Raw genomic sequence first — 72,089 nt, forward strand, 5'->3', positions numbered from 1 at the left:
AAGAGCACATGTCCTTACAGCTATTTGAGACCATGACCATGTGTTACAGAGTGAGTGATTAGACTAGAGCAAAGGAAATGAGCCTTGGTGACATTGAATCTGTTTGCGTTACACACTGCTATCTGAAACACCACACACAGCTGAGTAGTATGCAAGGGAGTGTACGAGAGGCTGCTGAGTGTGGGCAAAGAGTGTGTTTCTGGAGACTATGTATTGTCAGCTGCTAGAGAGATCTGCATGGAAACTTGCACAACTGCATGAAGAGTGCAGACATGTGTATAAGAGTAGATGTGTGGTAAGGGTTAATTGGACTTTTGAACATGTAGGAACAACCTCAGCCATTGCAAGAATTCATGAAAAATTTACCATGCTATTTTCAAATGTGTTTGCATTTGCCTCTCATTTTTGAGATAGTGATTTCTGCTGAGTGCTAACCAACACATTTGAAGAAAACAAGCTGGCGCTTTCCTGAAAGTGCAAGTTTTACAGAACAACAGCAACACAAATTAAATCTCTGACAACAATTCCTGTGTGCACACAGACTCATGGTGTGATTCTAGGTAGAAAGCGATATTTCCTTTGGCAATTTGAAAGCACATTTAGTACTGTGGAGGAGCAAGTGATAATTACTGTGACAGCCTGACACATTTCCCTTATATTTTAGACAAGCCAAAAAGAGCACATGTCCTAACAGCTCCTTGAGACCATGACCATGTGTTACAGGGTGAGTGATTAGACTACAGCAAAGGAAATGAGCCTTGATGACGTTGAATGTGTTTGAGTTACACAGTGCTATCTGAAACACAACACAGAGCTGAGTATTACGCATGGGTGTGTAGGAGAAGCTGCTGCATGTGTGCAAAGAGTGTGTTTCTGGAGACTGTGTATTGTCAGTTGCAAGAGAGATCTGCATGGAGACTTGCACAACTGCATGAACACTGCAAATATGTGTGTAAGAGTACATGTGTGGTAAGGGTTATTTGGAGTTTTGAACATGTAGGAACAACCTCAGCCATTGCAAGATTTGATGAAAAATCTACCATGCTATTTTCAAATGTGTTTGCATTTGCCTCTCATTTTTGAGATAGTGATTTCTGCTGAGTGCTAACCAACACATTTGAAGAAAACAAGCTGGCCCTTTCCTGAAAGTACAAGTTTTACAGAACAACAGCAACACAAATTAAATCTCTGACAACAATTCCTGTGTGCACACAGACTCATGGTGTGATTCTAGGCAGAAAGCGATATTTCCTTTGGCAATTTGAAAGCACATTTAGTACTGTTCAGGAGCAAGTGATAATTACTGTGACAGCCTGACACATTTCCCTTATATTTTAGACAAGCCAAAAAGAGCACATGTCCTAACAGCTCCTTGAGACCATGACCATGTGTTACAGGGTGAGTGATTAGACTACAGCAACGGAAATGAGCCTTGATGACGTTGAATGTGTTTGCGTTACACACGGCTATCTGAAACACAACACAGAGCTGAGTATTACGCATGGGTGTGTAGGAGAATCTGCTGCATGTGTGCAAAGAGTGTGTTTCTGGAGACTGTGTATTGTCAGTTGCAAGAGAGATCTGCATGGAGACTTGCACAACTGCATGAACACTGCAGATATGTGTGTAAGAGTACATGTGTGGTAAGGGTTAATTGGAGTTTTGAACATGTAGGAACAAACTCAGCCATTGCAAGATTTGATGAAAAATCTACCATGCTATTTTCAAATGTGTTTGCATTTGCCTCTTATTTGTGAGATCAGGATTGCTGCTGAGTACTAGCCATCACACTTTAAGAAAAAAAGCTGCCCTTTTCCTGCGAGTACAAGTTTTACAGAACAACAGCAACACAAATGAAATCTCTGACAACAATTCCTGTGTGCACACTGTCTCATGGTGTGATTCTAGGCACAAAACAGTATTCCTGGGTGATACCAGGCCCTTTCCTGAAAGTGCAAGTTTTACAGAACAACAGCAACACAAATTAAATCTAACATGTTCAAGGCACTTAAATATCTTCCTTAACATAAAATGTAAAACACAACTTTTAAAGTGGTAGGAAAATGTACCATGCTATTTTCAAATGTGTTTGCATTTGCCTCTCATTTTTGAGATAGTGATTTCTGCTGAGTGCTAACCAACACAGTTGAAGAAAAGAAACTGGCCCTTTCTTAAAAGTGCAAGTTTTACAAAACAACAGCAACACAAATTAAATCTCTGACAACAATTCCTGTGTGCACACAGAGTCATGGTGTGATTCTAAGCACAAAGCGATATTTTCTTTGGCAATTTGAAAGCACATTTAGTACTGTGGTGGAGTAAGTGATAATTACTGTGACAGCCTGACACAGTTTTCTTATATTTTAGACAAGCAGAAAAGAGCACATGTCCTAACAGCTCCTTGAGACCATGACCATGTGTTACAAAAAACAAGCTGCCCCTTTCCTGCGAGTGCAAGGGTAATAGAGCAAGACCAACACAAATTAAATCTCTGATAACAATTCCTGTGTGCACACTGTCTCATGGTGGGATTCTAGGCAGAGAACAGTATTCCTGGGTGATACCAGTACACCTTAACTTATAGTGAAGACATACTCCATAATATCTAACATGTTCAAGGCACCTAAATATCTTCCTTAACATAAAATGTAAAACACAACTTTTAAAGTGGTAGGAAAATGTACCATGCTATTTTCAAATGTGTTTGCATTTGCCTCTCATTTGTGAATAACTGATTTCTGCTGAATGCTAACCATCACACTTTAAGAAAACAAACTGCCCCTTTTCTGCAAGTGCAAGGCTAACAGAACAAGAGCAACACAAATTAAATCTCTGACAACAAATCCTGTGTGCAGACAGACTCATGATGTGATTCTAGGCACAAAACAGTATTCCTCAGTGATACCACTACACCTTAACTTACAGTGAAGACATACTCCATAATATCTTACAAGTTCAAGACAGTTAAATATCCCCCAAAACACAAAATGTAAAACACAACTTTAAAAGAAGAATGACAATTCTAATATTTATATAAAAAATCACCACATACATCCCCTCTCAAACTCATAACTCACCTTTAAAATTAGTTAGTTGATAAAGAAATGTGGCACTCAAACAGCAGATTATCAGAGCCAGAATCTCAGAGCTGTACACCTCTCTCCTCTCACCACAACCAGTAATTGGCAATTTTTCCCTCTCTTTTTTCACACATATACATGTTAATGTAAAATCACAGTCCTTCCCACATTTTTTCAAATGGAATCACACATTTCTATTGGTTGCAACTTTCAACCCCTTTCCAAATCATCCCTTCCCCCAACATGACTTCTGCCTGCTACCATAGCAACAGGTCATGGAACACTGGTGTGAGCAGAGAGGTCAGAAGTTCAGCACACAATGTTTCTAATCCAAAGAGCAAGAGTGCTTAACTTTTCAAACCTAACAGCAAATCCAAAGTAATGTTCAGTGGGAACAGATTTTTGTGTACCAATCCAAAACATGCTTTTAAAAATGTAAACATACAGCCTAGTTTTAACTGTAAAATGGTTTGAATCAGCCAATGAGTTCTTTTTATTAAAAAAAAGTATGTATGCCTCCATTTTTCAACTGTCTTTCTTTTCATATTGCCATTCTACTGAAAGACACCTCCTGAGTGCATCCTGTTCTCCTTGGAAGATGTTCACAGTGTGGATTGTAGGTCATAGCTATGTCTTCTGGAGTGAAAAATTTGCAGAAAAAAGAGGTATTGTAAAAGACCTTGCTTTGCCAAATGTAGACATTAACTGGATTGGTCAGAGAGGATTAAAGTGGCACCAATTAATGCCTTTGGTGAAAACCTTTCTACATCTCCCACAGCCTAACCTTCTTATTGTGCACTGTGGTGGAAATGACCTAGGCACTTTAACTGGGGTAGGTCTGGAAATGCTTATTAAGGACACCTTTCTGCAATTGATGTCACTTTTTCCACAAACTACCTTTGTATATTCTAATATATGCCAAAGGCAAAAGTGGAACTGGTCCAACCAATTTTGTCCGCAGATTGACAAAGCAAGAAAGCACGTCAATAAGTCTGTTTCTGCTTTCCTCAGAGACTATGGTATGGGTTCTATATACCACAACAACTTGCGTTACAACATGCAAGACATTTATAGAGGAGACGGTGTACATTTCAATGATGAAGGGAACAGAGGCTTCCTCTAAACTTTAGACTCTGCATCGGTACTTACTTGTAGGTACCGAAAAACACTTAATAAACACAAGGGCTCTTTTTAGAGCCACCTAATATCAAAACACTTAAACTTGATTTTTATTTCTATTTTTTTAAATGTTTTTTTTCGGGTGCGCGCAGAGTGCGCGCACCTCGCGAAGTTTTTAAAAAAAATTAAAATCTTTTTTTTTGCCCTTCGTGGTCCTACTGTGACCCCCTGACAATGGCTAGGGGGTCAAGAACTCCCTACCCTGCCCCCTATTCACATTCTCCACCTTTCCTTTTCAGTGCGACAGACAAAATGGCAGCCGACCGATTCGAATGTTTACAGACATATAACAACCAATCAGAATTACGCTCGCGCACGGCAGGGTGCGCGCACAGGGCTTGCACAGTGCGCGCAGATATTGATATGCTTTTAAATGCTATTTTCGCAGGAAATACTGAACGGATTTACACCAGACCTGCGAAAGGCACTTCCCTGTCCTTATGGCTACCTCTCTGCCAAATTTCAAGTAATTCTGTTCAGCCGTTGGGGCTGTAGCTGCGACTAAAGGTCCTATGGAAAAATGCATGGGGAAAACGCGTTTTGGGACCCCCCCTTTTTCTCGGCCCCCGCTTGACAAATCACCCCGAGACTTTCAGGGTAGGAGCTGAGCAGAGCGCCCCATTAGTTTTGAAAATTTCGCGAGGATTCGTCAACCGGCGCCAAAGTTATTCAAAATAGAATTTTCAGATTTCCTATGGGAACACGGTCCTAACTATAACTATCTACTGGCGACCGCCAGTAGATCATATATATATATATATATCTATGATCTACAGGCGGTCGCCAGTAGATAGTTATAGTTAGGACCTATTTTCCATAGGAAATCCGCAACATTCTATTGGGAATATCTTTGGCGCCCATTTAACGAATCTTCGCGAAATTCTCCAAACTTTTGCCCAGCTCCGCTCCGCTCCTACCCTGAAATATATATATATATATATATATATATATATATATATATATATATATATATATATATATAAATACACACGGAAATTGTTGAAATATGTCAAATGTATCCCTTAACTTACTGAAATGAAGTTTTTGCTATTTTGCTATTTTGCACAGACTCAGGAAAATCATAACTAATGAGATTTTATTTATACAATAGAGAAGATGTTAGGTAACACTACAAGATCCAAATAATGTAAATTTCTCAGTATGAAACTGTTAATCAGCTGAAATATGGAAAATGTTTCCCTCTCAACTTTTGAGATTTTGCTAATTTTTGCACAAATACTTATGCACTTTATATAATAGAAAAAATATATATGCAGCCTCTGTTTCATGAATCAATTTGAGTACTTTACAGTCATGATTATTAACTTATCCAATTATGATGAAATCTTATGTGGTGTGAGAGAGCGATACGTCTTAAAACAACAGTGAATGTTAAAGAAAGTTTTATTTTGTTTAAAAAAAACTCACACAAAAATGTAAAAACAGAAAATGGACTTAAAATTGCACCTATCACTTTAAATAAGACATTCTAGACGTAGAAAACTCTATGGTCCAGTTGAAGGCACATCGCCGAAACGCGTAGACCGTTTGTATCCCCTACTTTGGAGATGGAATAAGGGTAGAAACACCCTAAACCGCTAGGCCTGCTCAGGGGGCCCCACAATGACCCCCAGGGCCCAAAAAAACATTTAAAAAAAAATCAGCCAAATTCACGCTGGGTGCGCCAATCCGGCTGAAAAAAGAAACAAAAAATGAAGCGCTGGCTCCCGTGCTTAGTTTTCATTAAGGTAGAAACACCCTAAACCGCTAGGCCTGCTCAGGGGGCCCCACAATGACCCCCAGGGCCCAAAAAAACATTTAAAAAAAAATCAGCCAAATTCACGCTGGGTGCGCCAATCCGGCTGAAAAAAGAAACAAAAAATGAAGCGCTGGCTCCCGTGCTTAGTTTTCATTAAGGCCCCGGCTAGGCAATGTTTATAATGTGTGCGGGGGCCATACGGGCCCAAACAGCCCCGGGCCGCTACCTCCCTGGGGCTTTTGAAATAATATGTGGAGTCACATGCCCCCCTGCAGCCTCGGGGACCGACACCTCCCTGGGGCTTCATTGAAAAAAATGTGTGGCGAGGCTCCTGCTCCCCCACGCTGCTCCGGGGACCGCCACCTCCCCGGTGCATCCATAATTATGTGGGGGGCCGTGACCCAGGGACCCCCACCTCCCTGGGGCTTAAATATAATGAAAGAAGTGTGGGGGGCTCCTGCCCCCACCACCTCCCTGGGGCACACTTCATTAAAATGCAGGGGTCGGTTGTGGAGCCCCGGGTCCCAAGGACCACCATCTCCCTGGGGCTATTTTGACTAAGGGAGGGGGGCCACGCGGCCCCCCTCCTGGAGCTCTCAATAGCCCTGGGGACCGCCACCCCCCAGGGCCGGCTCCTGCAATGTCCTGGGGTGCCCACAATTTACCCATTAAAAAGGACAAAACAAAAACATCAGCATGACTCAAATCTATCTACTCCAGCCATTGTTCAAAAAGTGAAATACCTTGAAAGGTAAAATGTCTGCGAAACCTAATTTCTTAACCCAAACTAACCAGAAGATTTGTTTTCCCAGTTAGAAAAATAGAAAGCAGAAAATGTAAAAAAGGGCCCTACTTTAGATAACAATCAATTTGAATATCTCTGTTTATGTCAATTTCGCTTTCATGCCAAGCCAACAACACCCAGAAGTGAGTAATCCAACTCAACAATATGAACTGAAAAAAGTCCTGAACCACCAAAAGACTAATTGGGTCAAACAAAGAAACTAACCAATGTAAAAACACAGACACTAACTATTTATAAAACCTGTCTTTCTTTTCACAGGCGTCAACTACAAATCACAGTACAAAATATTAGGGGCTGATTGCGAGTCTGGAGGTCCATGGACCATCAGACTCGTAGTGGCGGTGGTTCGACTGCCAGATAATGACTTTCTGCATCATTACAGTGGTGGACCATCAGCTGCGCCAAGAAACTGCCATTCCCTGGCGGTGGCGTGGCAGAGGGGAAATACAATATGCTGAGCGGGACTGGCGCAGTTCCTCGGAGCATATTTCGAGTTCCTCCACCACCATCCTTTTCATGGTGGTGAGGTCACTATGAAAAGGCTGGGGAAGAGGAAACAAAGGGGGTCCGACAGGGCCCCAATGCCCCCCTGCCAATAGGATGCATTCAGGGGGGCACAATCTGTGCCCCCGTCTGCCTGCACAGCCAGTTCCAGCACAGCATGGACTTCACAGTCCATGCCGTGGTCGAAAATTATTGCCATTCCCATTGTGGTGCCCTTTTTCAGGACACTGCCGTGGAAACGGCAAAAGCATTAACCACCTGCACGAGTTCAACTCGTAATCAGGTGGGCGGTCTTTGCGCAGCTTTTGTGGTGCTGTGCTGGCACAACGCTGGCACAGCACCACCAAAGTCATGGCCCATAGTTGCCAAAATCAAAGACAAGCAATAGACTAAAGATCATGCTCTTAGAAACGTCACTGGCCAGTCAAGAAATAATAGCCTCATTTTCTTTACAGGTTATTAGTAATAAACATTTCCATTTGTAAAAACTCTGACACAAAATTACTTTTTCTCACCTGTTTTAGAGACAAATACAATATGCCAACAGGAAGAGAGGCAACCTACATCAAATCTAACAGAGGCAATCGACTGCTAAAGTATGGTGGCTACCTTTATTGTAAGGAGAGATTAACGGAGCCCAGGACTCATTGGAGGTGTGTGCAGTATTATGCACCCCATTGCACAGGCAGAGCAGTTAGTCTTGGTGACACTGTGGAAAAAAAACCAAGCATAACCACTCTGCCTCTGCAATGGAGATTGAGGTTCGAGAGAACATCCAGCAAATCAAAACTTTGGGAATCCACCTGAAATGAACCATGTGGCTCAGTTTAGAGATAGGTATTCCAAAACATTCCTTTGCATGTAGCAAGTTCTATGCCCACAATTCCTAACCTCAGAAGAATTATTAAAAGAAATAAACAGGCAAGTAACCCACAACGTGTAACATCCCAGACCTACTCAGACAATAGCATTTCCCCTGAACTTACTGTAACCTTTACTAATGAAGCTTTTCTTTTGCATGAGAACAAAAACCTCCAGTAGTATACTGATCTTTAGCACACCCCATTACCTTGTAACTTTGGAGAATAGTGATATCTGGATGATGGATGGGACTTTTAAATCCACACACTAACCATTCACCTAAACATACACTATTCACGGCAATAATAATAACATTACAGTTCCTTCATTGTACCGCCTACTCTCTGATAAGCAAACCTCAACATACACTGAATTTTTGACAGTGGTAAAATGTAAAACACTCAATAACATCCTAGAAAAGTGCTAATTGATTTTGAATTAATCTTGATTAACACCATTACTAAATTATATCCCGATACCCAAATTCAAGGATGTTTTCTTCACTTTCCACAGGCATATTGAGAAAAGTTCAAAAAACATCCTTGGTTGAGGATTATATTTCAGACAGTAATCTGCAGTATGAGTTAAAGAAACTAACTGATTTATGCTTTCTTCTTGACAGTGTTGATGAATTCCACACATTAATTACTGAATCTGAGTATTTTACAGCTAACAATGACAGATTGGTACCCTTACTAAATTACTTTGAGGACACACAGATTGGCCATCTAAGCAGGTCAGGTTGCAGGAGGAAGCCAAGGATCTTTGTTGAATGGTGGAACTGTTACACAAACTGCTTGGAGGGAGGTGCAAAGACTAATGATGCCATAGAGGGATGGCACAACTCAATCAACAGATCAATCAGAAAAACTCACCCAAACTTTTAACACTTCTTGGAAATTTTGAGGAAGTAGCAAAGTTTCCAAGAAATGAGAATAGAGCAATTGACAGGTAGTCAATGCATGTTTCAAAAAGAACAAAATAAATGTCATAGCGACTATTGGGTCAAACTCAACAGTTTTCATTGATGGTGGCTTCAGACTACCTAGACAATATTGCATGCATACTACATTTCTTACAACACTAAGACCTATTCTATCTTACTGCCCTGTTTTGCATTTTGTTTTTAAATTAGATTAGCATTTTGGAAATATGTTTTTTAAATTAAAGAAATGTAGGGGATCTTACCTGAAGTTGTCTTCTTCCTTGAACTCTTTTTGGTGATTTTTAAACAACCACCTTTTAGCACTTGAGCACTCCTGTTGTCAACTATCAAAAACAAGCACAGACTTGTATAGCCATATTTCCCCCCAAAACAACTGTTTTGCAAAGTTACCATGTAGTCTAAAAAAAATGCAATCCCCCCAGAACAATTCTAAAAAAGATGTGTTTTTAGGAAAAAAGGCAGCAACAAATCCATTTATCCAATCCAATCCATTTATCCAATCCACTGTCCAGACGATATTAATCCATCCATATCATTCGGAGCGATGTCCCAAAATCCAAAAGTCCAAAGGTACACATAGTCAAATTATCCTGCATAAACCAGACAACCAGCAACATTTTTTAAAATGTTAACAGAATCCAATAGCCGATCCAAGACATCCATATTTCCTTACTTCCTCATGTTTTGAGTGCTGTGAATACGGTATACCATGTTTTAAAAAACACGTTGCAAAAAATGAAGAAAAAAAGAAATCTTTGGTTTCTTTCTTAAAACGTGTCTTTTTAAAACCAAAAATAATTTTTTTTCAAATAAACCCGATGTGGGCCTACAACCGCTAGCTGCAAAGGAATGAAAAAGTGGTTAAAACATTAAAAACATACATCTTACTTCTGACATACATCTAACCACCTCCCCCCTCTCTCCTTACAATAAAGTATGCTACCCAAAATCTCTGTTTATTAACAAAATTTGTCTTACCTGACCGCAGCACTTCCTTGCTTTTGATCTTGATTGTGACGCTCCACCAACTGTAGAAACAGATGCACAATGGCATACGTGAATCCTAAAAAGAAAAAAGTAAAAGGACAATTTCTCCTATTGATTTCAATGGAAAAGTGTTAGAAAGCACCCAAAAAATTATTTTAAATATGGCATTACATTTGTTTTGGAGGGAATTCACTTTTAGAAAATAATGTATACTATATATTTTTAGAACTTTCCTCAGATTTTTAAAACACTATTACATTTTTTTTTAATAAATAAAGTTGTATATATATATTTTGTCTGTTCTTCAAAATTATTTTAATAAATATATATTTTTTCACTTCTAAATGTGTGCTCTTTATTTACAGTTTATTTTAAAATAAATTAAATAGGGAGTACATCTCTCTAAACTACACAACTTTTTAAAATTTTACAATTAAATATAAATGTTTTAAAATGAATACTCAGGTATGAGCAATAATACCTAAGTATTAATGCACTACCCCACCCAAAACACCTATTTTCCTCACATCCCATGCCAGAGGGGGGATGTTACATGCAAGAGCATATATATATATGTATTATCTACTGGCGGTCGCCAGTAGATAGTTATAGTTAGGACCTATTTTCCATAGGAAATCCGCAACATTCTATTGGGAATATCTTTGGCGCCGGATGACGAATCCTCGCGAAATTCTCCAAACTTTTGGCCAGCTCCGCTCCGCTCCTACCCGGAAAGTTTCGTGGTGATTCGTCAAGCGGGGGCCGAGAAAAAAGGGGGTCCCAAAACGCATTTTCCCCATGCAATTTCCCATAGGACCTGTTGTCGCAGCTACAGCCCGAACCGCTGAACGGAATGACACCAAATTTGGTAAAGAGGTAGTCCTCAGTTCGGACTCGTGCCTTTTGCATATTTGGTGTAAATCTGTTCGGTAGTTCCTGAGAAAATTAGGGTAAAAAAGTTAGTGATATCTATGGCCGCGGAGGATCCGCGGACCGTACCCGCACTGTACGCGAACCCTCCCCGAACCGAGCGCGCACCCTCCCGATCGCGCGCTGAATGCTAATTGGCTGTCGAGCGTCTGTCTACATTCGAAACCAGGAACTGTTGGCGGCCATTTTCTGCCTCGGTAGAAGCGAGGCTGAAGAAGCAAGGGGAATAAGTGCGTAAAACATATAAAGGGGGCAGAGTGGAAATACTCTGACCCTCTAGAGGTGCTTAGGGGGTCCCAGAAGGACCCACTGGGGCACCCCTTTTTTTTAAAAAAAAAAAGCGTCGAAATGCGCGCACGGTGCGCGCATCCTATCGCGTTGGATGCACGGATTCTCTCGCGGTGGGTTCGCGGATCCAAGGAAAAAAAAATGAAATTGCTGGGAGATATAGATTAAGCTTAAGTGTTTTGTTCTTGAGTGGCTCTAGAAAGAGCCGTTGTGTTCATTGAGAGTTTTTGGTACTTATAAGTAAGTACCTATACAGAGTCTAAAGTTGTTGAGGAAGACTCTGTTTCCTTCATCAGTAAAGTGTACTCCATCTCTCCTATGCATCTCTTGCATATGAAAGCGCAGATTGTTATTGTAAATGGACCCCATTCGTTAGTCTCGGAGAAAAGCAGAAACAGATTTATTCACATGTTTCCTAGCTTTCTCAATCTGTGGACAAAAATGATCGGACCAGTTCCATTTCTGCCTTTGGCATATGTTAGACTACACAAAGGCAGTTTAAGGGAAAAGTGAAATCAGTTCTGCAAAGGTGTCCTTCATAAGCATTTCCAGACCTACCCCAGTCAAAGTGCCTAGGTCATTGCCACCACAGAGCACTATTATGAGGTCAGGGTGTTGGATTTGCATGAAGGATTTCACCAATGGCATCAATTGGTGCCACTTTAACCCTCTCTGTCCAATCCATTTAATGTCTACATTTGGCAAACCTAGGTCTTTGTGAATGCCTTTGTTTTCTGCATACCTTTCGCTCCAGAAAATGTATCTGTGTCCCACAATCCACATTGTAAGCATCTTGTCAAGAGGTCTGGATGCACTCAGATGGTCTCTGTAAATGAAATGGCAGTTTGGAAAGTAAAATGTTTCTAAAATGGTGGCTAAGATGCAATTTTGAAAAAAGACAAGAAATCATTGGTTGTTTGACAACCTTCTACACTGAAAGGTAGGGTGCATATTTCTGTTTTTTAAACGGTTGATTCTTATTTGTTAACAAAAACAGATTGTAAGGAACCTTATATATGATAAGCTGATATGTTGAGAAGTCAAGCACACTTGGGGGCAGATTTATGTTAACTGGCGCATCCCTGCATATCAGCAGGGATGCGCCAGTTATTATGCGCCACAGCTGCGCCACCATGGATGCGCCGCATTTATAATGCGGCGCACCATGGGGCAAAAATGGCACAGATGCGTGACGCATCTGTGCCGTAAAAGTGGCGCATTGCTGGAGTTGCGTCGCAAGCGCGACGCAGCTCCAGCAATGTTCTGGGGGGCCCTATCTGTACAATGCTGCGTCAATCCTTACGCCTGCTTCAAGCAGGCGCAGGGTTTTGACGCAGCATGGGCCTAAAAGTGACTGAGTGAAATCTTGTAGATTTCACTCAGCCACTTTTAGGAGGCGTTCCTGCGCCGGAATGCCCCCACCTGCCCTGGAACGCCTACATGTGGCACAGGGCTTTACAACATGACGCATCTCCCAGATGCGTCACGTTGTAAATACCCCGCACCATGGCGCAGGATATGCGCCGCTGCTGCGTCACAAAAGTGACGCAACGGTGGCGCAAAAGTGGCGCAAGTGCAACATAAATCTGCCCCTTGGTGTTTTGATTAGCAACATTGTGTGTGCTGAACTTGTGACCTGTGTGCTCAGTACACTGTTCCATGACCTATTTCTATGGTAACGGGCAGAAGGCAGATTGGGGGAAGGGTTGAAGTTTATGTCATTTGGAAAGGGTTGAAATGTTTAACCAATAGAAATGTGTGTTTGCTTTTGAATTTATGTGGGAAGGAATGTGATTTGATGTTTACATGTATATGTGTGGAAAATGAGAGGGAAACTTTGCCATTCTTTGGTTTTGCTGACAGGTGCACAGTGCAGAGATTCTGTATAAGAAAATCTGGTGTGTGACTGATATCTGGTGTGTGACTGATATACTTCTTATTCTACAAAACATCTTGAAAGGTGAGTTATTTAATTGTGAGGGGATGTATGTAGACTATTTTTATTTTAATCAGACTAATGTATTTTTTCTGCTAAAGTGTAGGGAGTATTTTTGTTTCTCTACAATCTTATTGACAGTGTGTGTGCATGTAGAAACCATTTTGTGATAAGGATTTGTGTTTTTTCATGTGTTTGTAGACAGATAACTATGCAGTTCTTATATTTTGGTAGATTTAGAAACCACTTATTGTTTATGAATTTGTGAAATGAGTTATGTTTCTGCAGTAAAATGTAGTACTCCTTGTAGATGAAGAAATGTGTTTTGGTATAGTGTAAGGGATAGTGTTGTTTGTCTAGAATCACACAGAGAGCCTGTGTGCATTTGGGAACCACTGTGGAGAAGCGTTTGGTAACATTGTGCATTTGCTGACAGATAACTGTTTTGAAACCTGTCATGTTGTCAAGTTTTAGGAGCATTAGAACACAGTTATGGCTTATGCTTTCATTAAATGAGTTAGGTATTGACAGTAAAGTGTAGTCGTGAAATACGTAGATTGTGTGCAGTTCCCTTACCACTTCCAGTGTAGTGAATGAGTTTTGGTAAACTCCTAGGAATACTGGTGCTTGTCTAGAATCACACTGTGAGTCTGTGTACATTTGGGAACCACTGTCAGAGAAGCGTTTGGTAACATCGTGAATTTGCTGACAGAAAACTGTTTTGAAACCTGTCATGTTGTCAAGTTTTAGTAGCATTAGAAGCCAGTCTTTGCTTATGTGTTGATTAAATGAGTCAGGTATTGACACTAAAGAGCAGTCGTGAAATATGTAGATTGTGTGCAGTTCCCTTATCACTTCCAGTGTAGTGAATGAGTTTTGGTAAACTCCTAGGAATACTGGTGCTTGTCTAGAATCACACTGTGAGTCTGTGTACATTTGGGAACCACTGTCAGAGAAGCGTTTGGTAACATCGTGAATTTGCTGACAGAAAACTGTTTTGAAACCTGTCATGTTGTCAAGTTTTAGTAGCATTAGAAGCCAGTCTTTGCTTATGTGTTGATTAAATGAGTCAGGTATTGACACTAAAGAGCAGTCGTGAAATATGTAGATTGTGTGCAGTTCCCTTATCACTTCCAGTGTAGTGAATGAGTTTTGGTAAACTCCTAGGAATACTGGTGCTTGTCTAGAATCACACTGTGAGTCTTTGTGCATTTGGGAACCACTGTGAAAGAAGCGTTTGGTAACATCGTGTATTTGCTGACAGAAAACTGTTTTAAAACTTGTCCTGTTGTCAAATTTTAGTAGCATTAGAAGCCAGTCTTTGCTTATGTGTTGATTAAATGAGTGAGGCATTGACACTAAAGTGCAGCCGTGAAATATGTAGATTGTGTGCAGTTCCCTTACCTCCTTCACTGTAGTGAATGAGTTTTGGTAAACTCCTAGGGATAGTGGTGCTTGTCTAGAATCACACTGAGTCTGTGTGCATTTGGGAACCACTGTCAGAGAAGCGTTTGGTAACATCATGTATTTGCTGACAGAAAACTGTTTTAAAACTTGTCATGTTGTCAAGTTTTAGTAGCATTAGAAGCCAGTCTTTGCTTATGTGTTGATTAAATGAGTTAGGCATTGACACTAAAGTGCAGTCGTGAAATATGTAGATTGTGTGCAGTTCCCTTACCTCTTCCACTGTAGTGAATGAGTTTTGGTAAACTCCTAGGGATAGTGGTGCTTGTCTAGAATCACACTGTGAGTCTGTGTGCATTTGGGAACCACAGTCAGAGAAGTGTTTGGTAACATCATGTATTTGCTGACAGATTACTGTTTTAAAACCTGTCATGTTGTCAAGTTTTAGTAGCATTGCTTATGCGTTGATTAAATGAGTCATGCTTTGACACTGATGTGGTGTACTTAAATATGTAGATTGTGTGCAGTACCATTAACTCTTCCAGAGTAGTGAATGAGTTTTGGTAAACTCCTAGGATAGTGTTGCTTGTCTAAAATCACACTGTGAGTCTGTGTGCATTTGGGTAAGGATTGTGAGAGAAGCATTTGGTAACATCGTTTATTTACTGACAGATAACTGTTTTAAAACCTGTCATGTTGTCAAGTTTTAGTAGCATTAGAAGCCAGCCTTTGCTTATGTGTTGATTAAATGAGTCAGGCATTGACACTAAAGTGTAGTCGTGAAATATGTAGATTGTGTGCAGTTCCTTTACCAGTTCCAGTGTAGTGAATGAGTTTTGGTAAACTCCTAGGGATAGTGGTGCTTGTCTAGAATCACACTGTGAGTCTGGGTGCATTTGGGAACCACTGTCAGAGAAGCGTTTGGTAACATCGTGCTTTTGCTGACAGAAAACTCTTTTGAAATCTGTCATGTTGTGAAGTTATAGTAGCATTAGAAGCCAGTCTTTGCTTATATGTTGATTAAATGAGTCATGCTTTGACACTGATGTGCTGTACTTAAATATGTAGATTGTGTGCAGTCCCCTTATCCCTTCCACAGTAGTGAATGAGTTTTGGTAAAGTCCTAGGATACTGTTGATTGTCTAAAATCACACTGTGAGTCTGTTTGCATTTGGGTAAGGATTGTGAGAGAAGCATTTGGTAACATCGTTTATTTACTGACAGATAACTGTTTTAAAACTTGTCATGTTGTCAAGTTTTAGTAGCATTAGAAGCTAGTCTTTGCTTATGTGTTGATTAAATGAGTCAGGCATTGGCACTAACGTGCAGTCGTGAAATATGTAGATTGTGTGCCGTTCACTTACCTCTTCCACTGTACTGAATGAGTTTTGGTAAACTCCTAGGGATAGTGGTGCTTGTCTAGAATCACACTGTGAGTCTGTGTGAATTTGGGAACCACTGTCAGAGAAGCGTTTGGTAACATCGTGCATTTGCTGATAGAAAACTGTTTTGAAACCTGTCATGTTGTCAAGTTTTAGTAGCATTAGAAGCCAGTCTTTGCTTATGTGTTGATTAAATGAGTCAGGCATTGACACTAAAGTGTAGTCGTGAAATATGTAGATTGTGTGCAGTTCTCTTACCTCTTCCACTGTAGTGAATGAGTTTTTGTAAACTCCTAGGGATAGTGGTGCTTGTCTAGAATCACACTGTGAGTCTGTGTGCATTTGGGAACCACTGTCAGAGAAGCGTTTGGTAACATCGTGCATTTGCTGACAGAAAACTGTTTTGAAACCTGTCATGTTGTCATGTTTTAGTAGCATTAGAAGTTAGTCTTTGCTTATGTGTTGATTAAATGAGTCAGGCATTGACACTAAAGGGTAGTCGTGAAATATGTAGATTGTGTGCAGTTCCCTTATCACTTCCACTGTAGTGAATGAGTGTTGGTAAACTCCTAGGGATAGTGGTGCCTGTCTAGAATCACACTGTGTGTCTGTGTGCATTTGGGAACCACTGTCAGAGAAGCGTTTGGTAACATTGTGCATTTGCTGACAGATAACTGTTTTGAAACCTGTCATGTTGTCAAGTTTTAGTAGTATTACAAGCCAGTCTTTGCTTATGTGTTGATTAAATGAGTCAGGCATTGACACTAAAGTGTAGTCGTGAAATATGTAGATTGTGTGCAGTTCCCTTACCTCTTCCTCTGTAGTGAATGAGTTTTGGTAAACTCCTAGGGATAGTGGTGCTTGTCTAGAATCACACTGTGAGTCTGTGTGCATTTGGGAACCACTGTCAGAGAAGCGTTTGGTAACATCGTGCATTTGCTGACAGAAAACTGTTTTGAAACCTGTCATGTTGTCAAGTTTTAGTAGCATTAGAAGACAGTCTTTGCTTATGTGTTGATTAAATGAGTCAGTCATTGACACTAAAGTGTAGTCGTGAAATATGTAGATTGTGTGCAGTTCCCTTATCACTTCCACTGTAGTGAATGAGTTTTGGTAAACTCCTAGGGATAGTGTTGTTTGTCTAGAATCACACTGTGAGTCTGTGTGCATTTGGGAACCACTGTGAGAGAAGCGTTTGGTAACATCGTGTATTTGCTGACAGATACGTGTTGTAAAACATGTCATGTTGTCAAGTTTTAGTAGCATTAGAAGACAGTTATGGCTTATGCTTTCATTATATGTGTCAGGCATTGACAGTAAATTGCAGTTGTGAAATATGTAGATTGTGTGCACTTCCCTTACCACTTGCACTGTAATGAATGAGTTTTGGTAAACTCATAGGGATAGCGGTGCTTGTCTAGAATCACACTGTGAGTTAGTGTGTATTTAGGATCACTTTGAGAGAAGCATTTGGTAACATCATGTATTTGCTGACAGATAACTGTTTTAAAACCTGTCATGTTGTCAAGTTTTAGTAGCATTAGAATCCAGTCTTTGCTTATGTGTTGATTAAATGAGTCAGTCATTGACACTAAAGTGTAGTCGTGAAATATGTAGATTGTGTGCAGTTCTCTTACCTCTTCCACTGTAGTGAATGAGTTTTGGTAAACTCCTAGGGATAGTAGTGCTTGTCTAGAATCACACTGTGAGTCTGTGTGCATTTGGGAACCGCTGTCAGAGAAGCGTTTGGTAACATCGTGCATTTGCTGACAGAAAACTGTTTTGAAACCTGTCATGTTGTCAAGTTTTAGTAGCATTAGAAGATAGTCTTTTCTTATGTGTTGATTAAATGAGTCAGGCAGTGACACTAAAGGGTAGTCGTGAAATATATAGATTGTGTGCAGTTCCCTTACCTCTTCCACTGTAGTGAATGAGTTTTGGTAAACTCCTAGGGATAGTGGTGCTTGTCTAGAATCACACTGTGAGTCTGTGTGCATTTGGGAACCACTGTCAGAGAAGCGTTTGGTAACATTGTGCATTTGCTGACAGAAAACTGTTTTGAAACCTGTCATGTTGTCAAGTTTTAGTAGCATAGAAGCCAGTCTTTGCTTATGCGTTGATAAAAAGAGTCATGCTTTGACACTAAAGTACCATGTAGTATTGTCTTTACTGCCCCAGAACTGAACATTTAATATTTTTACCCAGGCACTGTCCTAGAAGTAGTCTGATGATTTAGTCAGTTTCTAAGTACTTATGTTGTGAACCATTCATTACCAAATAGACTGCTTCAAATGTCCATGCAGTATGCATGTAGTTCTCTAACCACCTACACAGTTGTTTTTCACACCTTCAATTCTCTAGACAGTTTCCATACACTTCCAGGAAACACCCTATCACTCTCTTTGTAGTCTTCTAGTGACCCATTCAGCACCATGTAGTAATTCATTCACTGTGCCAAAACCCAAACATTTATAAATTCACCAAGACACTCTCTTTCCAGTACTCTAATGATTCAGTTACTGTCTAAGTATTCATGCACTGAACCAGGACTTAGCACATGGACTGCTTCAAACCCCTATGCACTATGCATGCAGTCTTTTAACCACCTAGAGATTTGTCTTTTATACTTTCAATTCCCTAGTCAATATTCATATAGTCCAGGAAACATCTTGTCACTCCCTTTGCAGTCTTTTAGTGACCTTTTTAGTACCAAGTACTAATTAATTCCCTGTGCGAAAAGTCTACCAGTTATAAATTCATCCAGGCAGTCTCCTTGCTGTAGTCTAATCATTCAGTCAGAACCCAAGTACTCATGCAGTGAGCCGGGCCTTATCACATGGACTGCTTTAAATGCCTATCCAGTATGCATTCAGTTCTCTAATGAGCTACACAGTTGTCTTTCGCAGCTTCAATTCCCCAGTTAGTATTCATACACTTCTAGCAAACACCTTGTGTCTCATTTTAGTACTGTAATCATTCAGTTAGTTAGCATGTAGTCTTTTTGTGAGGTAGGCTTTAGGGCATGAACTGCTTCAAAGTAGTATGCATTATGTAGGTAGTGTTTTAATCATCGTCACACTTGTGGTTCAGGGCTATAGTTTTTTAGTCTGTTTTTATATAAAATTTGTTTGTACAGTAATGGAATATTGTAAATTTGAAAGTTATTAATATACATTTATTTGTGACTCTTTTTTGCAGATACTGTTTTTCAACGTTAAAATCGAGAAAGTATGCCAGAAAAAAAAAGAAAAAGTAAAGAACAGAGACAGGAGGATTACTTGAAGAAACATCAACCACAAGTATTGAATGAAAGAGATAATGTGGCTAAAAGGAAAAAATCTTCTGGTAAGATCACGAAGCAATTTATTAAAAATGTTTGTAGGAGCAAACAGAATGTAGAGAATGCTGCAACTTCAAATAATTTTTTGAGTAAAAAAAAAAATCAAAATAAGAGGAAAAGTAAAAAAACAAATGTTCAGTCAAAGGAGATAAAGTATGGTAAAAGAAGACAAAATCAGTATAAGGAATTACGCAAAAAAATATTTTACAAGAGAGTAGTGCATAATTTGCTGAAAGATGTAAAGAAATATAAAAAGAGAGCTTTATTTTATAAAAAGAAGAAGCATATTGAAAGCATTGTGGAAAAGGCTTTTGAAGTAAAAAGGAAACTGTTTATTTTAGTGTTGAACAGAATTCGATCACTAGATAAATCAATATATGTAATGAAGGCCAAAAGTAGGAGGAAAAGAGTTATTAATAAAAAAAAATGTTGTGATTTTTTTTGGGAGAATGGAAACACAGTTCTAGTTCAGAGCCTTTTTTTAATGAAGAGAGTTATTCACTAAGTGAAAAATTATTGTATGCAGTTGACACCAGTGGTAGAGGTTATGAGGTTAGTGATGGTTGTCCAATGGAGAAAGAGAAAATGGTTGAAAGAAATGCAGAAGAAGTGATAGCTGATGAAGTTTTAGGGAGACGTGCTAAAAACCCTGTGTACACTTGGGATTGCAGTAGTGGTTGTAGTGTACGACAGGAATCTATTGAAAAATTATGTCGTTTTTTACGAGTCTATACTAAAAAAAGTGTAAAACAAAAGATTAAACTGTTGCAAGGACTAGACCCTTGCAGAGTGAGAAAACATACTGGTTTGCAAGGTCATTCTCTGGCTTGTCTTTCTAGGAAAGTTTGTGAAAGTGTTTTTCACCATTTCAGAATGCTGGCAGTACATCATACTCAAATGCGGAAGTTAGTGAGAAGGTTGTATTATGCAAAAAGTCCAGCACTAAAGTTAAGTGAGTTGAACAGTGCTCTTTTGCGTGGGTCAGTTTCAGATGTGAAGCAGGTCTGTGAGGATATTGAGTTTTGTTACTTTGGGCCTCAGCAAGAGAGTGAAGAAACTGACACATTAGTAGAACAAAATGTTGAAGACAATGTAGAACCTGTAATTGCAGAAAAATTTGAGGATGAAATGACAAAGTTTAAGGTAATTTCAGGTGAAAGACCAAATGTTTCTTGTATTTGTTGTCGGCGAAGTCACTATAAAAATCAGACTAGGGGTGTCAATCTGTATTTTTAAAGTGAAATAGAAAATAATGATAAGTGGATGGAATTTGCAACTTATTTGTAGGGGTGGGCGGAATTTGCAAAATTAACTTTCGCAAATTATCGCGAAAATGCTGAAAATCTCCGCAAACACGCCGGAAATATCGCGAAGACGCGGAAGTTTTTTCCCGCCTGTTCGCGGTATTTTTTGCGTGATCGCGGGTCGCCCACTTACCCATGCGGTTGCTCACGGGCGCGGCCATCTTGTTTTCACTTGTCGCGCCCTCTCGCGATGCTCACTTTCTGTTTCGGGTCGCGCAATGCATGTTCATGCCCGTTCGGTGTCGATATTTCCTGTTCGCGACCGCTTTTACTTGATCACTTTGCTTTTTGCTTGCTCGGGGAGAAAATATCACGCAAACTTGCGCACGTGGTCGCAATGGGCGCGGCCATCTTGTTTTTCACTCTATTGCATGGTTCTGGGGCCTGATTTTGAATCCTGCCAAAATCTTTTCAATCCTTTGTTTATAGGCACTTTTTTTTTATCTTTATTACTTATTATTTCTCTAACTATTTTCCTGCTTCTATATTTTTGGTTTTTGTCTACTTTTTTTGTTTGTTTTTTAGCTACTTTTTCTCTTTCTATTGCCTGCTATTTATTTCCTTTACTCCTTTATTTATTTTACCTTTTCTTTCCCGCCCCGTCCCCAGAACCATGTCCAAGGGTAGGGCTGTTCGCTAATTTTCTTTTGTGCAGCGCCACCTCCCCTCAACCCTGGCAGCAGGTGGCAGGCCTGGGTCCGGGTACGGCCTCCGGGAGCGTCGGCAGCGGTGGGGGAAGGTGCGCCGGGCAGTGTCACACTTCTCTGGTGTCCGGCGCACCCAGGCGCAGCTGACGCACCGGTGGTCCGACATCTTGGACCGTGAGCAGGACCTGCTGGACCTGCTGGGAGTGGAGGTCCCGGGGCTTGGTGAGTACCTATTTAATTATTACTACTTTGTGTCTGTTCTTCTGCTCTGTGTTATATATTGTGAATATCTTTTTTTCTTCCAACCAGCTAGAATGTTGCTGCTTACATTCCAGGTTAATTACGTTTAAAAGTCTGTGATTTTTTTTGACACAGGTGCTCTTCTGCGCTACTACTAATCTTACTTGTTTGCAGCTTTGCGTTTGCGCTTGCTTAGCATGATTCTTTACGAGTTTATTTTAGAGAAATTAAGTTACGTAATGCTACAGTGACTCTAGTCCACTCCTTACTTTGTCCTGTCACTAATAGATAGGGGCGGATTGATACTTAGGTTTAGGTACTTTGTATGAGCTTCTAATTTGTTAGTGGTATGCGTGATGCCCCCTCACTCAGTTACGTGATGTGCTGCTAGTACGGCAGTCTTTATTAGAACATTTTCTAGTTTGTTCAATGAGTGGTGGTAGGCTTAGCAGTTACTTAGCACTAGCAGATCAGCATCAATCAATCAAACCCAAATTTGGTGTATACAAAAAATGTAGTCATGTTCATGTGTCCTCCATGATTTGACCATATGCATTGTTGAGGAATACATTGGAAATGCATACTTATTGTACAATTAGCATGCCTGGAATAGGTGGGCTAGGTTGGGTGGTACGTTGTACTTAGGCTTAGTTGTAACTTAGTATTCTGGAATCTGAATGGAAGACTGGATTACTGTAGATAAATAGTAACCTAAGTAGTCGAACTGCGAATCCCCCGATATTACTTGTTGACCAGATGAGATCGGTCAATTTAGTTATTGCAATTGTTGTTTACATAAGTGTTTTTTGACCGTTGTTGAAAAATATTGTATTTGTTTGACACCATCCATCAATGTTTGTCTCTTTCTTATATCTTTCCTGTTCATCAGCACCCATGGGCAGACCGACAGGGAATGGGCAGTCGGCGGGACACTCAGAAGAACACCACCAGGAGGACACCGCTGAGGGCTCCTCTGCTGGCCCCAGTAAGTCTTCTTGTTTTTAATAATATTTCTTATTCCATAACTTTTACTGCCCCATATTTTTCCCGAACTATTGTTTGTTTCCAAATGCAATTTTTTTACCACCAATTATCCTTCGATCTGTACGGTTTCAAAAATCTTATCCCTGCCTCCGATATGATGACTCTGAGTACTACTACATACTATCAGTCTGTCTGTACTGTAGTAGCTAGTCTTGCCCAGTTGGCCAGTGCCACTCTTTGTGAAAGGTTGTAATATAAAACTCATATTCACCAGTAGCCATTGAGTCCAATCCATTGGGTCGTCGTCTTCTACTACTTTTACTCTTATTGATCTTGAGGCTTTGAAAATTCACAGCAACAACAGCCCTACCAGATTTATTACTATTTTGATATGATACCCTATAGGACATACTACTTTTGTAGGGATCTTGCACATACACAGACATTTTGCACTAGAAAATAGGATGTTGGTTATGGTGGGTTGGGCCTTCCTTGCACACCTCAATCAGAAATTCCGCACCCACCACAATTCCACTGCTTGACTATAGTACTGTCTTGTCATAACTATTAGGTCTCGGAAGCCTCCCCCCAAGATACCCAACAAGTAGACAACCCAGAACAAAACACACCCAACCTCTCAGTCGTGGAAGCAATTCACATGCACACCCTTACTTTAGTTTGCTCACTCGTGTAAGTTAGTCCACACCAAACACCACCAAGTCTATGTAAGTTCAAAATGTTTATTTCAATTTGAGAAGGTCTGTACACTGTTTTCTTATAAATGCAGCACCAACCGGAAAATCAATAACATTAAAACAATATACATTGTTACACTTATACAGTTGGGAATTAAATCATGATAACTGAACAGTGGTGGAAGGCAGGCAGCACCACCATCCCCTAGGAATTTAGTTTATATAAATTTATAAATGAAGATGTGAGTGAAGGGACCCCTCACCTTAGAAGAACCTAGTACTGGTAGTTGTTGCATCATTCAGAAGCTCTGGTTCGTAGAAGGGAATCTTGCGTCTAATGCGAAAAATGAAATGGTGTGCGTTCTGTAGAAAGTTGATTAGTGGCAGTGCACAATTACATAAATTCATGCACAACAAACACAACAAAATCTAAATCATTCAGTCTGCGACTCTGCGTCCAATGCATGGCATCAATCATTACCTGTTCCATCTTATTTTCAGTTAATGGCCAGTCTCTCTCGGCTCTGAAAGGAGGATAGCTATAGTAGTCATCTGATTCATGCGCCACTTCTTTTGGAAGGACTAGGAAAGTTTGAATTTGTTGTTGCCATCATCCAATCATCATTCATGAGGGAAATGGAATTGAGCAGGAGATTCAGTATGATGGAGCGGAGGAGCTGGATTCGGAGGACTGTACTGTCAAATAGCAGACACCTGAAACTTGTATATTAAATTAGAAGAGTAGAAGACGGTGGTAATGGATTTGTTGTGATTCACAAGTTTATAACCGGAACGACAGACACATAAACAAAGGGGGAAAAAAGGGAGGAAGACAGTAAGTGCGAGCCTAATTGTCAGGGAAGTGTAGCTCATCCTCAAACTCTGGGGGTTCAGCCAGTAGTAGGTAATCATCTGACACAATACTTCCGTCACCTGAGCCGCTTTCCTCATCTTACTCCGTTGATTCATGTATTGTGTAATTCGGTGGGATGAAGTGCTGATTCATTTTGATTTATCCCACCGCTACACTCTATTCAACTTCTACACAGACATTTGGGTCTGCTGTGGTTGTTGTTGACCTGTTTACCTTTAGGCTTTTCCGTTTTATGCCACTCATGAAACGTCCTCCTGACTTCATCATCATCTCTGATACTTTTACTGACTGACTGTGAAAATCGGCCTGCAGTATAAGTAAAATTTTTATGACACAACAAGAGTAGAAATATAAATATTACTGACTTGAGTCATTCTTTATTGTGTACAGAAAGATAGATTACTAGTACACTTTGACATCACTTTGTGCACAACAAACAAACAACGGAAACACAAAGACCAATCGCTCAGAGTCAGGGGTCCAATGCATGCCATTAATTGTCATCATTACCTGTTCCTTCTCATCTTAAGTTAACGGGCCGTCTATTTCGCCATCATCATGATGGACGGTGCTGTTGATTCAATCATACTCATTGCGCAGATTGAGTGAGTCCCCTTCCTGTATTGAATTAAAAGCAATGTATCACCAAGCTGCAGGAGAAGTACAAATTTCTTATTTGCAAGAAGGGGAAAATTGAATTCACCTTCAGTTAAGTTTAGTGTGTTCTGTAGAAAGTTGATTAGTGGCAGTGCACAATTACATAAATTCATGCACAACAAACACAACAAAATCTAAATCATTCAGTCTGCGACTCTGCGTCCAATGCATGGCATCAATCATTACCTATTCCTTCTCATCTTAAGTTAACGGGCCGTCTATTTCGCCATAATCACGATGGACGGTGCTGTTGATTCAATCATACTCATTGCGCAGATTGAGTGAGTCCCCTTCCTGTATTGAATTAAAAGCAATGTATCACCAAGTTGCAGGAGAAGTACAAATTTCTAATTTGCAAGAAAGGGAAAATTGAATTCACCTTGAGTTAAGTTTAGTGTGTTCTGTAGAAAGTTGATTAGTGGCAGTGCACAATTACATACATTCATGCACAACAAACACAACACAATCTAAATCATTCAGTCTGTGACTCGGCGTCCAATGCATGGCATCAATCATTACCTGTTCCTTCTCATCTTAAGTTAACGGGCCGTCTATTTCGCCATCATCACGATGGACGGTGCTGTTGTGTCAATCATACTCATTGCGCAGATTGAGTGAGTCCCCTTCCTGTATTGAATTAAAAGCAATGTATCACCAAGCTGCAGGAGAAGTACAAATTTCTTATTTGCAAGAAGGGGAAAATTGAATTCACCTTGAGTTAAGTTTAGTGTGTTCTGTAGAAAGTTGATTAGTGGCAGTGCACAATTACATAAATTCATGCACAACAAACACAACAAAATCTAAATCATTCAGTCTGCGACTCTGCGTCCAATGCATGGCATCAATCATTACCTGTTCCATCCTATTTTCAGTTAATGGCCAGTCTCTCTCGGCTCTGAAAGGAGGATAGCTATAGTAGTCATCTGATTCATGCGCCACTTCTTTTGGAAGGACTAGGAAAGTTTGAATTTGTTGTTGCCATCATCCAATCATCATTCATGAGGGAAATGGAATTGAGCAGGAGATTCAGTATGATGGAGCGGAGGAGCTGGATTCGGAGGACTGTACTGTCAAATAGCAGACACCTGAAACTTGTATATTAAATTAGAAGAGTAGAAGACGGTGGTAATGGATTTGTTGTGATTCACAAGTTAATAACCGGAACGACAGACACTTAAACAAAGGGGGAAAAAAGGGAGGAAGACAGTAAGTGCGAGCCTAATTGTCAGGGAAGTGTAGCTCATCCTCAAACTCTGGGGGTTCAGCCAGTAGTAGGTAATCATCTGACACAATACTTCCGTCACCTGAGCAGCTTTCCTCATCTTACTCCGTTGATTCATGTATTGTGTAATTCGGTGGGATGAAGTGATGATTCATTTTGATCATTGTTAACCTCTCCACGTTTTTTGGAGATAGACTGGTCCTTCTCAATGTTACAATGGAACCAACAGCACTGAAAACACGTTCGGAAGAGACACTTGCGACAGGGCAAGCCAGATAGCTTATCGCCAGCATGCTGAGCTGTGGCCATTCAGACCTTTTCCTATATCAATACTGCAATGGATTTTGATCAACGTACACCTCTGTTGGGTCGTCCAGATAGGCCTGGACCATCCGCTCAATGTTCAGGGTTGCTGCTGGTAAGCTTTTGTGCTGTTTTTTCTGTGCATCAGCACTGTGCTTACAAAGGCCAATCTTTACATACCAATCCAGTAATGAGAATGATTGTACTTGGCCTAATGATCCAGTTATTGTTTCTGTAGTCGATAGTGATGGTGAGTGTTGTGATTGTGAGCTAAACGCACTGCCCTCAGCCGACGAAGTTGCACTTGATTCTGCATGGCCTGCTTCAGTACTTGTTGTGGGTTGATCTTGCGGGCTTTTAAGTAGCAGCCCTTCGTTTTCCAACTTACTGGCTGCTTCAGCTATACAACTTTTGTAGCGGGCAACATCAATGTCGGAAAAAGCAAGGAATGTCTTCAGTAGTCCTAATTTTGCACCTGGATCCAGAATTGTGGCACAAATGTAATGTTCTTGTGACAAAATTTTATTTTGTATCCTTACATTTTCAGCTAAGCGCCGGGATAAGCTCTCCACCAAGTCATGGGCTTGCCTTCTGTCCTCTACACCTTTGTATGATTCAGACACATTATTCAGCTCATGCTCTAGCATTTGCAATAATGGAATAGCTTGGCCCATTGTACAGTCCTCCTTGCTGACTTCACGTGTGAAGACCTCAAAAGGAGACAGCATCTCAGTCAGGCATTTAATTAGGCTCCATTGCTCCATGTCAAGGTTCATGCCTTTAACAGTAGCATCCCCTCTTCTGTTCCAGACATATTCATGGAGTGACCTGTACTTCTCATACAGACGATCAAGCATGTAATACGTTGAGTTCCAACGTGTTGCCACCTCCTGGATGAGTGCCTTTACTGGCATCCTATGTTCACGTTGGATGATCCTCAGCTGCTTCCGACCTTTAAAAGAATGGCTGAAATGAGTGCATATTCTTCGGCAGATGGCCAGTAAATTGCTGACTATGGGTTCTTTTTTCAGAAAGTCTTGAACTATAATGTTTATGCAGTGCGCCAAACACGGAACCCTGAAATAGGAACCAAGTTCCATGGCCTTAAGTACATTACTGCCATTGTCTGTGGCAACAAAACCAATAGCACGCCCTCTGGGCCGCAGCCATTCCAAAACCTTACTGCGAAACTCGTGTAAAATGTTTTCAGCCGTATGAGATTTCTCCATGGCTAACATGGCTACAGTTGCATGTTTCCGAGTACCTTCAAAAATAGCAGCTGTGTCAACAACACCTCGTGCAGATAGTTTATCTCTAACCCCCACAAAAGAGATCCAGTGTGCAGTGATGCACATGTAATCTGTGGCTTGGCAACTGGTCCACATGTCTGTTGTCAGGTGGATATTGTGCACAGCACTCTGCTGCAAAGCTTGTCCAACCAATTCCAGCACATCATGATGTAGTGCCGGAACAGTAATTCTTGCGAAATAGGACCGGCTGGGAACTTTCCATTTCAGGCAGATGGCAGACACAAATTCAAGGAAACCCACCCCTTCCACAAATGAAAAAGGAAGAAGGTCCAGCGCTAACATTTTAGCCAGCTTCGCATTGTACAATCGTGCCGTTGGGTGGTTGCGTTGGAACTGCCCCTCCAACCTAAACATGCTCTCAATGGTAGGCTGGCTTACTTTCCTTAGTGGTGCTGTTTTCATTAACCCACTAAGGCTCAACGACACAGATTGTCTCATTGAGGTACTCGCCGCCGGTCGCCTTGGTGTCTCACCCAGACTCTGAGGGCCCGATTCACAGAACTAACTTAAGACAAAATCCTAAACTTACTACCATTTTGGTATTCACAGAAGGCACTTACTCTTTTGGTATTCACAGAAGGCACTTACTCATTTCGGTATTCACAGAAGTTAGGAGTCCTAACTTTAGGACTCCTAAATGCCTTCTGTGAATACCGAAAGTCTTAAAATTAGGATTTTTCTCAGTTTAGTAGTAGTATAGTTAGGACTCCTAACTTTAGGACTCCTAAATGCCTTCTGTGAATACCGAAAGTCTTAAAATTAGGATTTTTCTCAATTTAGTAGTCCTAAGTTTAGGACTCCTAAGTTTAGGACTCCTAAATGCCTTCTGTGAATACCGAAAGTCTTAAAATTAGGATTTTTCTCAATTTAGAAGTCCTAAGTTTAGGACTCCTAAATGCCTTCTGTGAATACCGAAAGCCTTAAAATTAGGATTTTTCTCAGTTTAGTAGTTGTAAAGTTAGGAGTCGACTACTAAACTGATAAAAATCCTAATTTTAAGGCTTTCGGTATTCACAGAAGACATTTAGGAGTCCTAAAGTTAGGAGTCCTAAACTTAGGTTAACCGCCATGAAACGGTGGGTGGAAAGGGACATTGTAATCCTATGGCAGTGCCTCCCATTGTAGGGAATACAACTCCATCTGATGCACCGGCAGGCTCAAGGAGTCTGTCGGATGCGTGGCGGTCGGTATTTCCGACTGACAACCATCCGCCCGCCATTGTAATATGGTGGGCCGAAAACATGGTTACGATGGCGGCGGTCCCACCATCATCGTAATCAGGCCCTTACTACTTTGGCTTCATGTGAATTAATAAGTAACCTTCAAGGCTACAGGTCACCAAATACGTCCCTGGAAAAACACCCAAATAATTCAGTGGCAAAGTATTGCACCACCCCATGAGATAATCACTTCACCAATTTAAAGCTATGTCACAACCATTAGAACAATGAAGTACAAACGGGTCCCCAACTGTGAAATTACCAACTGGCTGACATCTGCAATGGACAAACCAGTTGCATGTGAATTCGGAGAAAAACCAATGTGCTAATTTTTTTTAAAATGGTTTCCCGTTCCCAGTCTATGGAGTCCATCATGGTGAACGCCCTTCATGTAAAAAAAAATGCATTCCAATTTGTTCGAGGATCAGATAGAAAGAACCTTGTTTCCTTTTTTCTAGTACTCTGCTCCTTGCTTGTGGGGAGAAGGGAAAACCTGAAACCCATCCCTCTTTTCTTTGCATTTGTCTTCGTCAGTCTTCTTACATTCATCAAAACCCCCTTCTCGCCCATGTATGTTTTCTTTACTGTATTCTTCTATCCCTACCTCTACATAGTACTTCCATCCCTATCAACACAGCATCTCTGTGTCTATACACCTGCCAGAACCCAAGCAGCACTAACTCAACCATCACCCAAGAGACCCATGCCCATTCCCAAAATAATTTCCATTAATATTGTTATATTTTTACCTTTACTGAGAAGAACGTATGTCTACCCCTACCACTTCCTAGTTACTTCTACCTCTAACTTTAGCCCCTCATATGTTCTAGTTCCTTTACCATAGCCTACTTTCTAAAATAGTGTGCCAAATGTAGGTCAACATTTTGAGCATACCCACTGATTTTATAAATGTTTTCCATCAGATTCACCGTATGTAATTTTACCTTATATGGGTATCGTGAAAATTTGACATAGATATGGCCTATGTGTGTCTACTTTGGTGATCTGTTCCCAAGAAACTCTTCCTTATTGATACTGAAGTATACCTGCCTCTATCTAAACCCTAACATGTCTATCCCTGCATATACCCCAACACCTTACACTCTTTACACACTAATAATTCTGACCATAGCTCTCCAATTGAACATCAACACTACTGGCATCATAGTGCCTGCACCCCTTCCTATAAAACACTACCTCTGGCCCAATCTTTACCTTCAATCCTGAACCCTATTTAAACCCCAGTGCCTCTATTTCTGTCTATAAACTAATCTATTTGTTCCTTTGTGTATCTCAGTAACTATGCCACACCTGCACCCTAGCATCTTTACCTCTATCACTAATAAGATGCTTGTATATACACTTACAGTACCCCTCCGTATACCCTAGTTCCTTTGTCACAACATTACCTTCACCCTACCTATGCCAAAGTAATAATACCATTACCTACAACCGAGCACCTCTATTTATGTCTATACTCTGGTACTTCAATCCCAAATTATACCATAGAACTATAACTCTTGCCCATTTTTCTCCATACTGTTTAAAAAAATCTTTGGTCCCCTTTTTCTGCTCTTTATTCATCTTCAATTTTTGCAAGGAAATGGTTTTCCTTATTATTGAGATTCAACAAAAGGGAGTTTCATCTGCCCGGTGTCGTTGACGGATGTTCTTTACTTTAATTTTTCACTGAAAACTACCTGAACTCAAAGAAAAGATCAAAACACTCCTTTTCTGTACTGTACTGATTTGAACATAGCTGGGTCCAAACTGTGGTGGAATTGTGTGCATTATACCATAGTAAAACATTGTTATAGTAAGGAAACTTTGTTGTCAGAAAATGAGGAAGCAGTAATAAAAAATGTGGCATGATATAATCTGCACATATTTGAAAAAAATAATCTTACATTTCCGCAGAGTTTGGAATACAAATCAGCAATAGGATTAAAAGCGGCGGTTCTGCACAGCATTGTATGATGATGACGCAATCAGTGCATCCCGGGACAGTACTGTAAGAGATATTTACCCTACGGCATCTATTTCTGTTTAATCTCGTTGCCTATGTCGGTGAAATCTTCATTCTCCATACCCCAGAGCAGATAAACACTGTTCATTGTGAAGAAACACTAGCGCTGCAGCATGACACAGATGGATTCTTTTTGTGAACATTTCTGGAAAACTCGCAGTAATCTAAGACAGGCTTTATTTTTCACATTGGAATACATATTTTGAGTGCACAACTCATTTGCATTTTATAATGTGTTGCATTTAAAATGCATAAAAGCCTGAAATAACAAACAGGTCACATTTTTCAGTTCAATTCAGCCATCCAATTTCAACTGGAGACGTGGGATCCATGCTCACTGTTTCAGAGAACTCAGGCTGACACTGGTATGGGGTTGTGCGCCTGTCTGTTCAGTGGAGACATGCCCCACTAGCTCGGAATGAAGTGTTTGTTTTGGAGTTGGACAAAGGCTAGTCTTGATATGTTTGCCCCATGTCTGGACTGATACCATTGAGCAAAATAATTATGGACTGGAATGAGGCTGAGAGTAATTACCAATATCACAGATACATTTAAGATTTTTACCTACTTTTTTTCTTTTTCCCTGCAAAGAAAAGCAGACATTAAGGGCTCGGCTACAGCATTCAGCTGAAGGTCTATGAAAAAGGTCAAGAAGATTTTCAATCAGAGCATGTCTCCCTAAAGTATTGCTTTCTTAAAACGATTGTGATCAATTTCTTGATAATGTTAATCCCCATGTAGGACAAACATATTTTTGGCTCACTTATCTTGAGTTATATTAACACAATTATACATCTTGAGTTATATTAACACACAATCTCAACATCTTATCCTATGCTGACAGAACCCCAGCTCATTCTCTCGCTCTCAGCAGACCCCAGCACCACGAAGACCAACTTACACAACTGCATGAAGAATGTTGCCGACTGGATGAAGGCCAGCTGTCTGAAACTCATCTCTGACAAGACCAAGTGCTGATCTTTGCCAAAGCCTCCCGAGGAATGACGCCTGGTGGCCCGACAAACTCGGACCCACTTCCATACCGATAGCCCATGCTCGCAAACTCTGCATCATCTTGTACATCAAACTCACCATGAAACGACAGATCAACTCAGCCTCCTCCACTTGCTTCCACACTCTCCACATGCTCCGAAGAGTCTTCAGATGGCCCCCCATCAGCATGAGGAAAACTGTCACTCATGCCTGAGACACCAGTCGGATGGACTACGACAATGCACTGTATGCTGTAACCACCACGAGCTTATGAGGAGGCTCAAGACAATACAGAATGCAGCCACCAGAATGCTCCTCAACCTGCCCACATGGATCCACATTACCCCACATCCTAGGAACCTCCACTGGCTCCCCATCCAGGAAAGATGCCAATTCAAGATACTGACACCCACTTAGAAAGTCCTCCACGACTGAGGACTGGTATACATCAACCCCCCCTGAACTTCCACCAACCATCCAGAGACCTCTCTCTGCCTCCCTTGCACAGACATGTGCATCTGACGAAGCCACAGTGAAGGCCATTCCCTCTTCTACCTCACCGCAAAGTCCTGGAATGGCCTTCCTCTCCACCTCCGGACATCATCCTCGTTGTTGGATTTCAGAAAGAGACTCAAGACCTGGATTTTCAACTGAGCACAGCAATATAGAGCTAGAATTCTCTCATGGGTGCTTAGCAGTGCTTTCCAAATACAGACTGATTGATATGTTAATCAAGCCTTACTTTGTAGATCTCATATTAATGACGTCAAGTTTCCTTGGGTTAGTACATGCACTGTGTGTAATACCACAGTGACACATTTCTGTTGTAGGCAAACATATATTGCATGCACTGTTCATCACATGTATGACTAAGATGTGATGCTACTAGGCCTCTACAAAGGACCTGTTTTAAATAGGTACATAACTCTCACTATTCCAGAAACTAAAGCTGGGCAGTCACAAGCAGAAATCTGTCTGAAGTCTGAAATCATCGCCTCACTCCTTTGGCCCGGAACACAATTATACTGACTTTTGAACAGCATTCTGAAGCCTGGTCTCATGTTGCCATATGTCTTCATTTTCTCAAGAATTATGCTAAATCCTTAAACATTGTGAATTTACTAACCAATGCAGCACATTGGCTGCACCTCCCCTCCAACCAATTAGAATCAATGGGGCATATTCTCAAGACAGGCGATAAAATTATCGCCGCTTTAGCGGCAGATAACTGCCGCTAAAACGGCGATAATGGGCTTGATAATATGCTCTATGGAATTCCAATTGAAGCCCATGTTAGATGTCCTTGGATTTAATCCCTCTTCCTGTTTTAAAATTTCCACTGCATTGTACACCCTAGTTGTATTATAATTCACAGTTTCTCTATTTTAATCACAAATTCAAGTTCCAATAGCGAAAACAAATATGTCACAATGCATTATTGTAATTATAGATATTCTTATGGCAAATAGTTTGTGAGATGGTTATTCAGTGCAGCCTCTATCACACATTTCAATCAGTTTGAAACTCATCAAAGTTGTGCTGTCATTTGTAAGCAGTAAAATGTTCACACAGAGCGATGCTTTGATAGACATTTCAAACAGATTCTGTGCTGCAACCAAGCTTTGCCCGATGTGGTTAGCCAACAGCCTCGGGAATGCAAAAACGTGAAACCTACAATGTGATTTGTCTGCACTCCATCAAACCAGAATCAATATCTGCAGTGAGTACCTTCGTTTTAATAGCCTCTCTTCCATGTCTTGTCTGCCATTTCTTAGGGAGCTTGTATCTTACACTTTCCCTTTTCCATCACAATTTCAGATTTCAACAGGGCACATTCACATGCCTGAAATTGTAAGGATCATTTTGTTTATTAGTTTGGTAAACATATCTTCACAGTTTTATTTTATGCAACTTCTAATACGCATTTCCGCCTACCTAGAGCGCCTCAGTAGAGTGCAGCAATGCTGGTTTGTAACAGGGGCAGCTCATCTTTAGAGCAGGAGAGTGTCGGACCACTTATAAATCCCCACAAAAGATGAAAAATAAAATGGTCATTGATTACCATTTTATTTTCCATCCCCCTTCCGAGCGTCAGGACAGGGGCGGGCGATTGACATTTAAAAAAAATGGCAGATGTGTTGCAGTGATGATGTAATATTTCTGGAACCATGAGGCCAATATACTTAATTTTGGTGTGTAAAAATAGGTTTTGGGGGTTGTGAGAAGTTGGCCTGGTATATGCTGACCACTAATTAAAGTGGGCACCTTGTACCAGTCCAAACAACCCTTATTGATGATTAGGTTAAAGACAACCTTTATTGAAAGCTATCCTAGTGGTAGCTATGGAGAGCAGCCTTCAGGCTAAGTCTTGATGGAATGTTAAGCAGCTTGGTGTACCAGATCAGAACCTCCTGAATGACCAAATGAAAGGAGAACCACACAAGAGATATATAAAATATATGTATTTATTACTAAACACTTTCTACTAACCTATTTATGAGATTAGAGCACAAAGCACACAATATTAAATCACTAGAACAACAGTAAATAGCACAATACACAGCAAACTCCAGGGGGAGACGGAAGCATATACTAAGAAAGTGGTATAACAACCACGACTTAAGTAGACACAGTGCCTAGAGCACGTAGAATCACTGGGACCCCAAGGAACCACTTAAAGGAGTGACACAGGGGACCCACGGACGACGGGTGCAGTGTGTGAACACAGGCACGAGATCCGTGCAACTCTATTGAGAGTCGCGGTTGGAAATTTAGAGTTTAAGGACACTTCGGAGAAGACCTTAAGCAAACCCCTTGGAGCATAGAAGGTTCTAAGGCCAGAACCCTTGAGAGTACCGAGATACCCGTGTTACCTATCCCAGAGGAGCCGGGTGTATAGGGGTCAAATGGTGTCGCAAACCTTCGTCGTTTTCAATGGCGTGATGAGGAAATGTGCTTCTGCCGGGAAGATGAAAAGTGTCTGGTGGGATCCAAGCCTGGATCCAAGATGAGAAGACCTGAAAGCAGAGAGGACAGAGTATGGGTCACTTCAGAGTGACCAGAAGCACAATAGACGAATGCCCACCGATGTCGGGTGCTTCAGGTGAGAAGATGCGATGCTTGACGGGGACCAGGAGACGTCGACGATGACCAAAGTCTGGAGGTGAGCTGTTCCATGAAGGATGTCGAGTGCTGGGGGATCAGTGTTCGGATTGAACATCAACAAGCCTTGGCAACTGCAACCAACGCGGGCAGAGGAAATAAGCTTCGGTGAGGACCAGCAAGGTCCTGGGGACTCTCCAAGCTATGGAGAGTCAGGGCACATCTGGAGCAACCAGAGAATCCCAAAGAAAGTCAAAGTTACCTTCACAGGGACCCACAGGCCAACGGACCAGGGATCGCGAAGGGACCTTGAACTGAATCACGAAATACCAGCCCACGGGGTCAGGACTACAAGCCCAAAGCTCAGCCTCAGGGATTGCCGAAAAGCATATGCTGCTGCAAAAGTACACGGTGCATAGGGGTCCAGGTTGAACGGTCCCCGCGAGGGATACTGATCTCAGAATTGCTGAGAGAGCAGACCTCAGAGACATCGGTAAATTACCTCCTGTGTTGCGGAAATCTTCAGAGTCCTCAGGAGCTCGGGAGATGCAAACCGGTCTGATGCATTTAGGTGCCTGCTGCTGCAGTGGAGTTACTCCTTTACTCCAAGGGAGATTCCTCAGTCATCCAGCGTAGTGTAGATCGTTGAAGTCCTTGGTTTCTGTAGCAGAGTTTAGTCCAGGTAAAATCTAAAGTCCTGTAGTCAGGGTTCCTGCTTTATACCGAAGGAAGAGGTGGGACAAACTCTGGGGAACCACCTATGGGAGGGCAGGACAGAGGGGTGGCTATACCCATGTCCTTTGTCCAGTTTTGCACCAGAGCAGGAGCAAATGACAGAAGCGCCGAACAGCGACCCTTCGCTGCAACGTAGGAACCGGCATTGGAACTATTGTGCCGCCATTGACGGCGAGGTAAACAGGCCACGCCTTCCCCGAGGCCACGCCCACCCGCCCTCCACAGTATAAATACGCTGCCTTCAGCGCCCCAAAGCAGAACCTGTAATTCTCCTGAGGCGGAAGCCGGGAGACATATTGCACTTTTAAAAACTGTTTTACTGAATTTTCACTCTGCGCATTATTTGCTTTTAAAATATTCACTCACCCCCTGCCAGCACGAACCAGGCGACAGAAGCGCCGAACAGCGACCCTTCGCTGCAACGTAGGAACCGGCATTGGAACTATTGTGCCGCCATTGACGGCGAGGTAAACAGGCCACGCCTTCCCCGAGGCCACGCCCACCCGCCCCCTTCCCCCCTATTAAAAAATGTGTAATTACCGGACGCGCAGCGGACGGGCGCAGCGGGCGCGCCGTCAGCGCGCCGAAGGCGCGCCAAAGGCAAGCCCGTCTGGGCCCGTCCGGGCCCAGCCGGCCCTAGGACCAGATACTATGCCCAAAGCTCAGTCCCATCTATCCTACTCCCCGGACACCCTCCGTCTCTGGAACTCTAAGAAAAGTCCTCATTGCGACTTCATCCTACAGGATGACACCCCGTTCAGAGGATGTCCCTGTTGCGACACCCACAAAACTATGGAACCTTGCCATATGCTTCGACTAGGCCTTCTGAATTGCAGGTCGCTAGCAAAACACTCACATGAGATCAACCTCCTCACTCAAACCCTCTCACTAGATGCCTTGTTCTTGACCGAAACCTGGCTGACCCCCAGCAACGGCTCGGACCTGGTCAATGCCACCCCCCCCGGCTATCAAATCTGCTGCCTTGACAGACCAGTGGGAAGGGGTGGCGGGCTCGCTATTCTCTATAAAAGTAATTTTAGCTGCAGGCTCAGCGAGGGCACGGTCAAGGACTGTGAAAACGGCAATTTTATCCTCCAGATCTCCCCCACCACTTCACTGTCGGGTCTATTGATATACCGACCACCAGGCGCGATAGGTGACTTTCCAAGTACGCTGATGGACCACATCCTCTTAAAAACTTTAGAAACGCCCAATTTTCTTCTTTTAGGGGACTTGAACCTACACTTTTTAGATAAAGCAGATAACATAGCCGCCAATCTCCAAGCAGACCTCTTGTCAGCTGACCTCCTGCTGCTGAACTCGAAACCCACGCACGAGAAAGGGCACCTTCTGGACCCCGTTTTCTCTAACATCAATAATCTCCAAACACATGACCCGACCCCTCTTCCATGGACCGACCACTTTTTGGTCCCCATGCTCTGGTCCTATCAGCCCGCCACGGTTCCGAAACAAAAAACTAAGATTCTAACTAGACGTTGGAACAAACTAAGACCAGAAGAATGGGAAAGGAAGCTGAGGGAATCCGACGGTCCCCTCTCCACCGACCCCAACTCCGCCGATAGGGAGTTTAACAGCTGGCTCACCAACTCCCTAGACAGCCTCATCCCACTTACAAACGCCCTCAAACACGTAAAACGGATTAACCACGCCCCCTGGTACACTCCGGCCCTGAACATCCTCAGGAAGGAGTGCAAAAGGACGGAGCGGACTTGGAGGAAAGATAAATCGGTACCGAATAAAAACGCCTACCAATCAACCTTGAAGGCATACAAACAAGCCCTCCATAGCACAAAAACCTCCTTCTTTGAAGAAAGAATAAGGAGTTCAGCATGCTCTGCTAAGGAGACTTTTTCCATCCTTAAAGAGCTCCTCCAAGTTCCAGCTCCCCCGCAGATAGCCCTGGACCCCAAAGCAGCCGAGAAAAAATGTACCAACCTAGCTACTTTCTTTGATAATAAAATAAAAAAAATCCTTTCCTCCCTACCCACCACCAATCAGACCTCCCCCGGATCAGCCAAGGATTGTACCCCCACCTCAAGAAATCCCACGGACTCTTCCAAACTTCCATGTTTAGCCTCATTCGGACCATTTACAGAGGAAGAAGTGGCAACTACCCTAGCAGCCACGAAAAGCGGTGCCCCCAGCGACTCAGTGCCCGTACGGTTCACAAAAATCATCGCTCGGACCATCATAGCTAGACTCACGGCCCTAATTAACACCTCCATCTCCCAAGGAGAAGTCCCTCTAAGCTGGAAGGAGGCCGTGGTCAAGGGATTACTAAAAAAGCCGTCGCTAGACCCCATTGACCTGTCCAACTATCGACCCATCTCGCTCCTCCCCTGGATAGGGAAGGTGGCAGAGAAACTGGTAAATAAACAACTGTCCCATTTCCTGGAGGCTAACCTCCTCTTAAAAAACTCCCAAACCGGCTTCAGACCAGGTCAGGGGACAGATACCGCCCTCCTGGCGGCCGTAGAAAAAGCGAGAGAGATCATTGACACAGGAGGATCAGTGGCAGTGGTCCTCCTGGACCTCAGCGCGGCATTTGACACTGTCAACCATCAGGTCCTAGCCCAGCGCCTAGACAACATAGGTATACAAGACCGTGCTCTGAGATGGCTCACATCTTTCCTCTCACAACGCTCCTTCCAAGTCTGGGAAGGAGAAAGCCGCTCCTCCCCAATTCCCCTCCGATGTGGAGTGCCCCAGGGCTCCTCACTGAGCCCCACGCTTTTTAACGTGTACATGGCCCCATTGGAGGAATTGGTCGCCCCATTCGGAGTGACGATCGTCAGCTACGCTGACGACACCCAGCTAGTGGTGACTCTCTCACACCCCAAGCTAAAACCCTCCAACCTGCGTGACTGTCTCTCCACCGTCCACCAATGGATGAGCGACTCTGACCTAAAGCTCAACGGGTCAAAAACAGAGATCCTGCTCCTCGGCCACAAATCCCCGAGTCTCCCACCTGACATCTGGCCCGCCTGTATGGGTGACCCCCCCTCCCCCAAAACAGAGGTCAAGAGTCTAGGAGTGTGGCTTGAGACTGACCTCACTTTCAGGACCCAGGCTAGGAAAACTGCCGGTATCTGCTATGGGCTTCTAAGATCATGCAGAAAGGTACTACCCCTACTATCATTCAAATCTCGCCTCCTGCTAATCCAAGGCCTAGTGCTAGCAAGACTAGACTATAGCAACGCCATTTACCTCGGCGCACCGGAAGCCACCTACCAGATCTTACAAAAAACCCAAAATGCTGCAGCCCGCCTGCTCACAAACACCCCATCTAGAACATCGGCCAAACCAGCGTTGAGGAAACTTCATTGGCTCCCCGTGAGGGAAAGAGTCGCATTCAAGGCCCTTTGCTTGGCCCACAAGACCCTGCACAACGCTGGCCCTCCCATTCTGAGCACATGGATCACCCCATACAAACCACCTAGAGCGCTCCGGTCTGAACAGGGAAACCTTATTGTGGTCCCCAGGGTGAAGAAAACCCGCGTTGGCGGCCGCAGATTCTCTGTGAACACAGCCAGAAAATGGAACGCACTTCCCCCAAACCTTAGAGCGGAACCAAACCTTTTAAGATTCAGGAAATCCCTCAAAACCCTCCTCTTTCCTTGATCTACTCGAAGTCTTCCCTGCCCCCCCCTTTAGGAGTACAAGGTTCAGCGCTGGGATACTCAAGGGTGACTATGCGCTCTATAAAAACCTAAAAATAAATAAAAATAAAATAAAATGGCTCCTGCAACTGGATTGAACTGGACTATGCACCAAATGTTACCCAGTGTAGACTTCAAACACTCTCAGAGTGCACCCACTCAGCCTCAATACACTAAATCCTGTCTGGGAGGTGGTCCAGGGGCAGTGCATCCATTAGGGCGCTGGCTCGTTGCCCCACTAGCCGCCCGCGCCCTCAGCTCCATCTGCGTCTCTGAACTTAAGTAAACTCTCAGTTTACTTAAGTTCAGAGACACCGAGGGAGAACTGACAACAATCATGTCAGTCAGCATGACATGGGACCGCCCACCCCCTTCAGAGTCAGATGTCATGTTGAGTGACAGGCATTGTCAGAGGCAGGCAGCAGCACAAGTGCGCATGAGTGGGGAAGGTTGGCGAATTTTTCCACCGTGCCCAGTCATGCTCACTGGTGTCTGCTCAGGCTGGCGGGCGGAGAGTAACCATGCCCTAAGTCAATCCTGGCGCTGCTCCAGTGCCAGGATTGACTGAGAGGGGTTGCCACTCACTTGCCAGAACTGAAGCAGTGATGCGGCTGTTGAGGCGCCAACGGACCCAAGGCGGCGCGGACCAGGTAAGATTTTTATTTTATTTAAACCCCCCCGGCCCTAACCCCCGCTCGACACCCCCCCACAACACCCCCACCCCGTGAGCTGCAACTGGGGGAAACCATTTATTTATGCGTGGAGGGGGAACCGGGAATGAAAACAACAACCCTTAAATGGGGTTAAGGTGGATCGAGAACCAATCTCTCCATGGACCAACTGTTCCTTGTTATGCAGGAAACGTTTGTGTATGTTGATTGAATTTAATTTCCTTACAAATCGCTATTTGGCCTCTAAGGCTGTGTTGTTGCCTCGGGCAGGTAGGATACACAAGGTGCACGTGAGGTGAAGCAACAATGCCTTGCTTTTCAACCCAGTGTCGTGTGATCGACATCTTGCTTGGGTAGAGGCAGTGAGCAGGTGAAACATGAGCCTGCCTGCCTCCCCAGGGATCGCGTTGATAAAGAGAGAAATGCTTCAAACGGGCAACATGATCACTTTATTTGACTTCAGGTTATAGGATTGGGCAATTGATACCTATATACTTTATCTTTATTCGCACAAAGCCCCAGCACTGGCTCCAAAATTGACTTCGCTTCTGGGGGTTGTTATAATCTCATGTCCCATAAAGCTGTCCGAGGAGCGAACTTCATAAGAATGTTTTTTTGTTGTTGTTCCAAATGGGCTTTATTATACCGCTTGCATCAAATATTTCCAGCAACATTAACACTATGCTTTGATGTGGGGTTCCACAAGGGGGCGGGCCCTAAGTCCCGCTATTCTTCTGCTTCTGATTTCTGTGGCAAGACCTTCACCTCAATTATGGCAAAACTAAAAGTCCAGGTAGAGCCCGAGCTACAAGGGGCCTTGTTCGGGATTTCGACCACCATCATTTAACATTAAGACAACAAAAAGGGAGAGGCTAGACTGCCGACTTTGGTGCTGGAAACCAGGGTTCAAGCCTCGGGTTCACGTCCACATCCTGTGATTCTAGGCAAATCACTTAATCTCCCCGTGCCTGAATGTGTAACGTAACCGGTGCTCATGTAAAGCGCTTCAATACCTTCAGGTCGAGTTCGCGCTATATGAAATCTACAAAAAACCCCAAAAATAACGGTACTTCAATATTGGATCTTTGGATTCTAAGTCATTCATTCTTCAAGGGTTGGGACATTCCCCCCCCCACCCCCACCCCCACCCCGTCGACCTTAGAATCGTGGATAAACATGGGCCAAGTAAAACTGTGGGAGGAGCGGTATGCACTGAGTGTGGGTGCGCTTAAAAAATCCAGGGGAAACTGGGAGAATGCCAGGATTGAAGAACTTTAAAAAAAAATCTCCTTTACCCTCGATTTAAGCACCTTAAGACAAGCGATTAGTTTCTATATGTATATTGTCTATGCTATGGTTTATGCTTTGTTGAATGGCACTACCCATTGGTTTATGCTTTGGACACAAGGGTACAACCCCTTGGTTTATGCTTTAATGAATGGTGCTACCACTGGGTTTACACTTTGATGAGTGGTGTACCACTGGGCCAAAGCTTTAATGAGTGGTGTACCACTGGGCTTATGCTTTGATGAGTGGTGTACCACTGGGCTTATGCTTTAATGAGTGGTGTACCACTGGGCTTATGCTTTAATGAACTGTGCTCCCCTTGCATGTATGCATTGATAAATGGTGCAACCCTTGGGTTTATTCCTTGACCAATACTGATACCCATTGATATGTGCAATGATGACCAGTGCACATCTTGGTTCATGCTGGGATTAATGGTGCTCCCTCGGTTTATGCTTTATCATACGATGCACCCCTCAGTTTATTCTATGGTGACTAGCGCACTCTAGCTTTTACACTTCACGGCGCACCCTAGGGTTATGCCATTCCTCTGTGTTCTCATCAAAAGCAGAGCCTCTATGTTCTAACTTAGAACACAGAATTTCACTTAGAGGAAGGAAACGATTACTGCACGGGATCGAGGGTACCTGTAGTGTATAGCCAATTTGTGAATGCCAGACCCATTGATTAGCTTGGAGTCTAGTGTATCTTGGGAAATATGAGTTTCTTTTGAATGGGTTTCTTTTGTGGGACCATTGAAATAGCTCGCTATATTGTATATATATAGATTTGTCCATTGAACTTGTTCACATCGCTAACTAGTGTTTTCTATTGGAAAGGGTACAGCCAAAGCAGTCTTGCTTAGTACCCTAGCTCTCTTCAGAAGTCAGACTTGCTTGGCAACCCAGAAATTCTCTGAAATAATGTATGAGTTTTCTGCTATGAATGCCTAGAAGAACTGAATTTTTAGTCCATTTATCACAGAAATAGTGCTTAAAAGCGCACCAAATGATGCCAGTTTAAAAAAAATGTCTTCACTGGGGGAGAACCCCCCCCGAACCCCTCTTATTGTCGTTTGGCGTGCTCGCTGCGCTCGCTCTCATACGTTGATTCATTCTGCTTACGTCCCCACCAGTTTAAAAGTCCACCAGCCGCCCCTGAGGTGGTCACAGCTCCCTGTGACAGGAAACCTATTGTCAGCCTTCCCCTTCTCAAGCTTGGCTCAGCAGCAGGAGGGCAGACTCATGTCTGTGGCTGGCAGCATCCATTTTCTGATGCCCAGGTCAAGAAATCTGGTATCAGGTAGCCCGGTGACCCACAGTAGTGGTTCTAGAAGGGAGGAATCATACCTCCCACACCAGTAACTGGTGTGGAGGTATGATTCCAAGGTGTTTGAAACCAAACACAACATGTTTCTAAGCAGCATTTTTAAAGTTAGCATTTACCGCAAGATTATAATGCACTTAAATATATATGGTTGGCTGCATCACAAACAACCCCGGAAAATAGGTTTCGAAGGCTGCAGAGGGGCTCTGCTCATGCAGGTGCACCCTCTCACATAAAACCCAGCACCCTGCCTTCAGGATTGATAAGGCTTGCCATAGGGGTGACTGATGGGTTTATATGTGCAGTGATTTAGAATAGATATAGTGAACCTATATCTAAGTAAGGGGTGCATGCACCACCTTACACAGGCTGCAGTAGCAGATCTGTGGTGTCAGTTTGAATGGTCTCTCAGGGGTGGCATAATACATGCTGCAGCCCCTGGGAGGCCTCTTTGGTACCTATGCCCTGGGTACATAGTATACCATATACTAGGGACTGATCTGGAGTGTACCTAAAGTACATGCAATCAATTTAGAGGAGAAAGCATCTAGACTGGGATCCTGGATAGCAGGATCCCAGTCAGTCTAAGTCGAAAACAGTGATACATCAGCAAAAAGTGGGGGTAACCATAAGAAGCAGATCCTACTCTGCTACAGGGTTCTTGGTCCAACAGTCTCCTAACTTGAAGGAGATGCGTGAGGCCGTGAGGGTGTGTGAGACAATAGCCAGTGTTCCATAACATTTGGCATCAACCCTTTTGGCTGACAGTTGTTCACTGGTGGAGAGATGTGTGCATTAGCATGCCTTCGCGTAAAAACAGTGGTGGCCAGTACGGATCGGGGCTAGTAGGGTGCGGGGGTGGGGATCGAAAATATTAAGAAAAAGGTGTACCCTACCACTGCGTTTCGTGTCCATCTCGCCTCCTCTTCCCTCTGCACAGCTAGAAGAGGAAGCCCATCCAGGCTCCCTAAGCCAATCACAATGCTGCAGTGCAGCATTGTGATTGGTCTGAGCGGCGTGGTTCGGCTCTCAGCCAGGGAATGAGAACCTGGGCATGTTCTCCACCCAGGCTGTAATGCAGTCTGGGTGGCGAACATGCAAAGTGCGCATGAACGTTAGGCTGACCCGGGCGGACAGGCCAACCATTCATGCACACTTTCAAAGTGTGCTGACCACTCCTCCCCCTGCTTCTGTTTTCAGAGCAGCTCCACCCTACCCTGCAAAGCTGTTGCACCAGGACAAAATAAATTGCTAATTACCTCAAGTTATTATCATTTTCTTTTTCCTTCATTTCACTGCTGCAGAGCAGTGGGGCAACACTCCTCCGCCTTAGTGGAGGAGACGCCACTGGCAAGGAACCTATAACCTGTGTCAGTGTTTGTTAGAAAGCAGGAAGTAGCAAACCAGGGTCTAGGACATTGCGTGCTGAAATGCCTTACTGGCAGAACACTGGCTTCGAGCTAGCAGTTTTACTGTGGGAAGTATGGGAGTTACGATGTTGATGAGTGTTTGCAGGCTCTCTCCAGTGTCCTAAATGATTTGTGTTATTTGGTTCATGTGAAGCGTGCACATAGGTCTTTATCTTCTTGCTGCAATATAGCCAAGTGTGGGGGACCCTATCTATCTCCCTCTTATGGAACTCCATAGTTGTCAGTTAAAGATGGTAACCCTGGTCCTCCTTCTCTTTGTACGGCATGGCATGCTTCAGAAACTGATCTAGCACAAGAAAGTAGTCGCAGCAGCCTGTCTGTTGTGTTTTTTGAGGGGGTGTCTTGCGGAGCTTTTTTTGATGTGCTGCATCAAAGAACTGCATCTCTTTGCAGCTGGTGTTGTTGATTTCCACACAGAAGAACTTGTGATATCTGTGCTTCTAATGTGTGCACAGATGTTGCATTTGGTAGACTTAGGGTGGCATAGATAAAGTCCGATTGGTCTACTTTATGGCATGTTGAAATGTGTGTTTTTTAGAGATTTTTTCTAGTTGCATGTATCGCCAGGACACACTTGGTAATTTTAGATACTTAGGGGCAGATTTACAAGCCCCTTGCAAGACAATTACGCCGCCGTTGCGTCACTTCTGTGACGCAGCAGCGGCGTAAACCATGCGCCATGTTGCGCCTTATTTACAACGTGACGCATCTAGGGAGATGCGTCACGTTGTAAAGCCCTGCGCTACATTAAACCTGCGTCAGGTTTAATGTATGCAGGGTGGGCGTTCCGTCGGAAAAAGCCTCGGAAAAGTGACGCAGTGAATTCTACAAGATTTCACTGAGTCACTTTTCCGACGCTGCTGCGTCAAAACCCTGCGCCTGCTTGAAGCAGGCGTAAGGCATGACGCAGCATGTTCGGTATGGGCAGCCCCTGAGCATTGCTGGAGTTGCGTCGTGCTTGCGACACGACTCCAGCAATGCGCCGCCCTTATACCATCAGATGCGTCACGCATCTATTTATCCTTGCGCCACGATGCGCTGCATTGTAAATGCGGCGCATCTGTGGTGGCGCAAAGGTAAACTTGCGTGACGCATCTTTCCTGGCGCATCCCTGCTGATTTGCAGGGATGCACCAGGAAACATAAATCTGCCCCATAATGTATGACATTCTGAGAGCTGTGGGTGTCTGTCCATAATTTATCACATTTTTATGGGTGGGTTTTCCTGTAAATACGGCTTAGCTACTGGTTCTGGCTCACTGTTTTGAGCTGGTGCAAAACCACGAGCAGTCTTCGTTCTAGTGGCGAAATAGATTGTGCAAAAAACATCCAATCAAAAAATGGAACGACCATAATAAGGATATGCAGCATTTGATAGTAGTATCAGCATTCCACATGCCAACCTCTACATGATACTGTCGTAGTCTTTGTCCCTGTGTTTACTTTGAGACTACTGCTGGCCTTCAATTTGTCCCCAACGCATTTTTTAATTTAGTACCCCTTTTGCCCTCTGCTGTTTAGTTAGAAAATGTTTTAATATGTATTATTCATTTCTTATAAATAATTGCAGCATTCTTCGCAGGTAAGATTTAGTTACGTGTAAGCGGCGCGGATTTTACATAGATTTTGCTGTGTATTTCAAAGCACTCAGTCTTTTAAATGCACAACATAATGAAAGGAGCTTTAGAAAGAGCATGTCAGACATTTCATCTTCAAGTTAAAAGCAGGACTCAAGTTCATTCACCCTGTTTGCTTCACTCTTGAACAAAGTGTTTGAAAAAGTGCACCCAAGTGCAAATTATTTGAATATTTAAGAGCTCGTTGTCGTAAAGGATTAAGTAAATATGTTTAGTCTACAGAATGACTTCACAACTGAACCGGACTCCCGGCTCCTGGCTCCTCCTTCCTTGACCCGTGCAGAACGTGTGCTGCGGACGCCGGTGGGCGCGGCGGTCAATGGCGGACGGCACCAGAAGATAGCGGAAGATAGCGGACGACTCAGCGCTCGGATTTCCTTTCTTTTTGGCCGTGAAAGCGGGACAGCGTGACCGCTTCTGGATGTGCTGCTTGCAGTAGGACGGCTCTGGCATCGATTACAGCTCCACTACAGCTTTGGGCTTTGTGGCTGACGACGAGGCTGCAAGGTGATGCGACGCTGTGAGTGAGGCGGCGGGTGATTCAGCCGAGTGCAGACAACGTTTTCAAAACTGCTTCACTCAGTTGGCTATTCTTCTATGGCAGCAGTAGCACGCAGTGAGTTGGTCATGAACTGAGTATTCCTGTTTATTTCTTTTCGGATCTGCCATCTTGTCGGCTTGCGGCCTCTGGCTTTTGGCTCGTTGCTTCTGGCTTTTGGCTTGTGACTTGCTGGGCAGTAATCCTGCTGAGGGCGGCATTATCCTCATTGGGGTTTTTTTGGACTTTCAGACTTTGGGGGAGAGGCGAAGAGAGGAGACGAGGCCCGTAAGAGCGGGCCCTTAACTTTATCTGCACTCTAGTCGGTGTAAGGGCTTTTTCTTTTGCTTGGTTCAATATGGGCAAACTGCTTAACACACGCAAGGCCAAAGTTCTTCGTCTTCAGGCTAGAGAAGCCAAAAATGCAGCCAAATTATTGGGCCATAACGCTGCCAATAGTCCCAGCTCGGATGCTGCTGTAGGAGGCGCAAGAGTTAGGGTCAACAGCTCTGAGAGTTCCGAGGAATTGGAGGTATCTCTGGGCGAATCTCTAACTCTGGACGCAGAGCCATCGCATACTGTAGAGGTGGCTCCTTTAACTCCTATTCCAGGCCATTCGTCTAAGCAAGACAGAGCCATGGATGCATTGAAGGGGACCAAACCATTTCCTCTTTTCGACAAAAAGAATCCAGCGCTCTCCTCAGACTCTGCGCTTCCAACTTCCTCCTCAGACTCCCCCAATAACCCCAATCCTCCTGTACTTTCAGCAACTTCATCATCATTACCAAAAGAGAAAGACAACTCCTCGACGTACCTGCATACAGTTTCAGAGGCTTTCTCCCTGGAAAGTACAGCTCCATTACTGACCGACAAACCGCCAGATACTCCTGCCCATTCTGTTAATCTGAGTTCTCCCGGTTCTTCAAGCCCCTTGTTAGATCTTGACACTAAGACTGTTGGGGAGATTCAGATGTCAGTTAAAGACATGTTAAATTTGATTCTTGACGAAGTTCGAGAACTTAAGAGGGCTCAAAGGGCAGAGCTAGCTTCAATTCATCAACGGTTAGAGAAAATGGAGGCTCTCTTTTCTACATTTCCGGTTCGTCTCCAAGAGGCTGAAACTCGTATTTCTAGTCTGGAGGATCAGATGACGGAGGTTAAAAGAGATGTTAAACACCTTTCTGTGTGCACACGTTCGTTTGAACATAAATTGGATGATTTGGAAAATTACAATCGCAGATCAAACCTTCGGATAGTTGGGGTTCCAGAAGGTCTTGAAGGCTCCAATACGGTGCAATGGGCAACATCCTTTTTAAAATCTAAAGTGATCCCCGACTATGAAGGCGACTTATCTATTACACGCGCTCACCGCGTTCCTGCTCAGCCTTTTCCAAACTCCTCCCTTCCCCGAACAATACTACTTAATTTTTCTGATATCCGGGTCAAAGAGACTATCCTTTCAGCGGCAATTCAGAAAAGACAATTTTTTGTTACCGAGACTGTCAAATGCCGTATCTTCTCAGATATGTCTGCCTCTGCCGCCCGGAGAAGAAAGGAGTTTGTTCAAATGTTGGGACTCTTTAAAGCTAAAGGGGCTCAAGCGACGATCGCCCAGCAGTCCAAGCTTAAAGTGCTAGTTAAAGGCAAATTTTTTATGATTTCTGATATATCAGCGGCACAGGATCTCCTCAAGGAGATTTCATCTGTATAATTTAAGGTTTCTTCCTTTTCCCCTTTTGTTTTTTCCCTTTTTCATATCCGAGATGCGGGCACAGGGTCAGGGGGGGGTCTGTGGAGTCTGCGGGAGTCAGGCAACTCAGGTAGCCTAGGGGGTGTCAACAGGTCGCCCCAATGGTGTGGGCTAGGATCCTCTGGTCAGCGTGGAGGGAGGTAGCTAGGCCATTGGAGGGTGGGGTTTGGGGGGGTGGTGGTGGTGTGGTTGCGGGTGTTTGGGTTGTGGGTGGTGGCTGGGTGGAAACTAAAAGGAAACTGATTGTGTCTGACTATATTTACTTATTTTGTCCATTTGTTAACATGTATTCATTGTATTTAAGGGGCCAAGAGCAGATAATTCTCTACAGACAATTCAACTCCGATTTTAATGTCTAATAAGGAGAGTTTGAAGTTGCTTTCTTTGAATGTTAATGGCTTAAATAATATTAAGAAAAGACGCGCTATGGAAGTTTGGTTAAAAGCTGAGAATCCCTCCGTTATTTTGTTACAGGAGACTCATATTCCCTCTTCCAAACTAGATAGGTTCTCTATGCTTAAATCCTGGGCTTCGTTTCGGTGCTTTGCATCATGTGATGTATCTCAGCGTGGGGTGGCAATATTCTTGAATAAGAACCTATGTGCAGATATTATTCAATCACAACAGGGTGGTGCAGGACGTTGGTGCTGGGTCTTATGCAGAGTCAAAACCAGGCAGAGACCTTTTATCTTTGTATGCTGTTACGGACCTTTAACAGACGATGCTAGTTTGTATGAAGACTTGTTTCAGTCTCTATTGATGGTCTCAGGTGATATCGTGATTGGTGGTGACTTTAATTTGTTAATGGATCCGCATTTGGATACATCATCCCAATTATCCAAACAACTCAAACCGAAAGTCTTTCAAACCATCTCACATTATATTAAACTATTCGATCTCTCTGATCACTGGCGGGCTGATAATCCTTCTAAAAGAGATTATACTTGCTGGTCGGGCAGATTTAAATCTTCATCCCGCATTGATTTTTTTATAGCTTCACGTAACCTTAAACTCGGCTTTTGTAATACGGTGTTTAATGTATTCTCAGATCACGCTATGCTTATTCGGGAGTTCGTTTTTGGGGATATTAGAAGATCCCCTAAAAGATGGGTCTTCAATAGAGCTTATCTCAATGATGATAAATGGGTCTCTGAATTAAAAAACAAGATTCAAGACTTTATAACTCTTAATATGGGCACTGCCCGTATAAGTATAATTTGGGATGCCTTAAAGGCTTTTATTCGCGGATTCATTATAGCGAAAGATGCGGCTATGTTAAAGGTATCCAGGGCTCAAATCAAACTATTGGAATCTCGCATACAGACACTTAGCGTCCAAAGGCAACAAAATCCCTCACGATTGGTTAAAGAACAATTAATTGACGCTAAACATAAATATACTACTTTTTTATATGAGCAGGGCGAGGCATTCTTTCGTACCCATTATCAAAAAATATATGAAGAAAGTAATTTTACTGGGAGATTCTTGGCTTGGCAGGCCAAGGAACAAGCAGCATCTAATTTAATTCGGGAGTTAAAATGTCCGGTCTCACATCAATCAACAACAGACCCAGATAAAATAGGTTCGATAATGCATTGTCATTATCAAAATATATATTCACACCAGCTAAAAATCAACCAGTCTAAATTAAACTCCTTCTTACGGCAGGCTGAGATTCCTTCTCTCTCCCACCCCGAAGATTTAACCATGGCAGATGGATTTTCTTTGGAAGAGATAGAGGGGGTGGTGAAAAATCTTCCATCAGGGAAAGCTGCCGGTCCGGATGGACTGCCTGCAGAGTTTTTTAAGGTTTTTCTTCCTTCTTTCTCTAGTTTGTTCTTACTTTTGCTCAACTCTATGTTGTCTGGCGCCTCAATCCCTGACTCTTTTCGCGAGGGCACTGTGGTCAGTTTCTTGAAGAAGGGGAAAGATGCTACTGATCCTAATTCATATCGCCCCATTACTCTTCTAAATTCGGACTACAAGATCGTCACTAAACTATTGGCTATTCGATTCAACCGCATCTCGTCGGATTTGATCCATACAGACCAAAACGGTTTTATTACTGGTAGACAGCTTATGACTAACACTCACTATCTGGCAGAAGCTTTGGATTACCTGGAGACACAGAGAATCCCTGCACTTATTTTGTTATTCGATGCCGAAAAAGCTTTCGATTTGGTGGTTTGGGAGACACTTTTTATTATTTTGCAGCACTTCCATATTCCAGGTATCATTATTAACTTCATTCGTAATCTTTATTCTGGTGCTAAAGCCAATATTATTATTAATTCACATTCGGTTGGATCTGTTGCAGTTAATCGTGGAACTCGTCAGGGGTGTCCCTTATCACCGATTCTTTTTGCCTTTTTTATCGAACCCCTCGCAATAGCTATTCGAAAGTCTGCAGAGATCTCACCCCCAATCCCATTTATGTCTAAGATAAAACTTTATGCTGACGACATCATGTTGCTCATTAAATCCGATTTGCAGTCTCAAGCTCAGGCATTTCAGATTTTTGAGCAATATGAATCTTTTGGGGGTTACAGGATTAATAAGAAAAAGACCGAAATATTGATTTGTGGCAATCACGTTCCAGAACTATATCCGGATCTACGCGGTTGCTTAAATAATAAACCTAAAAGATATTTGGGGGTGATTTTTTCTTCTTCAGTTACAGATCTTTTCGGTTTGAATTTTGTCCCTCTTCTCCAAAGGGTTCGTTCGATGTTAACTCGCTGGAATAAATTACCTTTATCATTACTAGGTAGAGTCGCCCTGATTAAAATGTCCATTTTACCACTGTTTAATTTTCTGTTTTCAACAATTCCGTGTTCTCTCCCAGGGTCTTTTTTTTCTAAAATAGAATCCTTATTCTCAAGCTTTCTCTGGTCACATAAAAAGCCCCGGATTGCGTTGACTACCCTCTATGAGGGTTTAGATAATGGCGGTCTTGCACTTCCAAACATTAGAGAGTATTATTACGCCTATTTTGCTCAGTACTTAACTCGTTTCAAGGTCCCTACTTCGATTCCAAATGATTATGTTAGTTTTTTTTTCGATTTAATCTTTTCAGAGAGTCAAATATCCTCCCCTCTTCAAATACCCAAATCTCCAAAATTGGTTAGGTATAAAATAATTGCTTGGTTTTTTATGAAGCGTAAGGCTTTGATTAGTCGATACTCTCTCTCTCTTTTCAATACCTCCTCCTCGTTGATTAATTTACTCTCCTCAAAAGGGCAGGGGGTAAGCCCGCAGCTAATGCGCTATTGGTCTAAAGCCGGCTTTAGCACAATAGGCGACTTTTTACATCATTCTAGGTGGTTAACTCCGCCCGAGATGCGCTTACTACTTTCAGGCAACTTTCTGTTAGCCGGGTCTTATCATTTAATCTATAAACTTTTACAGCCGTTTGCTCCCACCTCCTTTACTCAGATTTCCCCTTTTAACAACGATCTCTTGTTTAATAGTACTTTAATAAGGAAACCTGGTGAGTGGAAACGTCATCTTGCTCAGATCAAACAAGACGATTTAGAATCGAAAGCAGTTAAAAAATGGTGGGAACACGAAAAGCAGGTTCTATCTTCAACGACGTGGCGGACTATTAATAAATATAATTTTTCCATTTTACGGGGAGCCAATTGGCGTAGAATGATATTTTTTGGGAAATGGCTCCTCTACTATACCCCGGCGGTAATTGCCAAAATGTTTAGTAATTCTGCTCCGATTTGCTTTCGTTGTCAAAGTTTTGCCCCCGCTAACTGGACACACGTTATAGTTGAATGTTGCATGATTAAAGATTTCTGGAGAGATATTCTAGCTTTTTTATCCTCTATTTTTCATATCCAGATATCTTTAAATTCCAATTTGATGCTGCACGGTCTGGATCAGAATCTAAATATCTCTGTCTCATATGCTAAACTTCTGTTTATTTGTATGGCAGTGGCAAGATCATTGCTCCTTCAGAATTGGCGATCAACTCAGACTCCATCCTTTTATGAATGGTTGCGTAAAATGCACAGAGTTAAGATTAGTGAGCGTAACTATGCAGCAAGGATTGGCGGGGGGAGAAAATTCGACAAAATTTGGGAAAACTTTTTTTGACTCTCTTTTCACTCTGGTTACTTTTAATTTGCTTTTGTTTTTGTTATTGTACAAAGATTTTGGTTTATTGTATTTGAGATGCTTTGGTACTTTCAATGCGATACTTTCTGTATTAACATGAATGCTGTATGACACCTTCAGTTTCAATAATAAAAAAAAAAAAAAAAAAAAAAAAAAAAAGACTTCACAACTGAACCGTAAAATTCGTTAAAATGTTAATGTTCACCAAAATAAAACTTCAAAGCAGTTTACATGCAGAGAAACAACTGCTGATCACTTAACGATTAAAGCAAGCCACGGATTTATGTGAAATACACGGGATCTTTTTAAATGCCAGATGTGTTTCTTTTGTACCTTTAGGGATTAAGGTCTTTTGAAGATGAAAGTTTTATGGATTTAAGTTTAATGGTTTAATGCACTTTTATGAAAAATGAAATAAAAATGTATCCTCTAATAATAAACATGTGACTTGATAAAAAGCGTAAATAAGTCTAAACTTGGGGAAGCGCGGAATCAGATTCATGCGTCTTTTGACTTCGATTAGGGTCACATAGATGTGCACAAACAGGCAGCATTTTTAATGTTGAGTCATCAACTTGTCTATATGTTAAAAAAAGATATTATTTTAATTGTGTTGTGCCAGATGTAATATAACCAGGCTCCCTTGAAGTGATTTTTTAATGAACCCTCTCTACATGACCATTTGTGTTCCATCACATCTACAATTTCCTCCCTCCCTCTCTCTTTCTTTCCATCATTCCTGTCCTCCATTCTGTCTTCTTTGCTTTGTTTCCTAGATTCAGTCCACCAGCTCTCTGCTATACCTTCTCTAACAAGCATTTACAATGCAACGGTCTCGGCATTGTTAAAGTTAGAGCTATTGGCATTGCTCATGACAATGCCGTTTCTTTAAATGTTTTAAAAACAAAAACACTAAACAAAAATAATGTCATCAGCAATGCCAATAGCTCTAACTTTACCAATGCCGAGACCATTGCATTGTAAATGCTTGTCTATGGCGAGGCAACAGCAGAGGACGAGAGAACCGTAACAACAAAGACTTCTCCTCGCGTTGTGTTACTAATGTAAACGAGAACGGCCCCCATCAGTTGGTGGTTTAGATGGTGTCTTAGGAGTACACAAATACAACACTAAAAGCACACGCCGAAGGGGGCAGAATAAACTATTATAGAAGAGTGATAGAAGAGAGAGAGAGGAAAACAGGACAAACAGTATCTTAACGAAACAGGATGCCCCCCTCTGCAGAATGTGGCGAGCCCGCCCCCACAGCTACTCATACCCTTGGGTAGAAAGGGGGACCGTGAGGGCTGTGGGCCCCTGAGAAGAAAAAGACCAACAGTGATGTAGACAGGAACAGATGCATGCAACATGTAAAAACAACATAGTAGAAGGGGGGTGTGCTGGGGCTATGCTCGGCACAGGTCTCAAAGCTGTTCAGCTCCGCTCCGCTTCCCCTCATCACCGCAGGGGCCTGAGCAGCCGCTAGCTATGCCACCCGGGCAGCCTCTGCATCTCCGATGCTTTTGGGTATCCTGGGCCCAGTGTGCAGCTGACACCGGCTCAAAGTCCCCTCACACGCACCCCCTCCCTCACTGCGGCCACCCAGGCCTTCGGCAAGCATGAAATCTGAAATGAAAAAGATACTTCCCAGTGCGAGCTGGACGGAGTGGACCGCAAAAGTGAAAGCGGCCCGTGCGAAAATCGTTCGGCTAATTAATTATATAAATAAACACACCGAGACAGGAGGGCACACGCACGGCCCTGGGAGTCCCCCTCACATGGCGCTGCCTCCCTGCTGCTACAGCGGGGAGGAGGGACAGTAACTTCGGCGTGAAGGCAGCGTGATTGTAATAGATGCCCTATCAGAGAGCTGACTGGCGCGTGTAAACAGTGTGACTGATAAGAAACTAGTCACGTGCAGAGACGCATAAGACTCGGTGTCCCAAGGGTGTGTACAAAAAAAGCCACAGGACGGTAGCCAAAAACGTTTGTGTCACAGAACACTACCCTCAAAGTAGCAATTACTGCAGAGGCACTCACACTCGAGAAGAATCATGGACATTTGCGTCTTTTTCTATAATAGTAAAGCCTGTTAGTGAGAGGTGTGCATACTAAACATGAAAGGGACTGTCCTGCTGGGGGGGGGGGGGCAGGGGGGGTAGTTCTGTTTCTACACTGGATCCGATGCTTCCAGGGTTTTTATAATCTGGTCTCAAGACGCACTCCAAACAGCAAACTTGCAAGCACAGAATAAATAAATGTGGCACATCTTTTATTACAAGAGGTGTGTACATGAAGGGTTCTTTTGTGCTGAGGCGACACTATATGTGTTTATGCAATCTACCTGGTTTTGGAGAGTACAGAGGAGGTCTGCGTTAATAAAAAAAAATTATGTGCTGGGTAACCCACAGGCCCGCCGGCCCTGCGTACAAGATAATTCTTAGGAAAGGAAAAGGGCAAACGTGGAAGGCCACTAGGCCCGGCTGAGCGGGACACGGGTGGCCTGGGGCTTCCTAGTAGGTGTGGGCAGAAGCCGGCGGTTGTTACACCAGACAGCTAAACTGTGTATGAAAGCGAATCCAAGGCTGCAAAATTGACAATTACACATTTACTTAATGGGTGACTGTGCGAGAAGATCTCCGGCCACTGAAATCTAAAAACGTAATTATGCGGAGGATAAGCAATAAAAGGCAACCGAAGAAATACCATGGGACAGACATTAAGATTTGCATTAATGGCTGAATATCAGCTTGGGCACATCAGAGATTAATGAGACACTAGGCGATGACGAGAGGACAATCTTTTGAGAAAGCCCGCCACAACATATGTATGTATGTATGTTGATGGGGGAGGCCTAGGAAGTTTGCAGTCGGTCATGACAATAGGGACGACAGCTAAAGGTTGCACCTGTTTGGGAAAACACTCGTTTGAATTGATTCTGGGCGTTGAAGGTGGGGGAGGAAAGTGCAAGATTCACTCAGGGGGCTTAAGCTGGGAGTGAAAGGAAATGGCCTGGAGCGGAGGCCCCGTGAGCACGTCAGTCCACAGGAAGTGGATTTGAAAGGTCATGGACAGACAGGTCTCTGGGCGTGGACAACGTTTAGAAACTCGGGGGAATTTGTTTGTTGCAGAGACCAACAGACAAACCTCTTTGCAGTTTTGTGTTAGCACTGTGATCTAAACAAGTCAACACACAAAAATAAGGCTGAGAGTCCGTAATCTGGGGTGCAATTTTTCGGGGACAGTAAAATGCCCACGAAACACAATCTTTTTTTTTTTTTTTACAAATGAAAACAACATTCGGCTGTGCATTACCTGCTTTAGGTTCGTTATAAGCATCACGTTTCTACGTTAGTTCCCTTAAAATGTGACCCGAATCCCGCAGCTGTGGTGACTCCCAAGTGCAGTCCAAGGACGGCTGTTCACCAAGGCAACAATGTGGCGGTTCACAGTGGAAGCGCACACATGAGCGGGTGGCTCAACAGGCCTCCAGCAGCAAGGCATGTTCCCAGACCAATCTGTCGCGAGTTTGTGCCAATCTACAGGAGGGTGGCTGGAAGAAGCCATACGTCGGGACGAGAATGTGGCAAGTCTCAGTTGCTGAAAACAAGTCGCTCAGGTATTTTGCCGCTGACATATACCATGACATATGGAGCTGTCCGTCCCATCGCTCCTGAGCAAGGGGAAGGGGCTGTCGAGTCCATAAATAGCCCCAACACTTGTGAACCGGCATGGAAAAACCATTCCTGCTGGGTAACCCCCGTATCTCGGCTCTTACAGATAAGCACCTATTCCCACACTACTCAGGGTGTCTGTCACGTGTCTGTCTGAGATCAGCCCTATATCGCTCGTGCATCCAACTCCCCGGCACGGCGGCTGGTCGCGACTACAATACATGCGTCAATACACATGAAACAGCCCCCTGCATCCGTCGTGCAACAAAGGGCCATTTGCAATCGTAGTCTCTGCGACCGTCACAAGTAACACTCTTGCTGCGAGAACAATGCGCCGCACACACAATGAACAAGTAAAGAGGGCACCGGAAGACACCACCGCCTTTCTCCGAGGCAGAGCAGAAATGCCTCGGAGAAAGGCAGCGTTGTTTTCGGATTCGGGGGCGTGTTTTGCTGTTGTCTCCTCCTTGAGACTTCTTGCAAAAAACACGCTCCCCGATCCGAAAAGGACGGGGCCTAATCTGAATGACTGACCTCTTCTCCAATGGCTGGCCAGCATTCAAGAGGCCAGCCAATGGAGAACAGGGGAGAAGAGGGGCGGGTTCAAGCCCCTCTTCTCCAAGTCATTAAATCTCGGAGCGAGACTGCGCAAGCGCAGCCTTCGCAGCCGAGACCTAAAAACACCCAGCTGTCCCTCTTTCTTTCCATCTATTACTTCTTATATATTTTTAGGTTTGGCAAGAGGGATTTCTAACACTCTCCTAGAATTCTTGTAATGCATGCCAGAACTGGACTTAGTGAAAATAATGTGTTGCACATAGTTTCTTAGGGCCTGATTATGGACCACCATACCCGCGGTGGTGGTCCGACCACAGCTGCACTGCGCAACAACCTGCAGTATTAAGACTGCAGTGGTCAGACTGGCACAGGACCACTGCGATCACCAGGGATTCAGGATCCCGTGTCGTTCACGCAGCATTAAGAGGAAGAAATATGCTGCAGCTGCTGTAGCGGCACAGCCGATCATATTTTGAGTTGGCTCACCACCACCTTTTTCATGGCAGTAAGCCTGCTATGAAATAGGTGGTGGTAAAGCAAATAAAGGGTGCTGGCTCAGGGCCCAGGGGGTGCATGCGGGTGAGGGGGCAACTGTAGTGCCCCCCTGGATTTGCAACCCCAGTTCCTGCACAATGTGAAATGTATGCACACCATGCAGGAAGGTGCAGGCGGCGCTCTGAGAGCAGGGGTCTGCCCAGTAGGCTCTTCCATGAGCCTACCAGGCCGGAACAGGAACGCCCACCACACCCAGAATAAACTCCTAATCTGGCAGGCGGTCGCACCACGAGTTTGGTGGTCCTCCAGCGGACGGTGCATTGCACTGTACGCTGTAAGACTGCCAAACTCGTAACCAGGCCCTTATATTTAGTAACCAATGCTCATGGAGAATTGTGAACATTATAAACCATGTATAAAATTAGCTTAGATGTTTATTACGAGTCTGGCGGTCCGTGGACCACCAGACTCACAGGGGCGCGGCAGTGTCAGTCTTCCAACTGCAATATTAAGACCATGATGGTCAGGGCACCTTGGGACCACTGCAAACACCATGGATCAGAGATCCCTGCCCGTGGCGCGATGATCTTGATGTCACAATATGCTTGGCGGGGCATTATGTGTTTCCTCACTGCCACACTTTTCATGGATGTGGATGCACAAATGTGCCTCCCTGTGTGAATGCACACCAGTACCTCAACAGCATGGACTGCCGCAGTCAATGCCATGCAGGTACTGTCTTTGATGTCACCAATGTGATGTCCATTTCATAGGCTCTGCCCTGGGAATGCCAAAGAACCACCAGCCAGACCAAGAGAAAATTACTATTCTGAAGGGCGGTTCCTATACCAGTTTGGTGGTGCGGAAATGGAGTGGTTCCCTCTCCCACCACCAAACTCATAATAAGGACCTTCATTTCATAAATCATCTATCAAATTTTGCATGAGCCCATGCTTTTTGCTCTTTTTTTGGGTGTGGCTGAGTAAATTAGCCTGTGTACTTGTGGTAGTCATGTTGTAGTTAGGCACTCCTGTAAGTAAATTACTTTCCAGATGTGCATGATTGTAACATTGAATTGAATTGAAGTTTACATTTGTATTGCACAACAAATTCCCTGGGCCATCTTGGCACTGCAAGTGACAAGAATTCAGCAACCATCTACAGCATCTAGGGGCAGATGTAACAATCATTTTTGAGTTTGCAAAAGGGCAGATTCACAGAATCTGTCCATTTACGAACACAAGAATTGCTTTTCAGATGCAGCAAACCTAATTTTGCGATTCAGTAACCTGTTACCGAATCCCACGGACCACAGCCTGCTCTTGGAAAATGCAAAGAAAACTTTTCATTTTTCGTTTTGTAAAGCATCTCGTTTTCCTTTAAGGAAAACGGGCTGCTTTACAAAAAAAAAGATTGCTTTATTGAAAAGCAATCACGGACATGGTGGTTTGCTGATCTCAGCAGGCCACCATCCCAGTGATTTCTGCGATTTCTTGGGGGTCGCAAATTGCGACCTACCTCATTAGTATTTATGAGGTAGGTTATTTGCGACCCCTTAGGAATCGCAAAAGGTATACTATACACCTTCATACATTGCATTTTGCTATTTCTTAATAGTGAATCCTTCTGATTTGCAATTAGAGAATAGCAAAATGCGAGCTACATACATCTGGCCCATAGTGACTAAACAGCACGGTTTTTAGAGATTTCCTGGAAGCCGACTGAGAGGTGACCGCTCCGCTTTCAGATCTTGGGTGAGCAAGCTCCAGTTTTGAGCCGTGCAGATAACAAAACTCGAGCCAACCCCCCTTCCCCCCCCCCCCCAGGACAGTGTTTACAAGAGAGTACTATGAAATTACTGGTGGAGTTTGGTACCTACCATCTGACCTTTTCCTTCGGATAAGCTGGATCTATGATATGAAGTGCTTTGAAGGCGATACAGAGAGCCTTGAAGACAATCCATTTCTTCACAAGCAGCCAGTGTAACTTACTAATTGCTTGCAAGGTCGAATGGAATCTGGAAACTTTCAGAAGCATCCGAGTAGCAAAGTTATGAAGGATTTACAGTTTATTCAACAAACGTTTAAGTAGGTTTTGATAGAGACCATTGCAATAGTCTATTCTGAATAAAAGTAGTACAATAACAACTGTCCTGAACAGATCAGAGGGCAGTAATTTAGCGATTTTCTGGATGATTTGTATAGTAAAAAAGGATGTAGAAAGAACCTTGTTAACTTGTTCTTTAAAGGTTAGTCTGTCATATAACAAGATGCCGAGGTTTTTTACCTTCATGACAGGTGAACCTAGCTCATCAGGCCACCACAAAGGATACCAGAACTAGGTATTGTTACCAAATTGGATGACTTCTGAGGAATTCAACTCAAGACAGTTGTTGTCCATCCATTGCCTAACGGCACTCACGCAGGTCCGAAAGGTGTCACTCATATTGGGGCCCTTGTTGGAGAGTAAGAGCACAATCTGGGTGTCGTCAGCATAGAATTCTAAAGACAACCACAAATATTTGATCAAAAGTGGCAAAGATGTAACATACAGATTGAACAGGATTGGGTCAATGAAAAGCCCTGTGGAACTCCGCATGGCAGGGAAAAGGGCCCGGATGTAAAATCTTCAAAGGAGACAGACTGAATGTAATCCATGAGAAAGGAATGCAACAGGGATAGGGCTACACCACCCTTGGTACCCACGCTTTGTAACCGGTCAATCAAAAGTTCATTATTGATGGAGTCAAACGCTTTAGACTAATCAAGTGCCGCCCATATCCACCATGTCCCTGACTTCCTCAGCTGCCACAATTAGCACTGATTCAGTGCTTTGACCACTTCAAAAGCCAAACTTTGATTCATCTAACAGATGGCTGTTTCCAAAAAAAGGGCCAACTGCATATTCATGGCCTTTTCTACCAGTTTGGCAAGAAAGGGAAGCCTGGAAATGGGCCGATAACTGTTCAGGTCCAGTGCATTTGAGTTGGATTTTCTTAATTTAGGAAGGACTGAGGCTGATTTCCACTGCTTAGGAAAAAGTCTGGATCTAAACATAGCATTAAAGATCTTAACCAAGTAAGAAGTCACTATGTCGGGCACTATGTGAATAATCTTAGGCGGACAGGAGTCCAATAGAGAACTTGATTTAGGGTCTTATCACAAGTTCAGCGGTCCATAAGACCGCCAAACCCGTGGTGGCGGTCCGACCACCACCACACTGCGAGAGCGCCTTCAAAATGGCAGCAATATACAATATCTTCTGTTATCATAACAATCCCAAGGAGTAGCAAAATACCCAGAGGCTACCATTATACTACATGTAGGCCATCATTATAATATGGAGGGTCGCCATAATGCAAGATGTTGGTAGTCTGGCTCCTTGAATTTTCCACATATACTAGGTGCCATGGTTTATTTGTATTGTTGGTTCTTGCATGTCTGTTAGCAGCTGTGATCTCACAGCAGACACACTGATGGGTAATCGTTGAACTAGAACTATACCTGAAAAATATATAAATAAATGCCAAGGGCAGTCAACCAAAGCCTTACGGAATGACAATAATATGTCCTGACTCCCATTAAGTGACAGTGAAGCTACTATAAAATCAAGGTCAAGGCACAATATGAGAGGATCACCAATTTTCCATTAGCACAACAGCATAGGTTTAAGGAAGACAGAATTTGCATCGACCATTATTCATGTCTTGTTAGAGTACAAACCAAAGGTAACAGATGATTAGAGGTGAGATAAGCTGACGTTTGCTTTTCTCTTTATTGTGCCTAGCCAGTAAATTTTCTCAAGGCATTCCTTTAAAAAATAAAATAAAAATTATTGTCATTTTATTCAACAACAAAAAAAAATGCACTTCAGTACAATGTGAAACATCACCTCAGCCCACCCATACCACACTTCATTGCTTTTGTCAAGTGTTCACATGTACAGCTGTATAGATTCTTCCATTCACGATCACCAAGGCTAGGCACTTAATCAGCATTGTCTTCACTTTCAGTGTTTCTTTCTGGTAAGTATTCCGTTAACTGCCCCCAAATGTCTTTCAGTCTGGACATTGTCAGAAGTTCTTCTGCATATAGGGCCAATGTCTCTTTACAGTATACCAAGTCTTTTACCCATTGTGCCAGTGTGGGAACAGATCTTCTTCCCTAGTTAATTTCCACATGCCTCTTGGCCAAAAATAACATTCTTGCTGTACATTTGTAGGTGCCCCCCTTTATGTTTGGAAGTAGCCCTAGTAAGCAGGTATGTGGACTGCATTGTATCCTATTTCTGATCATTTCGTTGACACATCTAACCACCTCTGCCCAGAAAGAGTTTATGCAGTCGCAGTCCCATGCTAGGTGCATAAATATGCATTTTCTCTCCCACATCTTTGGCACTCATCACTGTATCTTATGCCATATTCATACAACCTTGCAGGGGTGTAATACACTTACTGTATGTATTTAAAATCTATAATACAGAGATTGCAATTGGAGGTTAGCAACTCAGTTTGCCCACAGCATCCTGCCCAATCCTCCTCTGTCAGCTGGGGTTGCAGCTGTGTGTTCCATTACTCTAATTCCTGGTTGGGTACAGTTATTTACTCTTCTTGTGCAGTTTTAGGATAGCTTAGTGACCAGCTACAGCATGTGGGTGCCGCCAGCAGGGTTTGTAGTGCAGTCTTGGAGGTTCCTCTGGGAATATCGGATATAGTTCCCTTAACGCCATCTGAGCCTGTGGTGTAGAAAGATAAATAGTGGTGTCTTATTCTGTATGTTTTGCATATCATCTAGGGAGATAAACCACCCTTCTGGGAACAAATCGGTCATCCTCGCAATAGCTGCCTGTTTCAGTGTTTCTAGCGCACCCCGTTCCTGCAATACCGAGATCGATGGGTGGTGCTCGATCGGCAGCAGTGGCGCATAAAACTGCAATTTCCCTGCTCTGTTCCCCAGCTTTTGCCATGTCTCAGTAGTACATTGGATTGTGTTGATTTCTGAGCACGGTATCTGCCTTTTGTAATGTAGCAGCACATTCTGATAGGATGTGCATCTCCGTCCTCCACCGCTAAGTGTGGCGTATAAATGTGGGTTGTACCAGTAGTGTGCAAATTTTGCCTGGGCACACAAATAGTACAGATTGAGATCCGGGATCCCAAATCCTCAGCTTTTATATGGCATAGTCAGGATTTCCAGCTTAACCGTTGGTTGCTTCCCGGCCCATATTAACCTAAGCAGATGAGAGCATATTTTTGCAAACAGCACGCCTGGAAGGGGTATAGGAATGTTTGTAAACGGATACAAAACCCCAGGTGTATTATCATTTTTATCAGCGCTATCCTGTCTGTCAGCGATAGCGGCATTTTTATCCATCTTTCCACCTGTTTCTCCAGTTTGCTCTGCCATAATTTTCCTGTATAAATAGCTCTGGGTCCTTATGCACCCATATTCCAAGGTATTTCACAGGTTGTGTTGACCAGTCTAGTGGGTATTCGAGTTCAAATGATGTTGTGCGCCACATGAGTGGTATTATAGTTGATCTTCCCCAGTTTATACTGAGCCCTGAGAACCACTCAAACCTAACATATTCTCTTGCCAGGTATGTTTTTGGTTCTTGTATGAAGAGCACCATATCATCCGCGTACAGGGATATGTTGATTGGTCTTTGACTGAAGCATAGTGCCAAGTCTCAGTGCTGTTGCCTTATTATACATGTCAACGGTTCTATCATCAGAGAGAACAGTAACGGGGAGAGTGGGCACCCCTGTTGTGTGCCCCTGTTTATTTCAATCAGTTCTGAAGTGTACCCCTCTATCTGTACTCTTGCAACTGGAGCCCCGTATAACAGGTGTATACACCTCCGAAAAACCCTGGGAAGTTCCATTCTTTGAAGTATCTGGAACATATAACCCCATTCAGTTGAATCAAATGCCTTAGCAGCACCTAGCATAACTGCTACAGCCTTAAGTTCCGGATTAAGTTGATGAAACAGTGCAAACAACGTGCGCAGGTTATGTGTGGTGGACCTGGTTGGTATGAATCCCAATTGGTCAGGGAGCACCATCATATCCATGAGGGGTTGTAACCTGGTGGCCAGAACCCAAGCCAGGATTTTGTCATCTCATATGCTCATATGCTTCCCTATACATCTCCAACATGTGCGGAATTAGCAGGTCGGCATATGTTTTGTAAAACTCACTACTTAATCCCTCTGGCGCCTTGCCATTCGGTAATGCTTGTATCGCCGCCTTCAATTTCCGTTTCCTCTATGGGTTGGCTAAGATATTCCCTCTGACCATCAGACAGCCATGGGAGTGCTATGTCAGATAAGTAGTTTGCCAGCTCGTTAGGTTGGACCTGCCTGCGTAACCCATATAGGCTCTCGTAAAAACCTTTAAATTGCGCCATTATTCCTTTTGGGTCATAATGACTGTTCCCTTCCTTGTCAGTAATCTGCTTGATTGAAAAGAGAATGGAGGTAGCACCAGAGATGAAGTCACGCTCAAGTCAATATGGTCTTTTCAATGTTCTTTATTCTTCTTTAAGATAGTGTGTGATAGGACAACAGCCAACGCGTTTCATTCCTTTTAAAAGAACTTCATCAAGGCAAAAATTCTTGTAACAAGATACAGTGATAAAGGTTACTCCTAGTATCGTGCCGGGCTCACTTGCCGTCGCCGAATAGAAGGCTCATGGGACCATTTCGGCTGAAGTCTATCACTACTTCACCCGCGCTGTGTGATCACCGATCATTATCACTGTAACTTGGAACTTCACCACATTTTTATCTGACCGGAATTGATTATAAGTTTGTCCGCATTGTGGGATTGACTATTTCTTGACGTGTACAGTTGGACCTTGTTGTTACAAGAATTTTTGCCCTGATGAAGTTCCTTTAAAAGGAACGAAACACGTTGGCTGTTGTCATGTCACACACTATCTTAAAGAAGAATAAAGAACATTGAAAAAACCATATTGACTTGAGTGTGACTTCATCTCTGGTGCTACCTCCATCCTCTTTTTAATTTGTTTCTGGATTTCCAGTGAGACCCAACTGCGGCAGGTCTTGGAGGTTGATTGCACGGGACTTTTTCACTATATGGGCATTAGGATTGAGGTGCTGAACGTTTTGTCAGCTGCAGTATCTATATTTTTTTGCAGTAATCTACTTGATGGGGTAATGATTTTTATTAATTGCTATTTTGGATACTAGATTATGGCCTTGCTTTCCTCCCTCTCCGTATGCTTTTGCTGCATGCTTTTTTATCAGATATCTCAGATGAGTTTGAGCCAGATCATTGTATTCTGTTATCCGCTCTCTGATATCTACTAAGGTGGCCTGACTCGGGTGTGTGTCGTATTCCTGCTTTCAATAGGCTACGGTCTGTTCTGTGCACTCCATTTGTGCTCGAATATCTTTCAGTATGCCCGCGTTTGTGCTGATGCATACCCCCTTGATAGTGACTTTGAATGCCTCCCATAGGGTGAAGGCCTCAGCAACCGAACCCTTATTGCTTGTGAAGTAGTTTGTGATTGCTTCTTCAACCGTTTCTTTAAATATCGAGTCCAACAGAGCCTCCGCCATGTGTATTGTAGCGGAATGCTTTCAGGGATCTGCAGGTTGATCCTGACCGGGTTATGGTCTGAGTGTGTTCTTGTTAAGTGTTCTGCTCCCTCCACCCATGCGTTAACTTCAGCTGTCAATCAATCAATCAATCAATCAAGGAATTTATATCGCGCACTACTCACCCGGAAGGGTCTCAAGGCGCTTGGGGGAGGGGGTCTGCTACTGCTCGAACAGCCAGGTCTTGAGCTGTTTCCTGAAGGCGAGGTGGTCCTGGGTCAGCCGCAGGTGGACGGGCAGGGAGTTCCATGTCTTAGCCGCCAGGTAGGAGAAGGATCTTCCTCCGGCGGTGGCTCTCTGGATGCGAGGGACGACGGCGAGGTACGCGGATCGTAGCTGTCGGGTGGGCGTGTAGAAGGTCAGGCGGTCGTTGAGGTACCTTGGGCCCAGGTCGTGGAGGGATTTGTGTGCGTGGGTGAGGAGCCTGAACGTGATCCTCTTGTTGACAGGGAGCCAGTGCAGGTCTCTTAGGTGGCTCGAGATGTGGCTGCGTCGGGGGGCGTCCAGGATGAGACGGGCGGAGGCGTTCTGGATACGCTGAAGTCTTTTCTGAAGCTTGGCTGTTGTACTGGCGTAGAGGGTGTTTCCGTAGTCTAGTCTGCTGGTGACGAGGGCCTGGGTGACAGTCTTCCTGGTCTCAGTCGGGATCCATCTGAAGATCTTGCGGAGCATGCGGAGGTTGTGGAAGCAAGATGAGGAGACGGCGTTGACTTGTCTGGTCATCGATAGGGAGGAGTCCAGGATGACGCCCAAGTTGCGTGCGTGGTCCGTTGGCTTGGGTGCGGTGCCCAGGGCCGGGGGCCACCAGGAGTCATCCCATGCAGAGGGCGATGGTCCCAGGATGAGGACTTCTGTCTTGTCCGTGTTCAACTTCAGGCGGCTGATGTTCATCCATTCGGCGACATCTTTCATCCCTTCGTGTAGGTCGGCTTTGGCGGTGTCGGGGTCTCTGGTCAGGGAGAGAATCAGCTGGGTGTCATCGGCGTAGGAGATGATGTTGAGGTTGTGTTGGCGTGCGATGGCAGCGAGGGGTTTCATGTAGATGTTGAAGAGAGTGGGGCTGAGCGATGATCCTTGCGGGACGCCGCAGATGACTTCGGTGGCCTCAGAGCGGAACGGAGGGAGGCGTACTCTCTGTGTTCTGCCGGAGAGGTATGAGATGATCCATTCCAGAGCAATCCCCTGGATGCCGGTGTCGTTGAGGCGTTGGACTAGGGTACGGTGGCAGACAGTGTCAAATGCTGCGGAGAGGTCAAGGAGGATGAGTGCCGCTGTTTCACCTTTGTCGAGCAGGGCTCGGATGTCGTCGGTGGCTGCGATGAGGGCGGTCTCTGTGCTGTGGTTGGCTCTGAATCTGGATTGCGATGGGTCGAGGGATCCGTTCGTCTCGAGGAAGGCGGCCAGCTGCTTGTTGACGACCTTCTCGATGACTTTGGCAGGGAAAGGAAGGAGCGAGATAGGGCGGAAGTTCTTGAGGTCGGTCGGGTCCGCAGTTGGTTTCTTCAGTAGTGCGCTGAGCTCGGCGTGCTTCCAGCTCTCTGGGAAGGTGGCTGTGTCGAAGGAGGCGTTGATGATGTCTCGGAGGTGGGGTGCGATGGTAGAGGCGGCCTTGTTGAAGACATGGTGGGGGCATGGGTCGGTCGGAGATCCGGAGTGGATGGTGTTCATCATGCGTGTCGTGTCTTCGAGGGTCACTTTGGTCCATGTCTGGAGGATAGCGGCGGGGTGCGTAGGTTCGGTCGATGGGTGCGGGGGTGGAGCGCCGAAACTGTTGTGGATGTCGGCGATCTTGCGGTGGAAGTACGAGGCGAGGGAGTCGCAGAGGTCCTGCGAGGGAGTGATGTCGTTGTTGCTGGTGCTGGGGTTGAAGAACTCCTTGACGATGTTGAAGAGCTCCTTGCTGTCATGGGCGTTCTTGTCCAGTCGTTCCTTCAAAGATTTCTTCTTGGTGGTGCGGATGAGCTGGTGATGTCTGCGGGTGGCGAGTTTGAGGGCGGTCATGTTGTCGGTGGTCTTGTCGAGGAGCCAGGCCTTCTCGAGGGTGCGGCAGGCCTTCTTGGAGTCCTTGAGTTCGTCGGTGAACCAGGGGGCCTTCTTGCTTCTGGGCCTGGTGAGTGGGTTCTTCAGTGTGGCGAGGTCGTTGGCACAGGAGGTCAGCCATTGCGTGAGGTCGAGGGCTGCTGTGTTAGGGTCCGTTGTCCTGACCGGTGGGTTCTGGCTGAGGGAGGTGGTTAGCTGGTCGACGGTGATCTTGCTCCAGTTTCTGTGGGGAACCTGCTTCGGGTGGTGGTGGACCGTGTTCTTCTTGAAGCTGAAGTGGACGCAGCTGTGGTCAGTCCAGTGGAGTCCGGTGCAGTGGCTGAAGGTGATGTGCTTGCTGGATGAGAAGAGGGGGTCGAGCGTGTGGCCGGCGTAGTGGGTGGGGGTGTTGACCAGTTGCTGGAGTCCGAGGTTGGCGAGGTTGTCCAGCAGGGTGGTCGTGTTGCGGTCGTTGTTGTTCTCCAGGTGGAAGTTGAGGTCTCCGAGGAGGATGTAGTCGGTGGAGGGGAGGGCGTGAGGGCTGATGAAGTCCGTGATGTCTTCGCAGAACTGTGCGCGTGGTCCCGGGGGTCTGTAGATGAGGGTGCCTCTGAGGGTAGTCTTGGGGTCGGTGTGGATCTGGAAGTGCAGGTATTCGGCGGTGTTGAATGCGTCGGTGGAGTCAGTCGAGATGCGAATGGTGCTTTTGTGAACGATGGCGATGCCCCCTCCGGTCTGGTTGTTGCGATCCCTCCTGATGATCTTGTAGCCGTCCGGGATGGCTATGGCGATGTCGGGGGCTGAGGAGTCGTTCATCCAGGTTTCCGTGAGGAAGGCGATGTCTGGAGATGCGGTGTCGAGGAGGTTCCAGAGTTCCACGGCGTGTCTGTGGATGGAGCGGGTGTTGATCAGGATGCACTTGAGGTGGTTGCTGTAGTCCGTCTTGGTGGGCGTGGTGCTTGTTCGGAGGCAGGAGAAGTTGCAGGATCGGCAGTCGAAGGGTCCATGGGTGCGTCGCAGGGACGCTCGGTGGCATCCGGGGGCTCGGGCGGGTTTGAGTGCGATGAGCGTAGCGAAGTCGTAGGTCCTGCGGGGGGGCTGGCGGGCGCGGGGGCCAGGGGGTCTGGCGCTGGGCGCGGTCCAGGCGCGGACGGGCGCAGACGGGCTTACCTTTGGCGCACCTTCGGCGCTCAGTCGGCGCTCCCGCTGCGCGCGTCCGCTGCGCGGTCGCTGGGGGGGCGTCATAAGTAAGGAGCCGGGAGGGAGGGTCCGCTGGGAGGCGGGAGGCTGGGTGGCCAATGGGCAGGGAGGAGAGGCGGGACTGCGGGGTCAGCGGCGGGAAACCAGGAAGGCGAGTGACCGGGGCAGCGGCGGCGGCGAGGAGGCGAGGAGAGTGGCCTGCAGCAGCAGGAGGAGAGCGGCGTGAAGCGGAGGTCAGCGCAGGTGAGGAGGGAGCGACGTGAGCGGGGTCGGTACCAGCAGGTAGGCGACAGGCGACAGGCAGCAGCAGGTGACAGGCAGCAGCAGGCGACAGGCAGCAGCAGTGAGAGGTGAGCGACCGTCTGTGTGGGGCACAGGGGTCACACTGACCAGCCCGCCGCGGTCACCTTAAGTAAGGAGCCGGGAGGGAGGGTCCGCTGGGAGGCGGGAGGCTGGGTGGCCAATGGGCAGGGAGGAGAGGCGGGACTGCCTGCCATTAACCAGCCATTAATCCAAACTGGACCATGATCCATTAGCCATCGAGACGTGTGTTCCTTCTAAGCGGTCTGGGTGACAGATTCTCCAGGGATCTAGCAGCCCCATCTCTTCCATCCCCTCTCTGATGGATCTCGCTGCCCTAGGGTTTTGGCCATCACATTGGCTTGATTTGTCCTTACTGGGGTCTAAATGTGTGTTCAGATCTCCCCCCCCATAGTATCTCTGATTTTGGCAGCGAGAGCAGCATGTTGAATATACCTACATAGAAAGCTGGGTCATCTACATTTGGCCCATATACATTAACCAGCCTTATCAATTTCCCATGCAGACTACCCTGCTGTATAGCATATTGTCCTGCCTCGTCCGTGATGGAGTGTGTTTCCTTAAACGGCGTTCCCTTTCTCACCAATGTTAGCACCCCTCTTGCATACGAGGAATACGAGGAGGCTAATCTAGCCCCAGGCCAAGTTGTGCCCACCCTGGCCTCCGTGTGCTTTGTTAGATGCGTCTCTTGCAAGAACTCTACTTGAACGCCATGACTTGTGAGATAAGCTAAAACCTTCCGTATTTTCTTAGGGTTGTTCAGCCCTCTGACGTTCTATGTCATGCATGCTAGTTTGAAGTTGCCTGCATTGCTAGCTATTGTCATCTAAACAGTGGGTTAGTTTCAGTATTGTACATGCTACTTTGTGTTCGTACCTTGTGTGTACCTTTGGTGTTCCGTGGTGATGCAAACTTAGAACTCATTCCCCCTCAACCCCCGCCCCCTCTCACTTCAGCATCCCAAACATGATAAAACCACTTCCCTATTAACTCCCTCCTATAACTATTTGTAGAACAATAACAAAGTACTTGTCAATCCCTTGGGTGCTCCTGCTTGGAATGCTGCCAGGAACTCGTACAACCTCCGGACTTGGAGGGGGGCCAGGCATTCAGATGGTCTGCTCTCTACTGTCTGCAACGTGATGAGAAGTTCCATTGCTGTATATTTACAGCCTCCTGCAGGTGCCTCTGGCAGTGGTTGTTTATAATGACTCCTTCTGCCCCTTGTTTAATGGTCTATATCATCGTCATCCTGCGTGCTTAGGTTGCGCCTATGTCTCGTGATGGACCTTAGGTACTCCTGTGCAGCTTTCGGGGTTGTGCATATTGTCTGATTCCCAGCATGTTCAATTCGCAGCCGAGCCGGGTACAGCATAGCATACGGTTTTCCTTCTTTTTGCAGCTGCCTTTAAATAGCCTGAAATTCCCGCCGTGCAGCCTGTACTATTGCAGGGAAATCTGGGTAAACAGCAACCCGGTATCCTTGGTAGTTTAGCTCCTGTTTCTCTCATGCCAGACGTAGTATCATATCGCGATCTCGGGAATTCAGTATTTTCACTATTATGGGCCTCTGCGTTGCCCCAGGTGGGGAGTTCGCCATCAATAACCTGTGCACTCACTCATCCACCATTATGGGGGAAAATTCTTCCGGGCCGAAGAGCTCCTTGAACATTTGTTCCACAAAGATTTCCATATTCCTGGTATTCGCCGATTCTGGTACTCCTGCAATGCGCACATTGTTGCACCTTGATCGCCCCTCAATATATTTGTTTTTCACTTGGATTATGTTCAGGAGTTTTTCCATGTCAGTACATTTAGTCGTCGTTATCTGAATTGCATCTTCTGCTGATGAAATTCTTTGCTCTGCCTCTGTGATTCTGGAAGCCTGCTTATCAAGTTTGGTTGTGATATTATCTATATGCAGGTTTAAGGTGTCTATTTTGCTGTCGATAGATAGGAGGCTCTGTTGCATGGCCTGTAGGATCAGTTCTAGTGCCGTAGCCCCTTGTGTTTCTGGTTACGGCTCCAATGCCTTTGCTCATCTGGCATTGTTTTGGTGGTTCTCTTTACTAAAACGTGAGGCGTGGCTGATTCTTGTCTGTTTTCCCCATAGTGCCAACCCTTTGTGTCACTAGGCCTTCTGCTGGCAGCTTTTCTTTGTCCACCGGAACACCTTGCCTCTCTAAACTGCCTCAGTTATACCATGTGGCAGCCGAGCGCAGGTCAGATCTGGGCCTACTTCCTTTTAGCCTTCGCTTGTGCACCCTGAACATTAGGGACTAGGCCTTCGCTTGCCTAAACCCCCACAGTCTGCTGCTGTTCTGTTGCAGTAATTCAAGCTCCCCACATACTGCCGGATACTCACAGGATTTTAGCCAGCTGCTTTCTTCCCCGGTATTGTGATGAGAGCTCGCAGGCTTCCTGCCGCCTTCGTTGCGGGCGCCTGCCACCCGCCTGCACAGCCAGTTTTCAAATGACTGTTTCCCCCGCTGTGCTGCTAATTGGCGCACAGTGCGTTTTCATGCCCTCGCCACTTCTACTCTTGACTGCTTCGCAGCCGCACTTCTCCAGGCACCTGGCAGCCTCTGCCTCCCTCCGCTGGCACCTTCTTCTGCAACGGGTCTCTCTGCAGTTATTTTGGTTGGCCCGCCTCGCGATGCCAGCCTTCCTCTGCCGGTGTTGCGCTGCCACAACCCCCACAGCACGGAGTCCTGTGGCCTCAGCACCCCTCTCATTGCTGCCGGTGCCACACCAGTGTGTATGCCGATAAGCTCTTGCCTTTGTGTTCCGGGGGCTCGTGGTCCTCCCTCGTGGCCTTCAGCTTCAGTTCACGGTAGCACCCTCTGCGTACGTTTACCAACTGGGGCTGCGCTGCGCTTTCCAGTGCCGGCGCATCCAAAATCCAAAACAGTCCAAAATCCAAAGCAGAGGCACTCCGCTTGGTAGTTGCCCTAGTGCTGCATTTCCAAATGATTACAGCAGGATTGGAGGATTATTTACAGATTGTTTCACCTGGCCAGCAGAGCAGCAGTGGTGTGCAGCCATTTTGCCTCGAGTTCTCTAGCACATTATTCAAAGTATAACTAATGTCAGTGGACTGATAAGGCAAGTGCACTGCAATATTTTGCATTCACTTTAAATCATCATTTTGGCTGGAGAGTGAGTTATATTGTAGTGCTTCTAGTCCTCATGTGACTCATGCCACTGCTTTATTTTTTCTTTTATGTTGTGGTGTTTCCAGGGTTCAGGAGGTGGGAGTTTGACACCAACACCATTTTCAGCTCTAGTGAATTTTTAATCCTGAATAAATTATTTTGAAATCTATTTCGTCTATCTTCCACTTTTTAGCTTTTGGCAGGTTAACCTATCTGTTGGTTCAGACATAGTTTCATCTTGATCAGGAGAAATAATTGCAAAGAACCCTAGACTATATTTTCAAGGGTGTCATTCTTGATGTTTTTGAGGTCATGTCTCCGTTTTAGGTCTCCTGGGTTGTCCTTTAGATTCTATGTTGGAGTAAAGAACAGTGAATGGAATTAGGCAGCGGACACACCCATCCACGGAAGTTCAGGTGTCTAATGTAATCATACCTTCCAGTATAATAATGAGAGCAAATTAGAATACTTTATTGTGTGTTGTGTCATGGGGTCCCAGTAAACCTTGCCAAGACCGGTATGGGCACACACACAAAAGCAGGCTGGCCACAAAAAATTGTGGCAATGGTGGAGCAGAGACTCTGAGCTGGCACACAGAAACGTGCCCAGAATATTTTGGAAACTTAGAGACCTTGGGGCATATGTATGAAACTAAATTTTAGTCGCAAACGCTGCGAATTGCAAAAAACAGTGTTTGCGATTAAAATTTTGCTATTCCCAGTGCAAACTAAGAAATCGCTAAATTTGCGATTTCTTAGGGTGCGAAACTCCAAAATTGTGATTAACCTTGCGAATTCCCAAATTGCGATATTCTCAATTTGCGAAATTCGCAAAAAGGATATCGCAAACTAAGAAATCGCAAGCACATGTATGAAAAAATCGCTAATT

The sequence above is a fragment of the Triturus cristatus genome, chromosome 6 (genome assembly GCF_964204655.1).
Source record: "Triturus cristatus chromosome 6, aTriCri1.1, whole genome shotgun sequence".
Lineage (NCBI taxonomy): Eukaryota > Metazoa > Chordata > Amphibia > Caudata > Salamandridae > Triturus > Triturus cristatus.